The 55,918-nt window shown below is 40.2% G+C and overlaps 1 protein-coding gene across 1 annotated transcript; it reads left to right on the top strand.

The window, feature by feature from the left end:
• Nucleotides 1-19,004: 19,004 nt before the first annotated feature.
• Nucleotides 19,005-55,608, top strand: LOC124978891 (5-hydroxytryptamine receptor 5B). Its single transcript, XM_047542802.1, has 2 exons — nt 19,005-20,165; nt 53,967-55,608. The coding sequence occupies exons 1-2, from the start codon at nt 19,389-19,391 to the stop codon at nt 54,300-54,302; spliced, it is 1,113 nt and encodes a 370-aa protein (XP_047398758.1). The 5' UTR covers nt 19,005-19,388; the 3' UTR covers nt 54,303-55,608.
• Nucleotides 55,609-55,918: the final 310 nt, after the last annotated feature.

Genomic DNA, 55,918 nt, shown 5'->3' with positions numbered 1-55,918 from the left:
GAGGTGGGTGGTTACCGGGGATTGAACTCAGGGGCACTTGACCACTGAGATATATCCCCAGTCCTATTATTATTATTATTATTATTATTATTATTATTATCATTATATTTTATTTAGAGACGGGATATCACTGAGTTGCTTAGCACCTTGCTTTTGCCAAAGCTGACTTTGAAACTTCGATCCTCCTGCCTCGGCCTCCCAAGCCACTGGGATTACAGGCATGCACCACTGGGTCCGGCTCTTAGCAATCTTTTAGGAAAAAAAAGGAGTAGATATTCAATCCCCCCTTTTATTTGTCGATGTTGCAAATAAAAATACTAGTTGTCCCCTAATATTCTTTCTCCCTCAGTTACACAATCCCTCATTTTAACCAGGCACACGGTTGCTCGGAAAAAGGCAATCTTGTCTGGTTTCCCTAGAAAATGAATACAGCCCTGCAATTAAGTTCTCACCAATGAGATCAGAAGAAAAATGTGCACCTTCTGACAAGTCACCCAGAAAAATAGGGTCATACTATTTTGTGTATTTCCTCCTTCCTCCTTTCTATCTGGAGAGCAAAAATGGTGTCTAGAGTATGAGCAGCCATTTTGGACTATGAGTTGTTAAACATGGTAATACAGCAGATAAACAGAAGGAACTGGAGCACCTGATGATCATGGAGCCACCATATCAGCACTGGGCTCCTGACCTCTGCATTTAATTTAGGCAAGATAGAAGAAAAGCCTATCTTGCTTAAGTATCGTTATCTCTTGTGTATGCAGGCACACATGTGTGCACATGCTGTCTCACATGTAGTCAGATCTAAATTTAACTGAAATGGGGCAAGCCGAGGGGGTCTTCCCTATAATGTAGAGTTTTGGTAGAGGACAAGGCCCTGTTTCCATTCAGGATTCAAAATGCAAAGATTCTCCTTCTTCTCCTTCCCTGAATACCAGACCACATTCTTGTGACTCAGGTTCTGTCATAAGAGTGCTTCCAGAACTCTTGATATATAGTAATTGATTCAAAGACAAAGGATAGTAAATATTCCCATGCAGTAGTGAAAGGCACCCATCACCGTGGTGGTGTCCTGTGGGATGGGCATGAATTTTCTGACCACACTTCCTGCTTAAAAAAAAAAAAAAATGGTTGTTGAACTGCCAACTCGTTCAAGTCAAAGTGTGCTGAGTATTCTGGAAAGATAATGTTTGGTTTGGGTTTTTTAGAAGGGAAGACTCTTTGGTATATCCTTGGTCCAAAAGTAAGAGAAATTCAGAAGGGAGAGAGAAGGAAGACAAAAAAGAAAATATGACACTTTCCTCTCATACTTTCCCTGTCTCCTTAAATAATGCATAAGAATGGTTTCTTTCATTAGAGGCATTCAGAGCATCTTTGGCTTTTAAGGGATAGGGTGAAAATCTAGCTCCCCTAGCACCAGAACATAAGGGTTTCCAGCTCCCCAGGAACCCATGTATGAAGACCATACTTCTGGTTAAGAAGACATACATAAAGCTGTTAGGGTCTCTGGTGGAATGAATAGCAGCTCCCTAATGTCCACATCCTATTCCCAGAAACTCAATATATCACCTTGTGTGAAAAAAGGAACTTTGCAAATGTGATTACATTAATGGTTATAAAATGGGGAAGATTATCCTGGATTATCCAGATAGACCCACCGTAACCACAAAAATCCTTCTGAGAGAGAGACTAGGAGGTCAAAATGAGAGGTGATGAGACAACAGAAACAGAAGTCAGAGAATCAAAGATTTAAGGACATTGCACAGCCAGCCTTAAAAATGGAGGTAGAGACCACAAACCAAGGAATGCAGGCTCTTGGAAGTTGAAGACTAGAAAATGTTCTTCCCTAGAGCCTCCAGAAGATCAGTTCTGTGGACATCTTGAGTTTTGTTCAGGGAGACTCAATTTGAACTTCTGAGTATCATAATGTAATATATAGTACATTTGCATTATTTTATACAAATAATCTTCTGGACATTTGTTAGAGCAGCATCAAGAAACTAATATAGCATTTTTACCCCATTTCAAGCCAGGACATATATCAGTAACTGTACACATCTGTCAGGGTCCTTGTCAGTCATTTGGAAAAGAAAAGTTGTAAATGCCTGGACTTCTGCATTCAACCTTGGGACAGTTATGTCCCAAGCAATGGTAACTGGGGGTTAAATATTAAGAGGATTCCAGAGGATTTGAAGGAACCTTAAAACAAGTTATATATATTTTGTTTTTGGCTTTTATTTTATTTATTTTTTTGTGGTTCTGGGGATTGAACCCAGGACCTTATGCATGTGAGGCAGACACTCTATCAACTGAGCTATATCCTCAGCCAAAACAAGTTATATTTTGATCCAAATCAGACATCTGGCGATCTCATAACAGACCATTCCCTGTCCTCACCAGCTGGATGAAACCCTTTCTCATCTGTAATGGAGGGAGCACAGCACTGTACCTAGATTTGTTTTCCTTAATTCTTTCAGGTGCCTTTTGTAATAAGTGGTCAGGTTTTTAGTCCTGCTTCTTTCTTCAACTCTAGCCACTTTACATGGAAGAATAGGTTACCATAGTAATATTTTCTGAGCAATAGATGAACTGAAGTGCACTATTGAAGGTACCTGGGAGAAAATACTAATAACATCCTGAGGAAGTCTAATCATTTTAAGAACCTCAGGACTACTGAAGCATAAAGATTGATGAGTTCGCTGGGTGATCTGAAAGCAAGGCCATCTGCAACTCATATAAAATACAGTGTAGGAAGCTACAATCATCCTAAAGTCCCCCATCTCCTCATCTCCAACCCACCCCTCCAAGCTGCTCAAATGACAAATCACAAATGTAAACTGGGAGAAAATATTTGAAATTCTTATCAAAACTTGCTATGTCTCAAAGCTCTCCTTGTAGGAATTTTGGGAAGATCATGGCAGCTATGCTAAAATAATGTTTGAATTTTTCTGAATTCCAAGAGAAAAACAGAGCACCTGGAGAGGAAAACCAAGAAGCCTGGGACATTTACAACAAAAACAGGTAACAAACTATCACCTTGAATCCCAAAATATAAGTGGGTGAGACAGATCACCAAAGAGCCACAAGCCCTTCTTGTCATGGTCATGTGTGGAGGGAAACCGAGGCAGGTGACATCAGCTGAAGGACCTGAGAACAGGAGAAACCAAAAATAAGCCAATTCAAGTGTTTTATCTTAAAAGGATTTTGAATTTGTTAAGTACTTGCCCTATATGCAATTTTCTAAAGATTTGGAAACAACAACTAAATGTCATCTTGTTCCTCTATTTCATATTCAGTTAACACAAGAAAGAGTACAAAGTTTTATTTTCCACTGTGATTGGTTTCCATCAGCCCTTCCTGAAGTAATTAATGGAAATAATGACTAATTATTTGACTGAGCAAGTTTCTAAAGAAAGAATTTCCAGACTTTGTCATAGGATCAGGCATGGAAGGGTGACGGGCATGGCTGGGTGGGATACTTCCATCAACTGTATTATTTTATCCTCAAAAAAGAACACTAGAATACCATGTGTTCCATCTCTTACCAAGAGAATATAAATGTTAACTCAAAAACACTAGGACAAGCATGTCTTTTGACTAGATGAGTTCAACTGTCAAATGGCTCAGGAAACAGAGAAATCTTCACTGGACCGTATGGATATAACACAAGAAACTGAAAAAACAGAAACAGAGAAAGCCAGAAAATCCTCTATGACAAGATTATCTGGCAGGTGAAAAGAAATTAGGTTGTAAAGCTTCAAAACACAAGATGTGAGCAAGAGCTTAAGCCCAGTTAAGTCTTTTGGTTGTCAAGTTTTCCATTCCTTCATGTGTGATTTGAAGTTCACCTATTTCCAAAAAGATTTACACTAAGACAAAGAAATGATAAACAATAGAAATAGAGACAACTTATAAAATTATAGCAAAGGAAGGGAAAGATAACTGCAAAATTAATTTCTGCAATTAAGAATTTAATATGAGAAAATAAGTGACATGAAGAAATGGTGATCTTCATACACTGCTGGCGGAACATACAGGAGGGCAGCCGTTGTGGAGCACAACTTGGCAGTCCCTCAATAAATTAAACAGAACTACCCTCTGACCTAGCAATTCTACTCCAAAGGAAATGACAAGAACAAAGACTTATGCATACACCCCTGTTTATTGCAGCATTATTCATAATAGCCAGAAGTTATAAACAACCCAAATGTCCATCGATAAATGAATGGACAAACAAAATGCAGTTTATATATTCCAACTGAAGATTATTTAGCCATAAAAAGGAATCAAGTACTGATATATGCTAAAAAAAAATAGCAGAACCTTGAAATCGTATGTTAAGTGAAAATAACCAGACACAAATGGATAAGTATTGTATAATTTAACTTATATGAAATATAATAAAATCATAGGTAAAACTCATGGAGAAAGGAAGATTAGAGGTTACCTGGGGCAAGGGGAAAAGAAAATGCGGCTTACTGGTTAATGGTTACAGAGTTTCTATTTGGAGCAATGAAAAAGTCTGGAAAGTTACATACATTGTAAATGTAATTTATGCCACTGAATTGTACACTTAAAAATGTTTGAATGACAAATCTTGTGTTTTATGTGTGTGTGTGTGTGTGTGTGTGTGTGTGTGTATACTCACCTTAAGAAATTAGCAAAACAACAATTAAATATTCTAAGCATCCTGTGGCCCAAGGAAGAGATGAAATGAGATTAACATGCTAACATGTTCAAGGTTGCTGGCTCTGGTCCTGTAAGAATTACGTTTCCTCAAAAGAGGAGTTTAGGATCACCCAAGTCCTGGTTACATACCAGATGCCCATCCTATTCACACCCTTTGGTCACAACAAGTTAGACAGTGAACAGCTCAGGGCAAACCATGCACCTTAGAAGGAAACTCAGAGTGGAGTGGTATGGTTCCTTTATAAAGGACAGTTCATTTTTCTTTGAATATGGAGTTCAGAAAGTGGGATAATTTGGGAAACAACAAGGAAAGGAACAGTGACTCTGGGACCTCCCAGGTGGCAGCACTTTAGTTACACTCAGGGATGTGGTCTGGAAGGCCCTACAGACCCAGGTTCTGGCTCCCTCACTCCTACCCCCATTTTCCCTGGCTCCAAATCAGGCAGAGTTGAAATCTCCTTGGCTGTTCCAGTAGTTTGGGTCAATTCCTTCCTAATATTTCTTCCTCTTCCCCATTCCTCCATCTGATTTCAAGTTCCTTCACTCCTCATTGGATCAGGATAACTTCAATTCTTAAGGTTTGCATTTCAAATGTCCTCCAGATGCCCATGGAGCTATTGGGAGGTGGTGGAGCCTTTGGGAAGTGGGGCTTAGTGGGAGGTCTTAAGGTCATCTGGGGAGATGTCATTGAAGGGGATAGTGAGACCCCATTCTCTTCTTTCTCTTTTTTTGTTCCTTGGCCATGAAATGAGAAGTTTTGCTCTGTCACATGAAGTGCTGCCTTGCCTCAGGCCCCAAAGCATTAGGGCCAGTCAATCACAGATGAACCTCCAAAACTGTGAGCCCAACAAAGCTTTTCTCTTCATGAATTGATTACGTCAGTTATTTGTTACAGTAATGGAAGGCTGACTAACATACCACCCAATGGATTTCCTTCCTCTAATTCAATCCTAACACTAACCCATCAGGTAAACTGCTGGGTAAAATGATGCTCCCAAGCACACTAACCCAGAAAGGGGGAAGGGTGGTGACCTGTCCTGGGTAGCCTCTCTCAAAGTCCAGTCATTTTCACCAACATTCCAATGGGCGTGGGAATGTAACAGCAGTGGAACTGACAAATGTTCTTAAAATGGCAACCCACATTGTAAAACCTGAGTCACCGTTCTACTTCACAACAAAGTAATTTCTGCTATGAAAGGAAAATTAGGAGTGGTTTTATGTATTGTCTTTATATTGTGAAGACATGTCTGTCCACCCAGCCCCAGCAATTATTTGTTATTGCCTATGCCTAAATAAGAAGTATTGTGTCCCTCTTCTGTTCAATATGCCTAATTGTTCCTCTCCTCTTGTGGGTGTTCAAACACCTCAGCCTGGCTGTCAGAGTTCTTCCAAATCTCCCTAGACACAAGCTAGTTTATCCAAACCGCAAACCACATATCCACATATATTTACCCCAATAAAATTCACTATTTCATAAACTAGAGATTCTCATTCTCAAATCACTTAGGCAAGTCACTTCACCTGTAGTGCCCTATGTTGTTCCTCCTCCTTTCCAAATCCTACCCATGGACAAGTCCCAAGTCTTCCTCCTCCAGGAAGTCGCCTCTGATTACTCTTACTCCATTGATGTTTTCCTGCAAATAGGAAATTTGAATTGCAAATTATGACTCTCCATTGGCCACTATCTTTTATCACTACTAACCTGTTATATGCATTTCCTTCATCCATTAAATTGTGTCTTTTGCATCCATCTCATCTTGGCTATTAAAATTCAGGTTCCCTAGAATATAGATGCTAAGATGAGGATTAGTGTGCAGGAGGTTTTCCTAATGTATCCTTAGAGCAGAAATCACCTACAGGGAATGAAGGAAGTTTTGGCAAGAGAGGAGGTGAGCTATTACAGTTTCAATAAATGTCCCAGACTACTTCATTGGGGTATTCTGAAGCTGAGATGGCCCTGCAGACTGATTTCAAGTTGGAGTGAGGTGCCTGGGTCTCATACTTTGTCTTGATGGTAGCTGAGGACTGCTCCTGGAAGGGGCTGTGAGCTTGGGTGAGGTGATTGCAGAAGGGGCCAGGACTGAGAGCTATTTGTCACAGCTTCCCCAGCAGCCAGGGAAGCAAGTCCTGCAGTCCTGAAAGGGATTTTGGTGTCAATTCTGATGGACTGAAAAGAAAAGAGGACAGGAAAGGGGAAAGAATGAAAAGAAATGAGGAAAGAAGGGAAGGAGTCTCATTTGGAGTAAAGTGGTACAAAGTAAAAAACTCTCTTTAAGAGAGAGGCAGGCAGTAGGGAGGCTAGGGGAGCAGTGTTCAGAGCAGAGAAGCATCCCGATCCAAGGGCATCCCACTCTAACTGATGGCTGAGCTCAGTTTTGCACTCAAGTCTATGGGACCCAAGAGTTCCTCTTCTTTCTGCACTCAAAGTTGGCAAACCAAGTCTCAGGTTTAGGTATAAGGAAAAGTGGGAATTAGACAACTCGGAAGTCTTCTGTTTCTCTGTAACCCTTACAGACCAAAAGAAAAATTCATGGTAGAAAAATAATACAACATACCAATCTTATTTTTCTATTAAAGGTGGAAGTTTGCCCAAGAGTATCCAGGGACCAGAAAAAAGTTCAGATAAAAAGTGTGTCTGCACTGCATAGAAGTCAGAAACTATAAACATAAGAGAAACTCTCAGGTAGATTTATGGTCTTATATCTTGGATCTGGAATGTCCCCCAAAGGTTCATGTGTTGAAGGCTTGATCCCCAATGTAGTGGTGTTCAAAAGTGGGGTTTTGGGGAAATGATTGGATTATGAGGGCTCTGACCATTAATCAATGGATTAATCTATTGGTGGGCTTACAACTGAATAGACTATTGGAGGGTATAAACTGTAGACAGTGGTTCATAGTCAAAGGGAATTGTTTACTGGGGGCATGTCCTGAAAGACTATATTTTTTGTCCCTGACCTGCTCTGCCACCTCCTTTCTGGCTGTGGTGAGGCAAGAAGCCTCCTCTGCCACACACTCCAGGTGCCTGGTACCCTGACGTTCTGCTTTACCTCAGTCCCAGAAGCAATGGAACTGGCCAACCTTGAACAGTAATAATCTGAAATCATGAGCCAAAATAAATCTTTTTTTTTCCTGCTAAGTTGTTTTTAAAAGGTATTTTGTCACAGCAACAAGAAGCTAACTAACACACATGGTAATGGCTCTCTCCTACTACCCACAGGAAATCAGATTCCAGGAAAGAGAAAAAGTAGAGCTGTAGAGCAGAGACAGAGAGGACAAAGCAAGAGTTCAAAGACAGACTACATGACTTGAAAGTATTATTCCCTTCTTCCAACTTAGAGCGCCAGTCAGCACACCTAGGAAATAAGAAACTCCAAGGTTTTTCTCTGCCTCTCGAGAATTTGAATTAATTTCAGAAACACTGTGGGGAGATATGAAAGTCTAGAGCTTACAGAAACCAGAATATCTTCTGCCCCAGGGATCTTGGGTGGAATTGGGGTTTTCATGTTTGAGTATGAAGCATGATATCAAGTGAGGTGTTTTTCTAAGAATCTATACTTAAACCCATGCCTTTTTCAAAATACGTTATGCCTTTCTTTAAAATCTTACAACCACATTTCACCAATAAGCCCATTGGAAGGATGTTTCTTTATGGCTCTTTATATGCGTTCTATAAATCTGTGCATGAAGCTAACAAAGTATCACCTTGTCTTACTCTGTTTTTCTAATCTACGCTTCCCTCCGTGATGAATTTCCTAATTGCCATTTCCAAATGGCACATCTCCAGTTTGGAAATGTTTTAGAGTTCTTTGATTTATGTTGTTTATAAGCACTTTCTCTTTGCTTCTCTGGAGTTAGAAATTGCATCTATTGGTCTTCCTAGGACTGGTGGTTCCATTTCAAGATCTGGGGCTAAATACCCTGGTCCTTTTACCCTGAACTCTCAGCCATTCTAAGCAGGGTGCAGGATGTAAAGCCTGCAGGGGAAATGTAGGTAATACCTCATTTCAGCCTTCTTCCCAACTTTGCCTTCTGTGAACTGTTAAAAATGCAGAAAAGTTCAGACGGGACCCTTGTTCTCTCCGTGCACTCCCTCTCTCTCCCCATCTTAATCTACTTCTGATGGGGATGCCCCTCCGTTGACAAGATGAACCAAAGAGAAGAACAAGAACCTGGAACATCAAAGTGGAAAGGACATTCAACTGTCACAGGTCCATCCTGGGATGTGCAGTGTTTGTGCAGGAAATGGGTGGTCTTTATTATAATTATTAATTCTGGAAAATAGTTCTTGGCCAAGGGTCTTTGCTGGAGTTCTCTTAATGAGAAAAGTGCTCCATTTAAGAGCTGAAGTTTTAATGCAAGGAAGTTTTTAATACTACCTTTGGTCATGTAAAAGGAAGCAGCTGGGGAAGTGGAGGGGAAGGAACTCATCTGCTAATTAAAACTCCAAGAGTAGTAGGAGGAACAATTACCCTAAGGCACTCTCTCTCCCCACATTCCTGCAAACAAATTAGTTTCCGCCCCCACACAGTAGGAAAAACAAATGCCAATTATGCCTCGATGTTTCCTTGAACATGTTTTCTCTTCCCATCTCCATCTGATCCTTAACATCACTTTGATAGTGGGTTGGAGGTAGGCCATTGCTTATATGGAGAAATTATTTCCACCCACTCTTATTCTACAGCAGATCCACAGCAGTGAGGAGGCTGGAACCAGCACCAAGCCCAGAGCAGAAGTCTCTGGATGGTTGAATATCAATAATAATTATTTATAGCATAGGAGAGGAGTACGCTTTCATTAGATTTCAGTAGAAAACATGAAGAAATGTAGTTACAGTGGTTGCATAAAGGTAGAAGATGCTATGGTGTAGGTTAATGGAGAAGCGGATGATAATGTCTAAATCCAGACTTACCTCCAGCTGTAGAAATAACAGGCACCTGGATGAGACTAGATGGCACAATTCTTTTTTTTTTTTTTTCATGGTTGCTTTGGAGTTTTGGCACTGATGCAATCATGAGTAAAGTTTCTATAAACAACCATGTGCCAGTTTTTGTGTGGACATCAATTTTCTTTTCTTTTGTTTCCCTAGGAGTTTTGAAAATGCCGGCGGCAACAAGGAGTGGGTGGGTAAGAGACAGTTATTTTAAAGTTGAAGTCAGCCTTTCAGTTTCTCTGGAGATGGAGGTCTGAGTTTCATCTTTGATGGCAGGCATCCTTTGAGCCTTTTGGTTATGCCAAGGGAAAGCAGCAATCCTTTTTGAGATGTAAAGGAACAAAACTGCCCTGTGAAGAGCGTTTTACTGCGTAGAGTGCTTCTCTGCTGATTATGTTCTCTTTGGGGGAAAAAATTCCTGTAAATGTGAATTCTGCTCTCCCTAAAACATTTTCATTTGTTTTCAAGGTGATGTGTATGTGTATGTGCAGGTATGTAGGTTTATGTGTATGCATGTGTACATATGTGTGTGTGTGTGTGTGTGTGTACACAAATATTCTTGTTCAAGAATCAACTCCCTGTTGATGTGGGTGGGAGCCAGATGGAGCAAGGATCAGCAGGAAGGGTTCAGTAGCACATCTTCATTTCATATTCTCTTTGTAAAACTTCACATTGTTACAGAGCTGGAGACTTTCAGGAAACTGAGGCAGCACAAAGATCACCCTTCAAACCTTGATTCTTACGATCATGTCAGAAAGACTGCAGACATGTCACTCAGAGTAACAGGCATGAGTTTATTAAAGGAATAGGGAAAGGGAAAGGGGACACTCTCAAGGGAGAGAGTGGGACCTCTCAGAGGGGAGAGGGACAGTGCCTTTCCTGCATTCCAATTTTATTAGAGAGGTTTCCAGAGAGTCCCACCCAGGTCCACCTCTTGACTTTTAGCCAATAGCAGGATAACAACAGACTTTCAAGTCAGCTTAGCCCATGCTGAATGGTTCTAATTAGATTCTTGACCATAAATTCTTACAGATTTTATGGTTAGGAGGACTTATCCTTATCTCCCTGAGATTCAGGATCTGGTTTGTGAAAAGGCACGCAAAATCTCCCCCTTCAGGGTAACTTGGCTTCTTCTTATGGACATAATTTTGGACCTGCATTTCTCTGCAGATAACAGGTAGTTTGCTGAGGTATGTAACATATCCTGTCCACTTAGGCCAGGCAGGGCTACAGATAAATTATTTCTTGGAAAAGAAAGCATGTGGGGGTCAGAACAGGGGGCCCAGTTTATAGAATTATTCCCTTAACATTATGTTCCCACCACTCACATTTATCTGTCCCCTATCAACACAAGGTGTCATGTCATGGCTGATTGAGTAACTGTGACTTGGGGAATAGGAGGGTGCACCTCTTTGGGAGTGGTGGTTTTGTCTAGGTGAGGGGAGAGACCAAGGCAAGGCCTCAGGAGGATCCTTTGTTTCTAATGGGAGTGGTCATTAGGGTGGCAGACCTTTGGAAATGGCCAGGATATGAGGAGTGAGGGACTGAGGCTCAAACTTCCAGGAGATGGCATCCTTAAGAGCCCTTGAATGCAGGGAGATGGCTAACCCTTTAAATGTAGTTGTACAGAACAGCCATATCCAGCCCCAAAAGTTCTCCATGTGATTCCTTGTAAAAGAACTGTTTTCTCATGGGGAACTAAGACAAGGAGCCATGCCAGTACTACAGATCTTTTTTCTGGGAGGCTATAGGAAGGGAACCTGGTAGGACTAAGACTTCCTGTGGTCTAGTAGGACAGTTGAGATAGGACATGCCAGCTGGAGACATCTGTATTACCAGACCTATGGTTCTCAACAAAGGCAATTCTACCCCACAGGGTAAACTTGGCATGTCTGGAGACATTTTCAGTTGTCACAATTTTGAGTTGCTACTGGCATCTAGTGGGCAGAACCCAAAGATGCTAAATATCCTACAGTGCATAGGACAGTTTATCCAGTCCAAATTATCAGTAGTATTTAGGTTGAGAACCCCTGACCAAGTTGTGGAATAGTAAATGCATTTAGATGTTCATATACAAATGCAATAAAGAGTGAATCTCAAAATTGTTAGTAATGTTGATCTAAAAAGAAAATGTCACATGGCAAATGACAACACAAGGTATATTTATTCAGGGTCTAGTCTTGGAGGTTCCAATAACCAACAGGTCAAACTTCTAGTCCTTATGGAACATATGCTGTAGCTGAGACCCCTGAAAATCATGTACATTTCATACTTTAATTATAATATCCTTTGTGAATTAAGTCATTTGGTCCTCCCAACAAATCTATGAGATATGTGCTATCATAATCCCCAGAGACAAAAAGCGTTAAGTAGCATGTACAAGATCACATGACTGGCAGACCCAGTGTGGCTTCTTTATAGCATTTAATGTTCCTCTTATTAGTTTAAAATCTTACAGATTTTAGAACTTAACTAGTTTTGTGATTTTGGTAGCATGATTGAATATTGCTTCATGTGTAGAACAAAGGGAATAAAATCTCATGAAATAGAGACATCTCAAAAGGTTGTTGTGAAAATAAATGTATCAATTTGTCAAACAGTATTTGGCATACAGTGAGGGTTAACAAGTTATATAAAGGAAATAAAAAGTAGTAAAGGATTGAGAACCTTCAGTAGTTCTTAAAACATGTATCACAGGCATCAGCATCCTCTGGGTACTTGTTAAAAATGCAAACCCCTGGTCCCAAACCCAGATCTAACTTTGGGGGTGTCTCAGCAATCTGGGTTTTAACCAGCTCTCCAGGTGACTCTGGCATATGCTGAAGCTTGAGACCCAGTGAACTGCCAGTTCTGAGGTGCGATGCTCAAGTTGTGGCACAGGAGTAAGGTTTGACCTTGTCCTTACATCTTCCCTGACTATAAATGTCAAAGAAAACACAACTAAATAAAATAAAATAAAGATAAATGTTTTATATTTTCTGTCTTTTGCTGTTTGTTTTTTACTTGACTTCATGCTCAGCAGATCCTTCTCCTCACCTTCTATGACCTGATGTCTTCCTGATATCATGAAACACCCCAAATTACTGTTCATCATCTTCAGTGAGCTGGTTCTTGGTTTCCTTCCCATCCTTCCTCCTTCCCTTCCCTCCTTCCTTCTTTTCTTTCAGTTTTCTGAGCCCACTCCAGGCCTTGAGTGGGTAGGATCTTAGAAGAGCCCTGGCCAGAAACACATTCCTGCCCAGCAAGTTTTCTGGATCCAGTCAGAGCAGGGACACCATCCAAATCTGAGACTGGAGCAAACCAGAGCATCAAAATCAGCTTCTCTGAGGAGATAACACTTGGCCTGAGATTTGATGAAACCAGAAAAGGATTTGATAAAATAATATTAAAAATCATTTGGAAGAACATATAAGAACAACGAATGCTTTTTAATAACTGCACAAAAGATAACCATGGGAGATACGTGGAAATACTAAAGAGAAATGAAAGGAACAGATGAATAAAGATAATGGAAATGTTCTACTTAGGTTTTCTTCAAAATCAAAAATTGGCAAGCCAGAAGTAAATGAACTATGACTTAGTACTGGACACCACCTAGCTGTTCTCTGCTGGTGGTTTGGTCCTGTTGTTCCTGCTTTGCCTTCAAGGCTTGGTTCATCTTCTTCCTCCTGCCAGGTAGCCCTCCATTCTCCTCTCTCCCCACTTATTATTCCCTTATTTAAGGCCCAGGTCGAAAGCTGCAACCCCCAGAACCTGCACAGCTTTTCCTCATCAGGATTTATCTCCCACAGCAAGGTCACCAACCCTCTTGGCACTTCTAACCCTCTGATAGCACTTTTTTACTGAACTATGATTATTATGGAAGTAGATCTGGTCTCCAGTAGATGAAAGCTCCTCCACAGTCAACAGCATCATACCCATTTGGTACCACCACAGTGACTGCACTCAGGAATCAGGGCTGAACCCCTTGTACAGGATTACACACAGCAAGCAGGAGAGATGGCTGCACCCACATCTACCAACACAGCCACAGCTCCAGGGTGACCAAAGAATCACATTTGTAAATTATTCATAACCTTTAATAGTGGAAACAAGATAAGAAGCAATTGGTGAATACTGAGCAAATTGAAGATACCAATGGAGACAAGGTCAATGCATTCTATTGTATAAAACAAGAATTCATTCAATAAAATATAATCAAGTACATGCAGAGAAAGGAAGAACAGAAAATTCTTATGACAACAAATTGATGAAAATATGCTAATTGATAAATATTCATAAAAGTCACTGCCTAGAGTCCTTTAAAAGAGAATGAAATGGTTCTATTAAAGAATATATAGATAATAAATCACCATGTGGGAAAACTGCAGCCCTTTAGCCATTATAGCACTACAAATTTGAGCAATTAAAATACACCATTACACACCAATTAAACATTTTTAATGATAGAAAATTAATTTGGGGCAAATCTGTCAATTTCTCTCTTAAATGGGAGGTAAGAGAACAGTGAATTCATTAAATCTCTCTGAGGTACAATTTGAAAATATACGAAAAGAACAATCATTCCTACATTTAACTCAGTTATTAAATTTGGGAGAAAATGTATCAATAAATATTCCCAAAAGAGAAAAAATTCTAATTATATGATTTTAAAAATAAATAAACTGAATGTTCATCAAGTACTGTGCAGGGTCTGAGATTTTACCCTACTTTTAATCTAACAAGCTACGCTGTTACCATTCCATAGATACTGGGAGAGGTCATGAGATCTCTGGGTCAGAAACACACAACTTTATTACTCTGGCAAAGGCTTTGGCCAGGGCTGCTCTGGGTTCAATCCTCAGTACTGGGGGAAAAAAGGGTTGTCGTCAGAGCTTCGTGTTTGTTTGTACTAGTTTCCCATATTTTCCCATTCCTGCGAGGTGGCAGAAAGAGTCCACATTGGATGCCTGTACAGGCAGTAGGCTGTTTTACAGGAAAGAAGCACTGAGCTTGGGATTCATCACTTTAATAAGTGGCAGTAAGTCTACCTTTCACCCAGGGAAGCGGTTACCTCATCCTTTAAGATTGCTCACTACAAGCACAGCTGTGAGAAAAGGCCTAGGTAACAAGCAGTCAGGGACTTGTATTTTAGGCATGCCCAACAAAAAATGTTCAAGGATCTTCAGGCCTGTGGATCATCTCTTTCAACAATCCTTCAGTCATTCAAATGTATTGAGTCACCTACTATGTGCCTGGCATGGAGCCAAAGGCTAAGGATACTACTGCACAGAACAAATTTCCTGCACAAGAACACCTCATATTTCAGCCGGGAAGGCAGATAATGGGAAAGGAAACAAAATAAATAGTATGATGTTATTTCTGTGCAGTGCCATGAAGAGAAAGAAAGTAGAGTGGTGAGTTAAAGAACACCTTTCAGTAGAGTGATTGGTCATAAATCCAGTGGTGAGGAGGGACGGCCTGAGATGGAAGCAGAGAGGCAGAGACTCGAGGGGGATCAGAAAATGATGCCTGGAAGCGCATCCAGGCAGAGGGATGGCACAACAGCCCTGAAGCCCTGAGAAGGGAACATTCGAATGGTGTTGAGGTCTGCAGGAGGTCAGCGTGGCTGGACTGCAATCAACTGGGCAGGAGAGTGGTTAGAGATGATGGGGAAGCCCCAGGAGGCTTGTAATTGAGATACAGAAGAATTTTTTAAAGGATGAGCACATGGACTTTTTAATGTTATGGTTTAGATATGAGATGTCCCTCCAAAGCTCCTATGTTAATACAGGATGTGAAAAAATCAGATTTTGAGAGTTGTGACCTAATCAATGAGATAAGCCATTTGATAATTAATTATTTGAAAGGCAATTAAAGACAGTGGAGGAGATGGTTCACTGGGACGGGTCCTGGGGGGTTATATCCTGGATCCCTAGCTCTTCCTTTTCTCTTTGCTTCCTAGCTGCTGTGAGGTGAGCAGCTTTCCTCTACCCCTGCCCTTCCATGGTGTTTTGCCTCACTTCAGACCCAAAGTGATAACGTTGGCTGAACATGGACTGAACCTCTGAGAGCATGAACCCAAAATAAAACTGTTCCTCCTCTAAGCTAGTCTTTTTGGGTATTTTGGTCACAGCGATGTAAAACTGACTAACAGAGTTAAAGGAAAACAATTAGTGAACTCCACAGTCCTGTAAATGTAAAATTGGTGTCAAGGACAAAGGAGGAATAAGGAATCGGAAAGCTGAGTTCCAGCTAGGAGACTCAAAGTAAGTGTATTCGTTAGCTGAAGCTGTTATAACAAAATGCCATACATTAGTTGACTTAAACAGAAATTTATTTCCCAGTTCTGAAAGCTGAAAATCCAAATCAAGGTGCTAATTCAGTTCCTGATAAGGACCCTCTTTCTGACTTGTGGGTAGAAGCCTTACCCTGTGTATTAGTCAGGATTCTCTAGAGAAACAGAACCAATAGGAGATACATTTATAGGTATGATTATAAAAGGAGGATTTGTTAAATTGGCTTACCCAGCCAGAATCTGGATAGTACACAATGGCTGTCTGCAGGCTAGAGAGCTGGAGGAACCAGTAGCTATGCAGTCCAAGATGCTGAAACCTCAGAACAAAAGGGATTAATGATGCTACCCCAGTCCTGGACTGAAGGCTTCTGGAAACTCCCTGGAGAATCACTGTCAGAGTCTGCTTTGGAAGAGTGAAGGAGCTGGAGTCTGATGGCCTCAGCAATCAAGGACCCATTAAAGGAGATACAAACTTGCATCTGCTGCTGCTTCCTTATTCTTCCAACTTTTATTCCATTCAAGTCTCCAACCTATTGGACGGTGCTGCTCCATGCTTAGGGAGTGTCTCTGTTCAGTTGAATATCCCACTTGCCAATCATTCCTAGACACACACTTATTGACATACCCAGAAGACTTTAATCTTCGGCATCTATTAATCCAATCAAGTTGACTATTCAAATTAACCATTACACTCTTTGTCTTCACATGGGGAGAAAGAGAGAATGAGCTCTCTTGTGTCTCTTAAAAGGACATTAATCCTACCAGATAAGGGTTCTACCCTTCTGACCTCATATAATCTTATTATCTCTTTATAGTTCCTACCTCCAGATGTAGTACATTGGAGGTTAAATCTTCAACATATGAATTTTGGGGGAGGGGGACACAATTCAGTCCATTGCAGCAAGTTGACAAATCTTCATTTTTGCATCTGCAAATGGGAATGGTGCCTAAAAATGTTGTAAGTTCAATTGAAATTAAGTGTTCCATTGTTACAAATATTTGTGAGATTAAAGCTATATAAAAACAATGTATGTTAAAATTTAGAAGAGAATCAAAACTAAAGTTTCGATAAAAAGAGCCAGAATGGTCATCATGTACTGAACACTTACCCTGTACTACTGGCCTTACCTCACTTTAGTTTTATAACAATCTTATGACAAGTATAATTATCCCCACTTTTAAGACAAGAAGACCGTGTCAGAAAATCCAAGTTCCTCAGTCTCCCAACGGGTAAAGTGGAGCAATATGAAAAAGGTAACTCTGAAGAGAATATATTGGAACAGGAAAAGTGTTAAGAGAAATTGGCAAAATAAAAAAATTGATTTTAGGCATGAAAATGTATGTGGTGAGCAAAGACTGAGAATCAAAGCATGTCATATATCTGGCTGGTCCAATATGAATATTTGTACATTTGTAATATTTGTTGCTTTCGTTATGCTTTTTTAATAAAACGGAGGAGGATATCATTGCAAAAGTATTTCAAAGGCTAGTTTTCATTACAGTATAAAGGATGATTCCCTGTGTTAGGTTAGTTATCCCAAATCCAGCTTTCTTCTGGACCCTTCACACCCCATGTGCACTTGGCTTCCACCCAGCCATTGACAGCAGAGCCAGACTGCCCTCCTCCATTCCTCATGCCCAACCTGAACTCCTTCTTATACTTCTGTAAATTTTCAGCAGTCTCTCCTCCAAGAAGCCTCCCCTGACCACCACTTCCCCATCTCTGTGATCTCTGAATAGTCCACCATTTCTGATGTTTTTATCAGCTACTTTAAGCTTAAGCCTAAATGTAAGTCCAAGTATTTTTACTCTGACTCCTTTATATGTTACTTTTTCATGTCCTGTGAATGTGTTGTCCTGCCTATGTGAGTGAGAACTGTCATGCGCAGTATCAAGAATGTAGATGGTGCCTACTTGTGAGGGGCTGGGGGAGGGTAAAGGAGAGAGCATTCTTGGGGTGTCCCACTAGCGAGAGAAGATAGCTCAGGTTCTAGGGGTAGTGCTGCTGGGTGAACACAGGAAGAAAATCTCTCTACCTGCTTCAGTTTGAGTGGCCTTTCCAGAGTCCTTCTCTCTGGGAGTTCACTTTCAGGGTGCAGGGCCCATTGGGCTCTCTTGAACACACAGGTTAGCCTGCTTCTTTGTCCCCCAGAGGGACAGTAAAAACCAATTATGCTGCCATGAAGGGGAGGGTCAGTGTGGGCTCTGTGTCCTTTATATTTCTCTTCTACTCCCACCAACAGAGGTGATGCAGTTTTAGGTTGATTTCACTATGGGTTCTAAGTATGAGACTGAAAATGGGGAAGAGGGTTGGTTGAGGTCCAGAGGAATGTCATGTTTCTAAGTGTTTCCTACCTTTGCCCAAGAGTCAGTAAAAATAACTCCTGGAACTGGGGGTGTGACTCAGTCGTAGAGCACTTGCCTAGCATGCACTGAGTCCCTGGGTTCCATCCCTAGCAGAGCAAAAGCAAACACAAAACAAACAAAAAAGGAAACCCTACAGTTTGAACTTGGAAGACATAAGGATATTAGAAACTAAAAAGGAGGGGAGGGCATGGGAAGTTGGGGTGATTTGGGGATGGGGATTCGAGCTGGGAAAGGGTTGGAAAAGATTCCTCTTCCAGGTCTTTGCCAAACTGCTCAGAAGCTGCTTTTTTTTGCATCTAGCCAGCTAGTAGCCCTCGCCTGGCAGAAGGGCTGCGAATGAAGCAGCAGGACGGGGGAGGGAGACCGGGGGCGCGGTGTTTAGAAGTTTTTCTTTTCTTTTCTTTTTTAAATTCTCCAATACCTGGATTTTCTATTTTAGGTACTGGTAGACTCGAGATTCCAAAGAAAATCAAAACTCCTCTGGCTGGTATGCAGCGGCACCCTACATTTTCAATGTGGAACAGTGCCACCAGACAGGTCCGAGAATTCACGGAGGTGGTGGCTACGGAATTTCTACAGGATTATAAACCTTTGTGGGAGACTACCACAGTCTGGATGCTTTCCGCCTGGCGGAAGCCCTGAGACCGGTGGGGACTGCGTTGCAGGCCTGGTTCTTATTGGTGGGTTCTCCGAACCCCTCCTGCCCCACTCCAGGTGCAGCTCAGCTTCAGTCGCCGCGGGAGGGGTGAGGGTAACTCTCCAAGCCCGCCCCTGCGCGCGGACCCAGAGCGGCGCTCTTGGGTTCCCAATCGTCAGACAGCCGGTTGCCCCGGGGATCGCGGTGAGATGGGAGGGCGCAGTGAGCTGAACGGAGCAGGAGAGAGTGGAGAGGTCTAATCTCTTGTTTTTCTCCACTGGAAAAGAGGGTCCACGAGGGCTCCAGGTAGAAGCACCCGAAAGAGACGGCAGCCCAAAAGAGGGATCACGACAAAGCGAACTAAATCCATCTCGGCCCTCCACTGAACACGCAGTGTGCCCTCTTCTGTGCCCCCACCCGCTCGATCCAGGTATAGATAGCTCTAGGTCCAAGCGTAAGGTACCTGCCCTGCGGTCCGGAGCCAGCGCAGCATGGAAGCCACTAACCTCTCTGCGACCACCAATGGCATCGCTCTTCTCCTAGGACCTGAGAATTGCAGCAGTAGCCCAACCCCCGGCGGGGTCGTTGGATCCACCCCAGGAGGCGCGGACCTGCCTGGCCGGGAGCTGCCCTTCTCTGTTTTCACTGTGCTGGTGGTGACGCTTCTCGTACTGCTGATCGCGGCCACTTTCCTGTGGAATCTGCTGGTTCTGGTCACCATCCTGCGTGTTCGCGCCTTTCATCGCGTGCCGCATAACTTGGTGGCCTCGACGGCCGTATCGGACGTACTAGTGGCAGCGCTGGTGATGCCACTGAGCCTGGTGAGCGAACTGTCGGCCGGGCGACGTTGGCAGCTGGGTCGCAGCCTGTGTCATGTGTGGATCTCCTTCGACGTGCTGTGCTGCACCGCCAGTATCTGGAATGTGGCGGCCATCGCTCTGGACCGATACTGGACCATCACGCGTCACCTGCAATACACGCTACGCACCCGCCGCCGAGCCTCAGCTGTCATGATCGCACTCACCTGGGCACTATCTGCGCTCATTGCCCTCGCCCCGCTGCTCTTCGGTTGGGGCGAGGCGTATGATGCTCAGCTCCAGCGCTGTCAGGTGAGCCAGGAACCTTCCTACGCCGTCTTCTCCACCTGTGGCGCTTTTTACCTGCCCCTTGGCGTGGTGCTATTTGTCTACTGGAAGATCTACAAGGCGGCCAAGTTTCGCTTCGGTCGCCGCCGCCGGGCTGTGCAGCCCTTGCCCTCCACCACGCAGGTGAGGGACAGGCTGTGGCGTTGGGTATGAGGAACTTTGGGGGAGGTGGAAGTTTAGCCTAAGGTAGAGTGGGCGGGAGCTTGCACAGTTGGGCGCGCTCAGAAATGTTGGCCGCCAACGCACCTGGAGCGCACAAGCGGGAGTTTGCCATCTGCTCTTTCCAAGAGCACATGGAGGGTTTTATTACCTGCGCTTCTGGGGCACCCGCGAAGTATTAGCCACCTGCGTGTTGCGTGCAGGGGAAGAGGTTTTACCACCTATATATTAGGGCTGGAGCCCTAGCTGATGTTGCCACACTGTGAAGTTGAAGGGACTTGCGGGTATAGACTGTCTAGACTGTGGCGAGATCGCGTCTAATTAGCTACACTGTGTTCCTGTACTCCTCAGCTTAGTTATGTCTATGTCAGTCTGGAGCCGCCAACTTTTTGATCTCAGCTAGATGATGTGGGATTGTAGCGTGCCGGAATTCACACTGCTTCAGAAGAAGAAAGTCCTGTGACTGTTCACCCTTTATTTTCTGTCTCCATCAGATTCCAGTCAATCCTTTGCAGTCCAGAGACATATTCCCAGTTCTTTCTGCCAAGGGGAGAACGCGGGTAACACAAAACAATTCAAGTATCACTTTTCTTGGGCATCCCAACCCCAGCACTGTCCTCCAGAGGTCTTAGAAACAGAATCGAGTTCCAGTATCAGTTTAGGACTTTAGCGTGGTTGCTTGATTTCTGTATGCCTCGTTTCCTCATCTTTAAACAAGTTAATTCCTACTTCACTTGGCTCTTGGCAGAGGATTACATGAGATGAATGTAAAGTACCTAGCATAGTGCCTGGCACAGGATGGGTGGCAGAACACGCTGGAGAAAAATCAACAGGTGTTGTTGTCAACATATAAGGGAAGGGAAGATTCTATTGGAAATGTAATGAGATGAAGAAAACTACATTTGGTAGCTCTTCTCTAAATGAATTTATCATTCCGCATGTGGATTTCTGCCTTTCAGCCAGGGCCTAATAGATGCTTGGCTCCCTCCTCACCCCAGAAACTCAAACTTTCCTACTTAGGAGTCAACTATTTTAAGTAGCAAGCTCCCAGTCCTGGAGAATAATGGGATTTATTTACTTGGCCTTTCCAAATACAATATATGACCTGGGAAAGGAGTGCAGAAGTATGGGAGGCAGGGTAAGTTGCTTGTCCTTGTTAGCTTTAATTTTAGACATTTAAAACAGATACTTAGGTTACCAAGAACATGCTTTAAAAAGTAGACTCTTTTTCATTACATGGAAGAAGAACTTTGTAACATAAAATAGGAATGTCAAGACTATAATTGGAAAGTGTTAGAAGGGAGAGGTTCATTCAGAATTAATGATGTTCTTTGAAAGGGTCCCTTGGAAAAACCTGGGTGATCATAGCTTTTCCGTCTGATTGCAGAGGTAGGGCTGACTTTTAATAGCTATGTCAATCCAGTGCGCGCCCAGAGAAATCACATTGAAATGAATGCTGGAAAGGCATGCCAAATGGGATCTTAGTGTTCCTTTTTGATGGACGTCATTCAGGCAGGTGGCCTAAGGAAGAAGTGACCAGATAGGAGGCTGTCCAATCCTGGAGTGACCTGTAATTGGGGAGAAAGAGCTCCAGGAGGTAGGGGCAGTGTTGTAATTTAGCCACTTACTGGCAGTGGGAGGTGGGGCAAGCCGTTACTTTGGACCTGCATTTTTGTAATACATAATATTGATCTGTCATGTTTAAGAATCTTGAATCACAGGAGGCTGAGACTGTAGATAAGGTAATGTCCTAGAGCTCCAGCAAGCCCTCAATCAAAATCCTGAGTAATTTTCCTGAGTCAGCATTTGCAAGTCTCTAGCTACAAGACACACAAACAGATATTTAAAATAATGCCAGAAATACTATCTCTGTACTTTCCCCCCACCTACTTCTTTTTACACTTCCAGGATAGTTGAGTTGAATTTAGGTGCTGCAAAGTGTTTGTATCGCATTCTGTGGGTGATAGGAGTTCCTGTTGAGGAGGCCTGTGTACATTCTTCCTTTATTTTCTCCAGAATTCCATGGCTAGGTTCCAATACTAAAATATTATCAGGAAGCAATCTGCAATAGCTGTTGAACAGTGATGAATCCTTTAGGGCAAAATGCTGTTTTCAAATATAGAGAAGGAAAAAAATATGAATTCACTGTTTTGGATGCTTTACATTCATCTTCTTATTGAATCCTCATAATGTATCAAAGTTGTCATTCACAGTCTCTCCTAGTCAGGAAAAACTAAGTCATGATGCAGTAACATATAACCTTCAGTAGGAATTTATTTTACTTTCACTCAAAGTTCAATGTGGATCTGAGAACCTTCTTGTATAGCTTTCCTGCAGTCAGTAACTCATGAATTTGGGTCACTTTTTTTTTTTTTTTAATCTATGCCCTATTGAACATGTGGCTTCCCAAGTTGCTGTGGGAGGAGCAATATAGAATATACCAGATTTTAACTGCATTCTTCTGCAGTGGGCTTCTGTTGACAGTCCCTTAGCTAGCTATGAACTATGAACTTGAAGGGAATGTGAATATTTGGTGAGTACTTATGCCACATAGCTCTCACTTTGCAGATGAGAAAACTAAAGCATCCCAAAGTAAATCCATCTAAAACCACAGTTTCAGGTGCAGAAGCTGAAGTCTGTATGTGATTTAAAGCCACTGTTCTTTTCATTATTACTGTCTCTGGTTTCCTGGTGTTTAACTCTGAGGGCTTACCCTCTGCCCTCAGGCATCTCACCTAGAGAGGGGTGAGAGGATCTCAAGGAGCAGGATCTCAGAACTATTCTCATGGACTTTCTTTGCAAGAAGAGCTGAATGCAGTTGACTAGAGAGGCACTGCCAGCTTCTGTCAGAAGATAGATTTAATTCCTGGCCTGGAATCCTTTCTTTCAACCTCATATCCTGAGATACCAAGCTCCACATGCACAGTATAGTCTGCCCAGTCCAAAGCGAGCCCCACTGGTTCCTCTCCCAGCATGTCCTGCGTGGGCGAGGGAAAGGGTTTCTGTAGAAGGGATGGGCTGGATGTGAAATAATAGCTAAGAAATAAAAAACGACAGGAGACAGAACGGGGGTTTTGAAGCGGGGGCATGACCGATTGGGCCATCCATAAGAGACTGACTCTAACAAAGGAAGGAGCTCCAGCTTGGTTTATTTATAGCGGTACAGATCAAAGGGGAACCGGTAGGAGGGGGTGGAGTTAAGCAGGCCATTGGCTCTAGCAGTTCATTCTCACTTCTAGGGTCTGTATTCAAATTCAGCAGTGAACCAGTCTCCGGGCATCACAGTACTTCAGGCAATCTCAAACAATTTTCCGTATTTGTGAGTTCCTGAAGCCAGATTTCCCTGTCTAATAGCTCAACCAAGCCTGGTTTTATTGCAGGTCATAGGTGGCTTTCCGCAGGGTGCCACTGTTCTCTAGTATCTAGTGCCCTCTACCTCTGAGGAGAAAAGCAGCAGAACTGTCAACAGAAGTGATTTCTTTGACTTTCAATATGTAAAATCAAATGTTTTGGGGGATTTTTTTCTTTTCAGTTGATTTCTGTGCACAATTGACATCAGGGCCTAGTGTCCATCCATTAGCACAACAGTCTACCACCCAGATCCACAAATCTTTTAGGGGCTCATGGCAATGTTTCAATTTTAACTTCCTTTAAAAATAGAGGAAAAATTAATAGACTACTAATGAATATATAATAATGAATCCATCCTTGGTTATACTGATTTTTATAACAGTATGTTCACACTATATAATTTTTAGTATTTTCAGAGGAAAAAGGGACCCATGGAGGCAAATATGCCTAGGACCTTTGAAAGGTAGGAGACAGCCTTGGTTGATACCTTTCATGCATTCCCAGTGGGCAACCATGTATGGAGACAGAGCGTGCCCAGTAGTTAAGAGTATGAGATTTAGAACACGGAGGCCTGGGTTCTTAATTCTTGTGTGTGTGTGCCACTCATTAGCATTTTAGCTAAATGACTAAATCTAAGTCTGCATTTCCCTATATGTAAAATGAAAATATTACCATTTGTCTCATGCTATTCTTATGAAGAGTAAGTTGATAATAGTGTGTGTGGAGTACCTAGAATACTAAACCAAAATATGACAATTACAGTATTACTTTCACTATTATTTTTCTAATCTTATAAATTACAAGTAATGAAATTACTTTATCTCCCTTACTACTATTACTTACCATCATGGGTGGATTAGTTATTTATTGCTTGTGTACCAAGTTACCATAAAGCTTAAAATACTGAATATGTTAGCTCAGTTTCTTTGGGTGAGGCAGTGGGAATAACCAAATAGGGTTGTTCCAGCCTGGGGTCACTCATGGTTGTGGCCAAGGTGTCAGATGGGGTTGCAGTCATTGGAAGGCTGGATTGGAGTTGAAGATTTTGCTTCCAAGGTGGTTTGCTCAGATGGCTATTGGTTAAAAGTACATCCTCATAGGACCATTTGAGTATATCACCATGCGTGACTAGCTTACCTCAGAGCAAGCAACCAGGAGAACAAAGCAAGGAGGAAACCACAATGCCTTTTATGCTCTACTCTTGAAAGTCACATATGATCACTTCCACTGTATTCCATGCATTAAAAATTGAGTCACGAAGTTCATCCTACATCAAGGAGAGGAAAATTAGGCTCTACCCTTGGAAGAAATGTCAGCACGTGGACATTTTGTTGGTGATAGACTTATCTCCTGTTAGCTAATGTCACAACCTCTGAGGTTTCAGAGAATAAGTAAGCTGTTCACTGCTCTCAAGGGACTGGTTTTAGTAGGCTATAATTATAGATTTTATAAGTGCAATGAAATCTTGGAGGTGCTCTTCTAGAAGTCTTCCAGGACACAATGATACCTGAAAGACTGAATAGTGTATGGAGAAACACTTTGAAATATAAAAGGCAAAGTAAGTGTGAGGCATTGAGCTACAGGGTTTATGTCACCTTGGATCTTAGTTTTAGATAATGCTGTATTACAAAAAGTTGACTCCCTAAGCCACATTTAGTTCAATTCATGACTGCCGTCATAAAATTTGTACATTAGAAGCCCTGAGTGGTCTGAAATCTGTACAAACCTTTTATGTTTGTTTATTTTAAATTGACAAATAGCACATGCCTATATTTACGGGAGTACTATATTAGCTTTCCATTACTCTAATGATACTTGAAACTTATTGTAAACAAGATTTATTTAGCTCACATTTTTTGAGGCTGAAAGTCCACACAGTGTTGTGCTGACTCTGGTAAGGGACCGTTGGCTGTGTCATCTCATGGCAGATAGCATTGTGGCAGGAGCACAAGCCAGAGGGAGGCATCATGTCACAAGAAAGGAAGTCAGGAAGGAATTCGGGGAAGAGCTCCCTCATCTGTAACAAATCTCAAGAACTAACTGGTCCCACAAGAATGACTTAATCCCTTCCAAGGGCACCTCTTGAAGGTCACCCCACCTCTTCAGCATTCCTCCATCTCTCAATGTCACAACAATGGGAACCAAGTTTCCAACATGTGAATTCTTGGGAGACATACCATAGTATGTCACATTCAAACCATAGTAGGGACAGTGATGATTTGATACACACACACACACACACACACACACACACACACACGAATGATTATAGCAAGCCAGCTAGTTTATTCATCACCTCATATATTTATAAGTTTTTTGTAGTGAGAACATTTAAAACACATTAGCAATTTTAAAATATATATCACATTGCTAACTGTGGTCACCTGGCTATACAATAGATCTTGAAAACTAATTCATACATTCTAACTAGAAATTTGTATTCCATACTCAACATCTATGTCTCATCCCCCAATCTCCAGTAATTACCGTGCTATTCTAATTCTATACATTACGCTTTTTAGGATTTCATATGTAAGTGAGATCATGCAGTGTTTGTTTTTCTGTGCCTGGCTTATTTCACTTAGCATAATATCCTCCAGGTTTATTCATGTTGTCATAAAAGTTTCCTTTTCAAAAGTATTTCATTGTGAATAGGTGGTGTAATGCCCCCCCCCATTTGTTCTTTTTGCTCAAGATGGCTTTGGCTTTCTGAGTCCTTTTGTGGTTCCACCTAAATTTTAGAATTATTTTTTTCTACTTCTGTGAAGAATACCATTGGTATTTTGATAAGGATTGTACTGAGTCTGTCAATCACTTTGTGTAGTGTGGGCATTCTAATATCCATTCTTCCAATTCATGAACGTGGGATGTATTTCTACTTTTTTGTGTCCTCTTCAATTTTTTTCATTAATGTTTTATAATGTCCACTATAAAGATATTTCACCTCTTTGGTTAAATTTATTCCTGGGTATTTAATTCTTTGTAAATGGAATTGTTTTCTTGATTTTTATTTTAGATAATTCACTATTGGCATATAGTCAAATCAGCAAATAGTGATAGTTTGACTTATTTTCCTATTTCCCCTATAGCATCACTTTATTTTTAAAAAATTTAAAAAATTTGTTCTAATTGGTTATACATGACAGTAGAATGCATTCTGACACATAGTACATGAAGGAAACATAATTTCACATTCCTTTGGGTATACATGGTGCTGAGTCATACCAGTAGTGTAATCATACATGTGTATTGAATAATAATGTCTGTCTCATTCCACTGTCCTTCCATCTGTCCTTCCCATCCCCACAATCCTAACCCTCCCCTCACTCCTCAAAGTTCCTTCATAATCCAAAGTTCCTTCATTCTTCCCTCCCCATACCTCATTATGGATCAGCATTCACTTAGAAGAAAAAACATTTTGCTTTTGTTTTTTTGGGATTGGCTCATTTTACTTAGCATGATAGTCTCCAGTTCCATCCATTTACCTGCAAATGCCATAATTTCATTCTTCTTTAAGGCTAAGTAATATTCCATCGTGTATGTGTACTACATTTTCTTTATCCATTCATCTGTTGAAGGACATCTAGGTTAGTTCCATAGTTTAGCTATTGTGAATTGAGTTGCTATAACATTGATGTAACTGCATCACTGTAATATGCTGTATTTAAGTCCTTTGGGTATAAACTGAAGAATGGGATAGCTTTATTAAATAGTGGTTCCATTCCAAGTTTTCTAAGGAATCTCCATACTGCTTTCCAGAGTGGTTGTACCAATCTGCAGTCCCACCAGCAATGTGTGAGTGTACCTTTTTCCCCACATCCTCGCCAAAACTTATTGCTTATATTCTTGATAATTGTCATTCTGACTGGAGTGAAATGAAATCTTAGCATAGTTTTGAATTTCTCTAATTGCAAGAGATGATGATGTGTTTGTTGATCAATTGTATTTCTTCTGTGAAGTGTCTGTTCAGTTCCTTAGCCCATTTATTGACTGAGTTATTTGTTTTTTAGTGTTTTTTTTTTGAGTTCTTCATATATATTCTGAAGATTAGTGCTCTGAGATGTATGTGGTCAAGATTTTCTCACATTCTGTAGGCTCTCCACATTCTTGATTGTTTCCTTTTCTGAGAAGCTTTTTAGTTTGAGTCCATCTCATTTATTGATTCTTAATTTTACATCTTGTGTTTTAGGAGTCTTGTTAAGGAAGTCAGGTCCTAAGATGACATGATGAAGATATGAGCCTACTTTTTCTTCTGTTAGGTTCAGGGTCTCTGTTCTAGTGCCTAAGTCTTTGATCCACTTTGAGTTGATTTTTGTGCAGGGTGAGAAATGGAGGGTTAATTTCATTTTGTTACATGTGATTTTCCAGTTTTGCAGCACCATTTGTGGAGGAGGTTATCTTTTCTCCAATGTATGTTTTTGGCACCTTTGTCTAGTATGAGATAACGATATTAACGTGGGTTTGTCTCTGTGTCTTCTATTTTGTACCATTGGACTACATATCTATTTTGGTGTCAATACCATGCCATTTTTGTTACTATTGCTCTGTAGTATAGTTTAAAGTCTGGTGTTGTGATGCCTCCTGCTTCACTCTTTTTGCTAAAGATTGCCTTGGCTATTCTAGGTCTCTTATTTTTCCAAATGAATTTCATGATTGCTTTTTCTAGTTCTATGAAGAATATCATTGGAATTTTAATAGGAATTGCATTGAATCTATATACCACTTTCAGTAGTATGGTCATTTTGACAATATTAATTCTGCCTATCCAAGAACAAGGGTAATCTTTCCATCTTCTAAGGTCTTCTTTAATTTTTTTCTTTAGTGTTCTATAGTTTTCATTGTAGAGGTCTTTCACCTCTTTTGTTAGATTGATTCCCAAGTGTTTTATTTTATTTTTGTTTTTTTGAGGCTATTGTAAATGGGATAGTTTTCCTAATTTCTTTTGTAGTAGATTCATTGCTTATATATAGAAAAACATTTGATTTATGGGTATTGATTTTATATCCTGCTACTTTGCTGAATTCATTTATGAGTTCTAGAAGTTTTCCAATGAAATTTTTTGAATCTTCTAAATATAGAATCATATCATCAGCAAATAGTGATAGTTTGAGTTATTCTTTTCCTATTTATATCCCTTTAATTTTTTTTTTTTTGTCTGTCTGATTTGCTCTGGCTAGAGTTACAAGGACAGTGTTGAATAGACGTGGTGAGAGAAGACATTCCTGTCTGGTTCCAGTTCTTAGAGGGAATGCTTTCAATTTTTGTCCATTTAGAATGATGTTGGCCATGGGTTTATCATAGATAGCTGTTATAATGTTGAGGCATTTTCCTACTAACCCTAGGTTTTCTAGTGTTTTGAACATGAAGAGGTGCTGTATTTTGTCAAATGCTTTTTCTGCATCTATTGAAATATGATTCTTGTCTTTAAGTCTATTGATGTGATATATTACATATTTGTTGATTTCTATATGTTGAACCAACCTTGCATCCCTGGGCTGAACCCCACTTGATTGTGGTGCATTATCTTTTTAATATGTTTTTGTATGTGATTTGCCAGAATTTTATTAGAATTTTTGCATCTATGTTCATCAGGGATATTGGTCTGAAGTTTTCTTTCCTTGGTGCATCTTTGTCTGCTTTTGGTATCAGGGGGATACTAGCCTTCTAGAATTTGTTTGGAAGGGTTCCCTCCTTTTCTATTTCATGGAATCATTTGAGGAGTATTGATGCTAATTCTTCTCTGAAGGTCTTGTAGAACTTGACTAAGAATCCATCTGGTCCTGGGCATTTCTTGCTTGGTAGGTTTTTGATGGTGTCTTCTGTTTCATTGCTTGAAATTGATGTGTTTAAATTGTATATGTCCTCTTGTATCAGTCTGGGTAGATAGTATGTCTCTAGAAACTTGTCAATGTCTTTGAGATTTTTGTTTTCATTTGTTGGTTATTTCTGCAATCCCACAGTACTGGGGACTCGAACCCAGGACTCCAGCATGCGAGGCAGGCACTCGACGAGATAGGCTATATGGCCTGCGTCTTTGAGATTTTCTATTTTGTTGGAATATAAGTTCTTAAAATAGTTTCTGATTATCTCCTGTATTTCATTAGTGTGTGTTGTGATGTTTCCTTTTTGATTGTGAATTTTTGTAATTTAAGTTTTCTCTCTGTTAGTGTGGCTAAGGGTTTATCAATTTTATTTATTTTTTCAAATAATCAACTTTTTGTTTTGTCAAATTTTTAAATTGTTTCTTTTATTTCAGTTTCATTGATTTCAGCTCTGACTTTAATTATTTCCTGTCTTCTGCTACTTTTGGTGTGGATTTGTTCCTTTTATAGGACTTTGAGATATAATGTTAGTCATTTATTTGTTGACTTTTTATTCTTTTAATGTATGAGCTCAGTGCAATGAACTTTCCTCTTTGCACTCTCTTCATGGTTTCCCAGAGATTTTGATATGTTTTATCAGTGTTCTTATTTACCTCTAAGTATTTATTTCCTCCCTGATTTCTTCTGTTATCCATTCATCATTCAGTACCATGCTATTTAGTCTGCAGGTGTTAGAGTAGCTTCCATTTTTTAATTTTATTGCTGATTTCTAGTTTCATTCCATTATGATCTGATAGAATGCAGGATAGTATTTCTATTTTTTTGTATTTCCTGAGCATTGCTTTGTGGCATAACAAATGGTCCATTTTAGAGAAGGATCCATGTGCTACTGAGAAGAAAGTGTATTTGCTTGGTGATGGATGAAATACTCAATATATGTCTGATAAGTCTAAATTATTGATTGTATCATTTAATTCTACAGTTTCTTTGTTTAGTTTTTGTTTGGAAGATCTATCCAGTGGTGAGAGAGGTGTATTAAAGTCACTTAGGCTTATTGTGTTGTGTCTTTTTGATTCTTGAAATTGAGAAGGGTTTGTTTGATGTATGTAGATGCACCATTGTTTGGGGTATATATATTTATGATTGTTATGTCTTGTTGATGTATGATTCCCTTAAGCATTTGAAATGACCTTCTTTGTCCCTTCTGACTAACTTTGATTGGTTGAAGTCCACTTTGTCTAATATGAGGATGGAAACCCCTTCTTGTTTATGCAGTACCTGTGAGTGATATGTTTTTTCCCAACCTTTCACCTTCAGTCTGTGGATGTCTTTGCCTATGAGTTGAGTCTCTTGGAGACAACATATTGTTGGGTCTTATTTTTTAATCCAATCTGCCAGTCTGTCTTTTTATTGATGAGTTTAGGCCATTAATAATCAGTGTTATAATTGAGATATGATTTGTATTCCTGGTCATTTTGGTTTATTTGTGTTCTTTAACTTGACTTAGTTTCTCCTTTGATTGATTATTCCTTTAATGTAGTTCCTCCCTTTGCTGACTTTCATTGTTTTTTTTTTTTTTTTTCATTTTCTCCTCATGGAATATTTTGCTGAGAATATTCTGAAGTGCAGGCTTTCCAGTTGTGAATTCTTTTAACTTCTGTTTATCATGGAAGGTTTTTATTTCATCTTCAAATTTGAAGCTTAATTTTGCTGGATATAAAATTCTTGTTTGGCATCCATTTTCTTTCAGAGCTTGATATGTTATTCCAGGATCTCCTGGTATTGAGGTTGTGGTTTTAGAAATCAGCTGAAATTTGAATTGGTTTCCCCCATCTGTAATTTGATTTTTTTCTCTTGCAGCCTTTAAAATTCTATCCTTATTCTGTATGTTATTCAGTCTCATTATAATGTGACTTGATGTGGGTCTGCTGTAATATTGTACATTTGGGGTCCTGTAAGTCTCTTGTAGTTGATTTTCCATTTCGTTCTTTAGATTTGGGAAGTTTTCTGATATTATGGCATCAAAAAGATTGTGCATTCCTTTGGTTTGTATCTCCATGCCTTCATCTATTTGGATACGTCTTAAATTTGGTCTCTTCATCTTATCCCATATTTCTTGGAAGTTCTGTTCATGGTTTCTTACCATTTTCTGTATACAGTAACTTTATTTTTAAGAGTTTATTTTATCTTCATTGTCTGAGGTTCTGTCTTCCAAGTGGTCTAGTCTGTTTTTCCATTGAATTTTTAATCTTCATTTCAAGAATTTCTGCTTGATTCCTTTTTACAATCTCCACCTCTTTATTGAAGTGATCTTTCACTTCCTGTATTTTCTCTTCCATACCATCTTTTATTTTGAGGATCAATCTAACTAGGTACCCTCTAAACTCCTCTGACATTTCTTCTACTGTGTTGTCTATGACTTCTGTTGTTGGAACATCTTGATTTGTTTTTCGAGTTCTTACCTTGTTTTTTTATGTTGTGTGTGTGTCTTCTCAGCTAATGGTATGGATCTGAGGCAATACAGATTCTACCCTGTAGGATCCAGTACCTCACCTTTAAGGGGGAGACCAATAGTAACAGCACCCAATGCAAACAATATGCAACCTAAAACCAAATGTCTCCTATTAAGGCATTTATAGTTTTGTCATAATAAATGGAAATAAAGGGCTCAATTATTGTCTACAATATAAAAAGTAAGTTTGCTAAAAGGGTTTATCCTTTCAAATGATGGACAATGAAGGAACAGAAATAGTGTAAGGTGTGATATTTATGAGGGAGGAGAGAAGATAGATGTAAAAATTTATAGTAAGAATTAGGGAGGAATTAATAGAGGTTGGCTGTTATTGTGAGAGAAGTGATAAAGAGAATCCAGGGAGACAAGTGAGAGAAAAAACATACAGATTTTTTATTAAAAGTAAAAATATTAAAAAACAACAACACTGTAATATATTATTTAGACATCCCATTTCTCAATAAATTGATGCATGAAAAATATTTGGGTTCAAAGACAGTAGAGGTGTGAGAGAAAAGTGAAAAAAATAAAAGCAAAGTCTCAATGGAAAATTGAATGATTGCTTTTGTAGGCTTTCAGAAATGTTCTCAGCTTCCCTTCCTCACCAATGGGTGGGGTTGTCTGAAGTTTGATGTTAACTCCAGTCCTGTGGGTGCTGGACCAATTGGGTGGGTGAGTCAATAGCATGATGCCCTCACACCCTCTTTCGTTCTTCCCACCCACTGTAGCTGACCTCTTCCATCTCTGCACACTTCAGGACTCATTGAGCTGGAGAGAGCCCAGTTTTCTACAGATTCTTCAACCTGTGCTCTCCCCAGGGAACTGCCCCTAGTCTACAGCTTTCCACAGGTTATCAGACCCAGACTGACCCACACAAGCCTAGCTACAATCTGATGCACCTGTTCTTCAGCTTCCCCAGACCCTGCCTTGCTGTAGTCCCATGATCTCAAATGCCCTTTCAACTTGCAGAGAGACCACCAGGGATATACTAACACAAAGGAGGGACTCTGCAAAGAGGCAGCCAGATGGCAGCCACTACCACATGAAGCAGACCTGCAGGTACCCCAATATATCTCCAGGCCCTTGCCTGTGTCCCCAGACTGAGGTGCTATGCCCTGAGATGGTGGCAGCAAACCTGCAGGCCCTGGCTGTGTCTCAAGATGGTGGTGGCTATGTGTAACCAAACCTGTGGGTACTGTGACAATGGACTTCTAGATGACAGAGGGCAGCAGGTGATCTGATGGTGGTCTGTGGTGTGAGAGGGGGGAGTCTGCAGGCTAATGGCAAACAATTGGTGGGTGGTCGTTGGGTGATGGGGGATGGCAGGCAACGGGCAGGCAAGAGGTGAGCAAAAGGTGGATGATAGGTGGTGGTCAGCGAGTGATCTGCATTTAAAAGGCAGGCAATATGCTGGCAGAGGATAGGCTATCACTGTGGACGAATCGGGGGTAAGCTGCAGGGTGTCAGTGGGCAGTGAAGACTGCCTCTCAGAAAAATGGTATTTCTTCTGCTTGTATCCAGAGTCACAAATCGAAAAGGAATGCAGCTTCCCTCTAGTCCACCATCTTGGATCCTTCAGTAGTGCTAGTGATTTTTGTATGTTGATTTTGTATCCTGCAACTTTCCTGAGTTCATTTATTATTACTAGTAGGGTTTTAGATTTTTTTTGGTGGATTTTTGTGGTTTTATGCATAGATCATGTCATCTGCAGAGTAGACAATCTGACTACTTCTTTTCCAAATTGGATGCCCTTTATTTCTTTCTCTTGTTTGATTGCTCTGGCTAGGATTTCCAGAACCATGTTGAATAAAATGGTGAAAGTGGGCATCCTTGTGTTGTTCCAGATCTTAGAAAGCTTTCAGTTGTTTCCTATTCAATATAATGTTAGTTGTTAGTTTATTGTAAATTGCATTTATTATGTTGAGGTACTGCCCTTGAATGCCTAATTTGTCAGCGTCTTTTCATGAAGGGATATTAAATTTTATCAAATGTTTTTTTCAATTGAGATGACCATATGGTTTTTGCCCTTTCTGTTAGTATGGTGAATCACACTGATTGATTTGAATATACTGAAACATCCTTGCATCCCTGAGATGAATCGCACTTGATCATGGTAAATAATCTTTTAAATTTGCTATTAGATTTAGTTTGCTAATATTTTGTTGAGAATGTTTGCATCTACATTCATCAAAGATATTGGCCTTTTTTGTGGCCTTATCTGGTTTTGGTATTAGGATAATATTGGCCTTATGGAGTGTGTTTAGAAGAATTCCTTCCCTTTTTAAAAAATAAGGAGAATTGGTAGAATTGGTATTATTTCTTTAAATGTTTGGTAGAATTCAGCAGCCAAGTCATCCTTGGCTTTCCTTTGAGAGGAGCTTTTCTTTTTTTTAATTACTGATTCAATCTTGCCTCTTGTTATTGGTGTTTTTGGGTTTTCTATTTCTTCATAATTCAGTCTTTTTTTGGGGTACTGGGGATCAAACTCAGGGCCTTGTGCTTACAAGGCAAGCACTCTACTGACTGAGCTATCTCCCCAGCCCCTTCAGTCTTAATAAATTGTATATACCTAGGAATGTGTCCCCTTTTCTGGATTATCGCATTTATTGGCATGTACTTGTTCATGATACTCTCTAACGATTCTTTTCATTTCTGTGGTGTGAGTTGGAATGCCCTCATTTTTATCACTTATTTATTTGAGTCCTTTTTCTCCTTTTCTTAATCCAGTTAATGATTTGTCATTGTATCTTTCTGGGGAACCAGTCCTTTATTTCACTGGTCTTTTATATTACATTTTTATTTGTTTAGTCTCCATTTCATTTATTTCTTTTTTCTTTTTTTTATTCTAATTAGTCATACATGACAGTAGAATGCATTTATACATTTTGATAGAGCCTACATAAATGGAATGTAATCTCTCATTGTTCTGCTTATATATATTGTAAGATCATTTTATTTATTTCTGCTCTGATTTTTATTATTTCTTTCCTTAAACAAATTTGGGAATTATGCCTTTCTTTTTCTAGTTTCTTGAAAGGCAGTGATATGTTGTTTGACACCTATCTACTTTTTTGATGTGTGCATTGGTTGCTGTAAACTTTTTAGTACTGCTTTTGCTGTATCCATAGGTTTCAGTATGTTGTGTCTCCATTTTCATTTGCCTAAGAAAATTTTTAAATTTCCTCCTTAATTTCTTCCTTGAGCCATAGGTTGTCCAAAAGTGAGTGATTTCTATGTATTTGTATAGTTTCCAAAGTTTTTCTTATTTTTGTTTTCTAGATTTATTCCATTTTTTTGGTCAAAAAAGATAATAGGATTTTAATTTTTTAAAAATGTGTTAAGACTTGTTTTGTTTTCTATCATGTGATCTAACCTGGAGAACATTCCACGTGCTGATGAGAAAAGGGTTTCTTTAGCAGCCATTGCAGGACTGTTCTGAAGATAACTTTTAGGTCCATATTATCTGGGGTGCAATTTAACTCTGATATTTCTTTGTTGATTTTTCTATCTGGATAATCTGTCTATTGCTGAAAGATGTTGAAGTCCTTAACTATTATTGTATTGAGTTACTTTAATACTTGATTTATATATTTGGCTGTTCAATGTTGGGTGCATATGTACTTAGGACTATTATTTCCTCTTGTGAATTGAATCCTTTTTCATTATATAATGACATTCTCATTTTGCTGCATTTGATCTAAAGTATAATTTATTTGATATTAGTATGGCTATCTGTTTCTCTTCTCTTGAAGTCTTGAGACTCTATCTTTTACCTAGGAAAGCTTGATTATGTCTTGGGGTAGACTTGGTTGAGTGGAATTTGACTAGTGACCTTTCATCTTTCTGTGTCTGGATATTCGTTTTCTTATCTGGGTTTGAGAAGTTTTCAGTTTTCTTTTTTTGTTGTTTGTTTGTTTTTAGTAGTTTCTACCACTTTGACATTCTTGCATCTTTCTTGGATCTCAATGTACTGAATATTTGCTCTTTTAATACTTTTCCAAAGTTCTCATAAACTTTTCTTCATTACTTTTTTTTCTCTTCCAATTGTATATTTTCAAAGAGCCTTTTGTTTTGTTTTGTTTTTTTGGGTGCTGGGGATCAAACCCAGGGCCTTGTGCTTACAAGGCAAGCACTCTACCGACTGAGTTATCTCCCCAACCCCTCAAATAGCCTTTTTGAGCTCACTAATTCTTCTGTTTGATCTATTTTGCTATTGCTGCTTTCTGTAGCGTTTTAAATTTCACTAGTATATTTTTCAGCCCAAGAATGTTTTAGGGGTGCATCAAGGTCCACACATTGGAGGCAGTGGTGGTGCAGGCTACAACATGAGTGCATCTCACTGTGGCACAGTTCTCTGGTTCAGGACACCAGGGTTCTAGTGTTCTGGGTGCACTAGCCTGGTGATAACTGTACTGTCTGAGGTTGGTGGATGAGTGGTGGAGACAGACCCTTGGCCACGAAGGCTGGCACTAGACTGGGTCAGACCTGAGTCTCAAGCCACATGGACCCACAGAATCCTGGAGAAAGGGAGGTGCAGTTTAGGCCCACTCCAAAGCTGTAATTGATGTAGGCCGAAACTTTGGTGTGTCCTACCAGTGCACAGGTCTCTGTTGATGTTGGAGTTGGCCTAAAGGCTCTATGAGCTTTACCTGCAATATGGGACCTTCAGTTTCTGCCATGTGCTGGGTCTAGCCTCAGCAGGCCTGTTACTGGGCTCCAAGACAAAGGCTTGTGCTAGTTTTCATGCCCTGCTCCCTAGTAGGTGGAGTCCTACCTGGCCTAATGAAGTTCCAGTGACTCAGTTGGAGTATATTGGGCTGGTAGTAGGGGGTCACAGGACTCTGCCTAGCACTGGGTTTCACTTTAGTATTGGGTTTCAAGTCTAAGTCCAGTATTTAATTCTCTCTTTCTCCTCCAAGCAGAGGCATCTCTCTCCTTGCTGGGTTGCTTAGACTTGGAGGTGGGTTGACACTGTCATCTCTTTCCTTCCTGCCTCCTTCAATGCCTATTTTTATTTTGTTATACTAAATGCAAGCACTATGGTCTCTTGCCTGAGTTCCTTAACCCTTGTGAAGGTGGTTTGGTATGTGACTAACTGTTCCACTTGGTGTTGGTGCAGAGAGATCACCAGAAGAATTTTCCTCAGTCATCATCTTGCTCTGTCTCCTTTGGGTTTTTATCATGAAGCAAAGTTGCATTTTGTCAAGTGCTTTTTCTTTATCTATTGGGACGATCATGGTTTTGTCCTTCATTCTGTTAATCTGACAAAAATATCATATATCACATTTGTTGATTTGTTCTTAATGAACTGTCTCTTGTATCCCAGGGATAAATTATACTTGATTATGATAAATAATACTTTTAATGTGCAGTTTAATTTGATCTGTTAGTATTTTGTTGGGGATTTTTGCATCAATGTTCCTCAGGGCTACTGGCATGTAATTTTATTTTCTTGGAGTGTCCTTATCTGAACCTGTTATGTTTTTGTTGCTTTCCCAATGCTTACTTCTCATCTGGACCACCCCAAAGACTCAGCAGCCAGTGGGCTTATAGACAGTACCACACATGCGAGCTGGGTTTGGCCTGAGCTCAGATATGGGAAGAGAGCAGTAGATAGTTATCACTTTTTGTTCTGATATCTGCTAAAAATACTGTGGGCTCAAACACATTCCCATGGTAGACTGCAGGGTTATATTAACTAGAAAATTAAATTTCATAAATCCAATTGCATTAGTGGCAACAAAACACTAGCTTATGTTTAGATTGTTGTAAGATTGGCACCTACTTCAGAATTAAAAAAAAACAAAAAAACAAAAAACACTTGGGTATACCAAGGTGTCTTTTCCTCTGCTCCTTCAGAAATACCTCTGGCTCTCTCTTCCCTATAAAACATTCCTTTACTCTTCCTACATCATTGTGTTCTTCCTGATTCTTTACCAGTATTTCCATTTCTTTTCTTTCTTATTGGATTTTTGGGGAAGTGAAAAGCAGGTAGAAGAAAAACAGAGAGAGTGTAAACAAGTGTGGTCCAGGGACCATGCATTTGCACTTTGACCTTGCAAATAGCTAGTAGTTATATCTGTGTAGTTCTCACAGAAGGTTGGGCCTCCAAGAAGGATGTAAACTAAAACTCCATGGCTCTGAAGGTTTCTGGTAGGTCACAGAATTTCTTGAATGTTAAAGTTTTGGACTTGCTGCCCAGAAAGGTATGCAACTGCTAGCTTGCCCCATTTGTGCTCGTTTCCTGAAGCCCTTCCCTGGAGGGTGATGCTCTCTCAGCCTTCTTCCTGCTGGCTCACTTTCAGGGTTGGAACCCACAGTGCAGGAGGAAATAGGACTCTTTGAGAAGGTGATCTTCATTCCTGGAGACATGGCCCCATAAGGTGGCATATCAGAACACCGAGGCTGGACAATGCCTACCTAAAAGACAAAACCTCCCCTTTCTCTACTGCTCCTTTCCCCTGCACTGGGAATCACTAGTCAAGGAGTCCAGAGACCTAAAGGTAAGAGTTCAAGCTTCCATAGAGGATCTTCCATTGTCACCGACACGAAAAGGGGGACGAATTTAGATTAGATGGAGTTAGAGATGAAAACACAAATGTGTCCTGACCTTCTTGACACTCTTGCTTACATTTCCCCCTTCTCAGCCTTAACTCCAGTGGATGCTTTGCCTTGCCAGAGTGATTAAACTTCCAACCAAAAATCCATGTTTTCCAAATACACGCATTATAACAATTATGCCTTAAGTTATGATCATACCTATATGATATAGGTATGGTCTATATTGCTAAACATATAGAGCAATACATAGAATATAAGGCAATATATAGAAGCTATATTCTTAGCAAGACTATATTCTGTTGTGTATTTTATTACTCTGAAGGGACACTTTATTTTCATCAACTCTAGCAGTCCTCTGCTTTTTTTTTTTTTTTTACAAGAAAATTTCCTTAAATTATTAGCTTGATTTCTTTAGTACAAGAAAAGCAGTTGAGAAAATTCCCTGTTCTAGGTTGTCAGACAAGCTAGACAGCTTCCGTTTACTTTAGGTGGTATTTTAGCTATCTCTTTCAAGTGCCTTGAACTTAGAGCTTGGTTATTTCAGAGAAAAGGAAGCCACAGTTGTTTTGAGACCTGACCTGAGGGCTCTGTTTAAAAATGGGGCATTCCTGTTATAAGTCAGGTTGCCTTCAGCCATAATTGTGCAGCTACCAGTGTCTCCCACAGAAATTGTAAGACATTAAAGGATTCCTGTGGACCCCTGATGCCTATCTTATAGAATCTCGCCATAATGGGTGTCTGTAGGTTCCACAAGTGGTTAGGGACCCTTCTCCCCCTTACTGTTTTGTTTTTGTAGTTCTTATTAAGATGGTTATCTGACAACATTAGGGCATTGCAAATGTTGTAGGTTCTTTCTGTGGTAGCTGGAGTTTTTCCTAGAGAAGGAAGGAATGAAGACATGAAGCTGAAGTTCATCGAGGTCCTACTTTATAACACCACTTTACAGTAACACTGAAATAAGCCTGTGCTATAAATAAGCTTTTCCTGGTTCTAGTTGTAGAAATAGGAGTTCGAATTAGAATTACAGTTAGTCCCTAACTTGCTCCGAGCCTTGGGTTTCCTTATTTGTTCCTTACACGGTTGCTGTCGTGGCTGAGTATAATAGTGTATGGAACCACCTAGCCAGGTACTAGACAACTGTCCGGAACTGTGAAGGTCCTGTGCTTTTACCTGATTTTCATGCTGACAAGTCAGCCTGCTACAACTAACTGGCTGCTGGTAGAAGATACTAGACCCTTGGAGGGGAATTGAAGGATGTTATTACACAATGTGAACTTTATGTTTGCATTGGTTCCCCTTTCCCTCAAAGTCCCACAGAAGGGATATGGAGTTGCCCTGATGGATTTGCATTACAGCAAAGAAACTTCCACATTAGGGAATTTAAAATTTTTTGTTTAGTGTTGGACAGGAAACAAACCTGCCCCCTTATTTTATTTGTATTATTTATGGTCTTATTCCATTTTGTGGTGCCACAACAGAATATCTGAGACTGGGTAATTTACAATGAACAGAAACTTACTGGCCCACAGCTCTGGAGGCTGGGAAGTACAATGTTCAGGTGCCAGCATCTTATTGAGGGTCTTCTCTCCCTGTGATCATGTATCGAAAGACAGAAGGGCCAAGACAGAGGGCCCAAGCCCCTTCAGTCAGGCATTAAGCCTACCCATGATGATGGAACCTTCATGGCCTAACCACCTTTTAAAAGTCACACCTCCTAAGATGTTACATAGCCAATTAATTTTCAACATGAGTTTTGAAGAGGACAGGTATTCAAACCATAGCATTATGTCAGGTATATTTTATATTATTATAAAAGAACTCACATGTATTTGTAATGGGTTGCAAACAAATCTACCCTCTTCTCCATGAGGAGACACCATTTCTACCTTCCAAGGCTGTTTGCTGTACAAACATCTTTGAAATGCTAGTCCAATACAAAGGCTGTCAGTGTCTGTGCTAGCAAAAGGTGCAGGAATGCAAGAGACTTACCTCTTCCAGACATTCATTCTTTCAACAAGTATTTACTGAAACTATACATCTATGTTATGCCAGGTGCTGGGGAGTCTCCAGTGGATGGGACTCAAGGTCCCTGCCTTCTTGGAGTATTGGTCATGACACATTCTGAATGACAATGCAGAATCCATGCCTTGACAGCAGAGTACTTATGGGAATGGCGGGATAGAATATTTGAAGTTGAGACTTGATGGGAAATTCCAGTACATGGCCCCTATGCACACACAAGGTGATCAATAAGTATCTATGTATTTATCACCTGACAGTCTTGGTCTTTGATTAATTTTGGATAGAAAATTCCCAAACTACATACATTAGCTAAACTCATCTTTTAGGTCATGTCTCAGCAGGCAGAGAGAAACCCTACAGGCCAGGGACCAGAGAAACTGGGCAGGTCTCCACCTTTCCCTTCTTGTGTGGCCTTGGTCTTCCATCTCACTAACCTGTGCTCCTCCTTGTGCACAGGCTGGAAAGTGCCAGGTACTGCTGATTGTGTACATTCTACAGTTGTATTCTTGCCTACTGGATTAGTAGATTCTAAACCCTAGGTAAGAGATCTCTTGAGTGTGAGTGGTCATCAGACAGGTGTGCAGAGGGGCATCAAGGAAGACTGAGGAGAGATGAGATAATATAGGAAAGAAGGAGACTTAGGGGTGATCCCAGCACCAGTTAGTTGCCAGAGGCCCTAGAAGTTACGTAGGGAGACATAGATGCCCACTCCAAAAGCATCCCAAGCTTAAATAGGATCTTAAAATAATTCCATGGAATGCCACTGAGATCAGTTACTCTTACTTAAGGATGAAAAATAATACATAAGAGTATGGACTAGTTCAAAATACCCAAGTTTGACTTCCAACTCTAACAATAAGCAGCAGTGTGACCATGAACAAGAGTATTTAATCTCTCAGAGTATTTTCTCAACTGTGAAATGGGGAGAATAACACAGGTTGAGTATCCCTTATCTGAAATGCTTGGGACTAGAAGTGTCTAGCATTTTGGAGAACTTGTGTGTGTGTGCCTGTGTGTGTCTCCGTCTCTCTCTCCATGTAATATATATAATAATGTATATATTATATCTTATTTTTTCACTATTCTTGCAGAGCTGGAGATCAATCTCCTGGCCTCATGTGTGCCAGGAAAGTCCTATACCACCAAGTTATATCCCCAGCCCTATATCTCTACTTCACTAGGGTAACAAGGGTTTGGAATTTGCATTACATGGAGGAGAAACTCAAGTGCCTGGGTGGTCATTTAGTTCAGCTGAGCAATGACTGGGAAAGTGCCCATTAAGGAGTTTAGTGGGACGAAAATCACTCTCCACTTCTTCTCATGCTCTGTTAGTATTTCTGTCTCCTGAGAAGAGACTGCTAAGTATTCATGGAATGATTGCAGGACACCTATTTTCTCAGTCAGACTTCCTCTGATGACCTTCGATCTTCTGAGATGTGGGGTGGGTCAGGACTTCTTCCTCTAAAGGGGAAGGTAACCTGCAGCTCCTGCCTGTGCACTGGGAAACTCTGGAGGTCCACTAAAGAGGGGGCCCTGGCTGGTTGGCAGGCCTCAGCTGCCTCCTCAGAGGGCATGTTTGCCACAGCAGGGGATGGAGACGCTGATTGTTCTAATGCTGGGATGGCTCACCTTTTCATTCTCTTCCCTAGCAGCAGGTGGGGAGGAGGCCGGGTGTGCATTGGCACAGGAAGTCTACTTTTGCTCAAATTTTCATGATCTAATTCTAGAATGATTTAGTGATTTTCCCAATAAACAGACTTGGAGGGTCTTGGGAAGAGGGAGCAGACACTATTTGAAGGTAATGCTAAAAGCAGTCCTGACCTTGCATGAGTCAGGCCCCCTGGAAACAGATGCACTTGGTTAGCATCAGCCATCTTGCTCCAGGTGAGAGAAGAAGAGTTAATGTGCTGTGAACAATGTCAAGTGCCCCACAATCCCGTGGCAGTTCTGATGGTCGCTTCCAGTTGTGTCTGGAAGAAGACCTGGACACCATCGTTACCTGGGAGACTCTTACCTCTGTACATTCAGCAGCATCTGTGGTCATCACAAGCAGTGTTCCGAGAAGGAAGAAAGATGCAGATGCAGACCACATGGTTGTAAGGATAAACCATTAATTAAGCAAATATCTCCTGGGCACCTACCAGGCAGCAAGTGCTGTTGCCAGGTAGCTATTGTACTAAGAAAGCAGTTCTTCCCTTCCTTTACTTAGCTCCGCTCCTGAAGGAGTGAGGCATCCCATACTCCAACACACAAATTACCACGAAAGAGAAAAACTGTGTTACCAAAACAGGGAGCCGCAAATGAGTTCAGAGGATCAGGGGAGGCTCCTCTGAGTGGGATAGCAGGTTTTAAATTGAGGTCAGGCAGGTAAACAAGAGTTAACTGGAGAAGGAGGGTGAGAGGTGTGGATGGCAGCTAATTATTGCACAAAGGTATTTATAATTTCTTTAAATCCATTTGCCACAGGAATTCTACATGTTTTTTCAATATTAATGTTTACCGCCTGTCTCTGTAGCTGAAAACTTTGTGAGGGGCAGGTGATCCTTGTGTCTGCCTCTAGTCCTCATCTTAAGTATGGAACAGGTGAACACATGTGCCAGGGGCCATATGGGGCAGGGAAATGCATTTGTAATTCATATCTGTGACATTCTTGGAGGAGAGGGGACTTTCATTACCCGTTTTAGTCAGCCTCTTCACCGCTGTGACTTAAAAGACCTGACCAGAACAAAATGTAAAGGAGGAACAGTTTATTTGGGGGTTCATGGTTTCAGTGGTCTCTGTCCATAGACAGCCGGTGCTATTCCTCAGTGCTCAAGGTGAGGCTGAACATCATGGTGGAAGAGTGTGGCAGAGAGAAGCAGCTCACACGATGACCAGAAAGCAGAGAGACTTCACTCACCAGGTACAAATCTATACCCCAAAGTCATGCCCCCAATGCCCACCTCCTCCAGTTACCACTCATTAAATTCTATAAGGGGATTAATTCACTGATTAGGTTAAGGTTCTCACAACCCAATCATTTGTTCTCCAAACCCTTCTTGTATTGTTGCACATGTGAACTTTGGGGGATAGCTCACATCCAAACCGTAACATTACCCCACCTTATAGAAGGGGAAATAGGCTAGAGAGGCAGAGAAACTTGCAGGGACTTAAACCTGCATCTGACACCAGGACCCCTGATCTTATTATTTAGTCTTGTGAATTTGGACCATTATTCTGTCTCTCTGATGAATCTTTAGATCTGATCTTAACCTACATTTTCTGTAACTTTTTTGCCCAATATTTTTTGATGGATTATGGAATTAACACTTCTTGAATGAGGCTAGAGACGTGTTGAGCAAGAATGGAACGGCTTCATGTTGCTTTAACTGTACGTATTATGTTTTATTTATTAAATAAACTTGAGAGAAGTTTTAGTTTCACAGCAAAATTGGGTAAAAAGTATAGTGCCACTGTATATTCCCTGCGCCACCCAAAAAAACTTCTCCCACTATCAACATCCCTGTACCCCAGCACATTTATTAAAATCCACCTACATTGACAATCATTATGAAAGTTCATAGTTTACATTAGGGTTCACTGTGCTACATTCTATGAGTCTGGATGAATGTATAATGATAAATATCTACCATTGTAGTAGAAAACAATAGTTTTTCTGTCCTAAAAATTCTCAGTGCTCTACTATTGTGTCCCAACATCTGGCATTCAGTGATTTTTTTTTGCTGTACAGAACGTCAAATACTTGGAACCATTTTGTATGTAGTCTTTCAGATTGGCTTCTTTCACTTAGTAATGTGCTTTTGAGCTTCCATGTCTTTTCATTGCTTGATAGCTCACTTTTTTAGTGCAGCATAATATTCCCATTGTTTGGATATAAAACAGTTTATCCATTCCCTACCTTATTAAATCTCATCTTGGTTGCTTTCAAGTTTTAGCAATTATGAATAAAGCTGTCATAAACATCCATATGTAGGTATTTGTATGGACATAAGTTTTCAACTCCTGTGGCTAAATACTAAGAAGCACAATTGCTACCTTTTATGGTAAGAGTGTGTTTAGGTTTGTAAAAATAGAAAGAAAAGAAAAGAAAAAAAAAACCCACGAGTCTTCCAAAGTAATTGTACCATTTTGCATTCTCACAACAATGAATGAGCTCCACATTGTCACAATATTTAGGGTTATCTGCATTCTAGATTTTGGCCATTCCAATAGGCATGTAGTGGTATCTCATTATTTAGAGATGATTTCACAGATATCATGGAATGGAGCATCTTTTCCTATGGTTATATGTTATCTCTATTTAATTGGTGAGGTGTCTATAAAGGTTTTTTGGCCCATTTCTAAAACCAATTGTTCAGATTTTTATTGTTGTGTTTTAAGAGGTCTTTGTATATTTTTGATGACTGTCCTTTATCTGATGTGTCTTTTGCAAATATTTTCTCCCAGAGTGTGGTTTGTCTTTCAATTGACCTGACGATGTTTCTTGCAGATAAGAAAATTTTAATTTTAATGAAGTTGGTTTATCAGTTCTTTAATGGATTATGCCTTTGCTGCTACAGCTAAAAAGTCAACACTAAATCCAAGATCTAGGTCTTTTTGAGTTTTCTACTAGGCATTTTCTAGTTTTATGGTTAACATTTAGTGTACAAGTCATTTTCAGTTAAAGGGTATAAGTCTTAGGTCTAGATTCAGTTCCCTGCTGTGAATGCCTAGTTGTTTCCACATCATTCCTTGAAATGGCTCCTTTTATCCATTTTATTGCCCATGCTTTTGTCAATGACCAGCTGATCATGTTAATGTGGGTTTATTTCTGAGGTCTCTATTTTGTTATACCCATCTCCCATATTTGCCTAAAATTTCACTAGTACAGTGCTGTCTGTACTGCAGCTTTATGGTACGTCTTGGAGTTGGGTAATGTCAGTTCTCCAATTTTGTTCTTCAACACTGCATTGACTATTCTGGGTCTTTGCTTCTTCTGGAAGCTTTAGAATCAGTTTGGTGATATTCACAAAATAACTTTCTGGGGTTTGGGACTTTCATTTTTGGGACTGGGCTTTCATTAAATCTATAGGTCATGTTGGGAAGAACTGACATCTTGACAATATCGAGGCTTCCTATCCATGAACATTTATTTAGTTCTTTGATTTCTTTCATTAGTATCCTACGGTTTTCTTCATACAGATTTTATGCATGTTTTGTTAAATTTATATCTAAGTAAGATTTCTGCTGCAAAATCTGCTATAAGCGTAATGGATCTTATTTTATATATATATATATGTCTTGATGATTTCTCTTGTTTTTAGAGTTCTATCTTGTACTTTTGACATTTTACTATAATACACCCTGGAAGTCTGTTTTGATTGAATCTAGTTAAGGTTCTTTGAGATTCTCAATTCTGGGTGTCTACATTTCTTGGATGATTTAGGAAGGTTTAAGCTGTTATTCTGTGAAATACGTTTTCTCTCACCTCATCCCCTTTTTGACATATCAGACCAGATTAATTCAAAGACATTATGTTCAGAAATTATTTTCTTGTGCTTGTTCCCGTCACTGGGGAAGCTCTCTATTGTATTTTTATTTCATTAATTGGAGATTTCAGTGATTTCTATTTCTTTGGTGAACCTCTCATTCACATCCCAAGTTTTCTTATTTCTTTGTACTGTTTACTTATATCCTCTTGCATGTTCATTTCTCCCAATTTTACACAGTAGCTTTTTTAAGAAAAGTTTTTTTTTCTTTTAATTTAGATATGTCAGTTGGGTGCTTTGTCTTTGGTTATAGGGAAGCTCAAAAACAGCTTTTGTGTGATTTCTTCCTCTTGGATTGATGTCAGTAGTGTCCGAGTTCCTCAATATCTAAACTGCAGCAATTCGTGAAGACAGTTAAACTATACAGGTTTGCAATGGGTGTAGGCTTTCAAAGAGTTGAGCCCTGATGACACTGGGGCTTGTAGTGGCAGCTGACTGTCTTGGTGGTACAGAAGGTGAAAAGGACTCTCTCCAGGTCCCTCAGAGCAAGTGCAGGTTATGCCAAGGGTTGTGGCACCAACAGGCATTTTTCCTGAGCTACAGAATGTAAAGAAAACCCTTCCCAGACTCTCAGGGTGAATGTGGGAGAAGCTCAAGCCTGTGGCACCAGCAGCCACAGCTCTGGAGGGCCTGCTTGTTAAGCACAGGGGGGCTGGGATCTGTGACACTTGTAACCATGGACTCAAGGTTTTGGAACACAAAGTAACCTTCTTTAAGTCCCATGGGGTGATTCCAGTTGGCGCTGGGACTTGTAGTGCTGTTAGGTGTTTTTGTGGAACAATGACACTCAGATGATACCTTCTTCAGGCCCCAGTGGACAAGTGGTGCCAAGCTTTTGACACCAGCATTTGTAGTCTAGCCTATGGGCTATGGAGATGGTCCCTAGGTTATATGGGGCATGTGCAGGTCATGTTTGGGCATGACACTGGTATCCACATTTCTTGAGATGTAGGACAGGAATGAAACCTTCCCTGGATTCTGCGGGCTGAGCCTGGGGGATGCTAGTGTTTGTGGCTTTGGTATCTGTGGTCCTGGAGCTGCAGGGCATGGGTGGGAATATCCCTAGGTCATGTGGAGAAAGCTTTTGGGAATGAGGCTTGTAGTATTAGTATTTATAGTGAACACAGATGTGCCTTTCCTCTGGGCCCTAGGGACAAATATGAGTAATGATGAACTTTTTGCACTAGCAGCTGCAGTCCCAAGGTTGCAGACTAGGAAGGAAAACTTTTCTAGATCCTTCCAAGGTGATTTAGATGTTAGCAGTGTTGGGGTCACTGGTTGCCATATTCCTGCAATTGTGGGGCTTGGCTGGGAACTTTCCCAACTCCCAGGGGATAGGAGTGGGTAAAGCAGGGCTTTGCAACAGTGGCTATGGTCCCTAGGTTGGGGACTAAAGAGGAGACCTTCCCTCATACCCACACAGCAAACCCAGGTGGGACTCACATCTGTGGCTACAGTAGTCACTGATTGGGAAGTTGCAGGAAGCTATAGGGGGCTCACTGGCCCAACTCCTGGTAGAGGGAATCGTTCAGCTGCCAGTCTGTAAGCCAAGATGGCATTTAGTAGTGGCTGCTTTGGTAGTTTGAGTGCTGGGGGACGTCCAAAGTAAGTACTTCCTTGGAACAGAAGAATCAGTTTTAGACCAACCACATCTCCAAACTGGATTTAAAACTTGTAAGTACTGTGGAATTCTCTGGCAGTTCAGAGACTTGCTATGTTGGGACCCTCACCCCATGCTGAGAAGCTCCAGCTGAGGTTACAAATTGCTTTGTTCTTGGTTCTAGAAAAGGCTGCTTTTCTGTCTCTCCATGGTATTTTGGGGTTCCTATTACTTCTATGCTAATTTCCAGAGTTTTCCCTCTCATTCTCCTCAAAATATTTTACTGCTCTGACCCTTTTCTGTGGCAGAGTTGCACTGAGGGTATCCAGCCATCCATCTATCCATCTTGGTTCCTTCCCCAGACTGTTTATTTCTTATTGAGTGACTTTTGGTAGCTCATGTCTTTTAAGAGATTAGTACATTTCATCTAGGTTATCATCTAGGTTATCTGTGGGAACAGAGTTGTTCACAGTATTCCCTTATTGTCCTTTTAATGTACATAGGGACTGTAGTGATATCCCCTCTTTTATTTCTGATATTAGTAATGTATGTCCTTTTTTTTTTTAACCTGTCTAGAAGAAAGTTGATTTTATCTTTTGAAAGAACCAGAGTTTGGTATCATTGATTTTTCTCCATTAATATCCTATCTCCAGTCATTGGTTTTTCCTTTAATTTTTATTTCTTTCCTTCTTGTTTTGGATTTAATGTGCTCTTTCCATCTGGTTTCCTAAGAAATTTAGATGAATGATTTTGAATATTTTTTATTTCCTAATATATGCATTCAGTGTTGTAAATTTCCCTCTAAGCACTACTTTTACTGCATCACATGAATTTTGATAAATTTTCTTTTCATTTAGTTTAAAAGATTTTTTAAAAGATCTCTTCCATCTGTATGTTATGTGTTTCTTCATGTATTTGAGGATTTGCCAACTACTTTGATTCTAATTTAATTCTTCTGTGGTCTGAGGCCAGATATTCTCCAATTTTTACTCTTAAATTTTTAAGGTGTTTATGGCCTATGTGGTCTACCTTGACTGTTCCACGCGAGCTGGACGGGAAGGTGAAATCTGCTGTTGTTAAGAGTCTGGATCCACTTGATGGTTGGTACACTTGAATTCAGCTATATCCTGACTGATTTTTCTGCCTGTTGGATCTGTTCATTTTTTTGACAGACAGATTTTGAAGTCCTCCAAATAGAACTGAAAGGAGAAATGATGAATTATATCACAATTATATCGTTTTTTGCCTTACATATTTTGATGTTCCATTGTTAAGCACTTACACATTAAGGGTCGTAACAGATTTTTGGAGTACTGATCCTGTTATTAAGCAGCGCTCCTCTCCATTACCGTAACTTTCTTGCTTTAAAGTGTACTCTGTCTGAAATATACCCACTCCTACTATTTTTGGCAGGGAGTACTAGAGAATGAACCTAGGGCTGCTTTACTAACAGGTAACATCACCGGTCCTTTATTTATTTTATTTTGAGGCTAAGTTGCTGAGGCTGGCCTCGAACTTGCTCTCCTCCTACCTTAGTTTCCCAAGTTCCTGGGGTTACAGATGTGTGCCCCCATATCTGACTTCCTGCTTTCTTTTGGTTATTGTTAGTATGGTGTTATTTGTCTCATCCCTTTAAATCTATATATGGCTTTATATTTAAAGCTCTTTTCTTACAGACAATTTATAGTTTGGTTTTATTTTTTGGTCTACTCCGACAATCTCTTGTAATTGATGTATTCAGAACACTGATGTTTTGTGATCAGTGACACAGTTGGATTAGTATTTATATTTGCTATGGTCTTCTATTTGTTACTCTTGTTCTTTGTTCCTTTTTGTCTTGTCCTTTTTCTGCCTTTTGTAGTTTAAATGGGAATTTTATGGTTTTATTTCCTCTCTCTTAGCACATCAGGTAAATTTGATTAATTTTTTTTTTTTAGTGGTTCTTCTTGAGTTTACAGTGTACATTTACAACCAATCCTAGTCCAATGTTAAATAATACTCTACCATTTCATGGGTAAGTGCACCTACTTTTTGATAACAAAACAATTGTAATTCTTCATTCTTTCATTCTTTGCATCGCTATTTTCATTTGTTTAACTTACACATTAGCATAAAATGTGTATGTATACAATTGAAAACAATATTGTTGTTTTTAAAAATTTTTTACAGACTGCATTTTGATTCATTGTACACAAATGGGGTACATCATTTTGCTTCTATGGTTGTACATGATGTACATTCATACCATTCGTGTAATCATACATGTACATAGGGTAATGATGTCTGTCTCATTCCACCATTTCTCATACCCCCTCCCTCTCATTTCCTTCTACATAATCTAAAGTTCCTCCATTTTTCTCTCACCCCCACCCCCCACCCCTATTATATATCATCATCCACTTATCAGGGAAAACATTCGGCCTTTGTTTTTTTGGGATTGGCTTATTTCACTTAGCATGATATTCTCCAATTCCACTATTGTGAACAAACTTACCCGATAGCTCAAATAAAATAGGTTTTATTTTGCCTTCATTTATTCCTTCTCTGTGCTTTCCTATTAATTTTTTATTTTAATTTGTTATACATGACAGAATGCATTTATGCATTTTGATAGGTCAGACATAAATGGAGTGTAATCCCTTTATGCAAATCCAAGTTTCCAACCTATATGATTTCCTAAGAACTTTTAAAAACACTTCTTGCAAGGCATTTCTATTGGAAATAAAACTCCTCAGTCTTTTTCACTTTTAACAGGCAATTGTGTAAATTCTAGTTTTTCCCCTTTTCCTCATTCAACACATTTCAATACTTCAATTCACTCTTTGTGCTTGTATAGTTTCTGAGAGGTCAGATGTACTTTATCTTTGCTCCTCTAGAGGTAAGGTGTTTTGTTTCCTTAGGCTTCTTTAAAGATTTTGTTTTTCTGCAGGTTAAATATGAGAGGTCTCACGTATGTATTTGTTTGGTATTTTTCTTGTTTGGTGTTCTTTGATCTTTCTAGAACTGTGGTTTTCTATCTAACATTAATTAAGGGAAATTCTCAGCAATTATTGTTTCAAATATTTCTTCCTTCTGTTCCTCTTTCTTCACTTTCTGGTATTGCATTACAATTATATTATATCTTTCGCAGTTGTCCCAATTTTTTGACAGTCTATTTCCCTTCCCTGCCCTCAGTCTTTTTTCCCTTTGTTTTTCTGTTCTGGAAGCTGCAATTGTCCTAGCCCAAGCTCAGAGATCCTTTCCTTAGCTATGTGTAGTCTACTAATGAGCCCATCAAAGCCATTCTTCATTTATGATACAGCTTTTTGAACTCTTTATCATTTTTTTTTCTTTATTTTTTTTAATGTAAACAAATGGGATACATGTTGTTTCTCTGTTTGTACATGGCGTAAAGGCATACCATTTGTGTAATCATAAATTTACATAGGGTAATGTTGTTTGATTCATTCTGTTATTTTTTCCCTTCCCCCCCACCCCTCCCACCCCTTTTTTCCCTCTATACAGTCCTTCCTTCCTCCATTCTTGCCCCCCTCCCTAACCCTAACTCTAACCCTAACACTAACCCCTTCCACGCCCCATTATGTGTCATCATCCACTTATTAGCGATATCATTCGTCCTTTGGTTTTTTGAGATTGGCTTATCTCACTTAGCATGATATTCTCCAATTTCATCCATTTGCCTGCAAATGCCATAATTTTATCATTCTTTATGACTGAGTAATATTCCATTGTATATATATACCACAGTTTCTTTATCCATTCATCAATTGAAGGACATCTAGGTTGGTTCCACAATCTGGCTATTGTGAACTGTCTTTATCGTTTCTTGTTTTTCTTTTTTCCATGTTTTGTATTGGTGCATCACAGTTGTATATAATAGCAGGATTTGTTGATACACAGTCATACATGCACACAATATAACAACATAATTTAGCCAGTATCACTCCTCAGCATTTCCCCTTTTCCTCTCCTTCTCTCTCCCCATGGTCCTTTCCTTTATTCTACTGATCTCCTTTCAATTTTCATAAGATTTCCCACCCCAGCCAACTGTCTTTCTATTTCTTTTCTCTCATGTGGAAGCTAAAGAGGAAAAACATATGACACTTAACCTTCTGAGTTTGGCTTATTTTGCTTAACACAATGGTCTTAAGTACCATCCATTTTCCTGCAAATGACATAATTTCATTTTTTTTATGGATGCATAAAACTCCATTGTATATACACAGCATATTTTCTTTATCCATTCGTTCATTGATGGATATGTAGGCTTGTTCCATAGTTGGGCTATTTTGAATCATGGGGCTATAAACATGGGTATGCATGTATCACTACTGAAGGGTTATGGAAAATAATATTCCTACAAACAGCTCCCCAAGAAAATGGAGAGATGGTGTGGCTTCGAAGGAGGGAGGAGAAAATTGGCCAAACATTAAACCTCTCCCAAAGCACTCTGTCCTAAATAACAATGGGCCTTGGGGGGAAGGGAAGGATACTGACTGCTGGGTCCTAAACCTTGACCTTTCCCCATGGCAAATTAGTCCTAAATAACAGTGCGCAAGATCTGAGTACTCATCCCTCAGGATCTGGACTCTTATCTCCCCGGATAATAATGAGTTTCAATCTTTTTACAACAACCCTCCTAAATTAAAGTTTTAACTTGTTCACCTAGCCCCTGACGGTACACAACTTCCAATGATTACATTGTTGTACCCTATAAAACCAAAATCCCCTCTGTAACTGATGGCCACTTTCCCCATCCAGAAAATGGGTCTAAATGGTACCCGAGTCCATGAAGGAATAAAGGCTTCTCTGAATCCACTGAGGTCTGTTCCCCCTTCTTTTGCACTTACAACTATCGTATATTGACTTTAATTCTTTAGGATAAATACCAAGGAGTGGTATAGCTGGGTTATATGGTAGTTCCATTCCATAGTGGTTGTACTGATTTATAATCCCACCAATAGTGTAAAAGCGTTCCTTTTTCTCCACATCCTCTCCAGCATTTATTATTGTTTGTATTCTTGATGACTACCATTCTGACTGAATTGAAAGTAAATCTGTGTAGTTTGGTTTGCATTTCCCTAATTGCTGATGATGAACATCGTTTCATATATTTACTGGCCATTTGTATTTCTTCTTTTGAGAAGTGTCTGTTTGGTTCATTTGCCCATTTATTAATTTGTTTTTTTTGGGGGGGTGCTGTTTGAGTTCTATATATACTCTATACTCTGTCAGAAGGTAACTAGTGAAGGCCTTCTCCCATTCAGTAAGTTCTGTTTTTAAATTCTTGTTTCTTTGTTGTGCGGAAGCTTTTTAATTTAATGCCATCCCATTTATTAACTCATGGCATTATTTCCTGAGCTTCTGGAGTCCTATTGAGAAACTCGTTGTCTGTACCTATATGCTGGAGTATTCACCCTATGTTTTCTTCTATGAGTTCTAGCTTTTTTTTTTTTTAATTATTTCTTACAATTTCCCTTTGCCGAGATTATCCATTCTACATTTGCTATTAAAGTCCTTAGTGTATTATAGTTAAAAAAAATTCTGGTCTGGTAATTCCAGCATTTTGGTCACATATAGTTCTTGATCTGATCTTGCCAAGTCTCTTCAAACTGCCTTTTGACTTTTGGTTTTGTAATTGTGGAAAGGTGAGCATGATACAATGGGTAAGGGAACTGTGATAAACAGTAAGGTTTGCGGGGGCCAGAAGCATTCTAAATTCCTATGATTAGGTATTAGTCTTTTGGGGGTTCTGTGTCCCTGGACCATGAACTTCACAGGTACTTCTCAGTCCCACCTTCTCCTCAGTTGGGGCATAAGGTTGGAGGGTGCTGGAGTTGGGTATTTCCCTTCTCCCAGGTAGATTAGCTCTGATAAACCACAACAGCTTAGGCTCTGATAAAGGAGCTCCTCACGAGGGCAGTGCTTGTTAAGAAGAGAATAATCCAATGTATTTTGAAATGGATCCTCTTGCATTTCCCTCCATTTGCAGGAAGCAAGAGTTGATTTTTCTCCAGTATGTGTTATGAGGACCTAGTATGGCTCCTGGAGGTAATAAAACTTACAAAAGTATTCCCCCCCGCACCCCTCCTCTTAAGGAATTTTTGACTCCGGGATTTGTACACACTGAGCTGCCAGCAATTTTTCAATTAGAGTTCCTTTTATTACCCTGCACTGGTTCCTGCAGTGCCTTCTGCTATTGATTTCTGTTCGAGTAAGCTGTGATTCCTGTTTTCACCTGTCTTTCCCACTTTTGGAGCTGTATTTAGCTCTGTGAACCTACTTCTCTGAAAGATCTAAGAATTTTTTCAGTTTGTTCAACTTTTTCCTTGTTCTATATTTTTAATTCCACATTTTCTTTTTTCCAAGGTGAAGGAGGCACCTCCCAAGGCCGAGACGGTGTTCACAGCACGTTGCCGAGCAACTGTGACCTTTCAGACCAGTGGAGACTCCTGGCGGGAGCAGAAGGAGAAGCGAGCAGCCATGATGGTGGGGATTCTGATTGGTGTGTTTGTACTGTGCTGGATCCCCTTCTTCCTGGCGGAGCTCATCAGCCCCCTTTGTGCCTGCAGCTTACCCCCCATCTGGAAAAGCATATTCCTGTGGCTTGGCTACTCCAATTCTTTTTTCAACCCCTTGATTTACACAGCTTTTAATAAGAACTATAACAATGCTTTTAAGAGCCTCTTTACCAAGCAGAGATAAAAGGGATTGGAGAGAAATGGGGAGACAGGGGAAAAGGAACTCATATCTCCCCTCTTCACCAGTGATCTGGGAGCTGACCCTCCATAGCTGAGTAGTAATGACATTTTGAGAGTCATATTATTGGGCCTAGAATGTGGAAGCAGCAGTGTCAAATGCTCTCACAAAGGAAGGACAGCAAATATACGGCCAGCATAAAACTGCCTTCTTCCCGTACACATGGCAGACATTGCTAATGGATCATGGTACCTTTCCCCATAGAGCAGGATTTCACTCAGAATTCTTCAGGACTGTACTTTAGTTAGTTATTGCTAATTGGTTAGAACGGACACGAGAGTCAAAGTTGATTTGACTCCTCTTTGTTTAATACTCCATTCCTCAGTGAGGATATCAAGCCTCTTGGGAGACTCTCTGCTTTGGGAGTCCCACCCTTTATTCACTGGACTCAGCTTACCTTCTTCAAGACTCTCACATATCCCCCGAGGGCCCTGTATTCCAATTTGCAAGAAAATGAGGATCATTTAAAGTTTTAAGTATTCAGTGCAACCCATACCAACTGAACCAGACTCTCAAAGTGGTACACTGGTGATGTATGTATGACATTCTCTCAATTTTCTTTTTTTAAAATCAGTGAGAGATTGTTTCCATCACCTTTTTTGCTGCTGCAACCGAAAAGACCTGACAAGGACAATTAGCGGAGGAAGGTTATTTTGAGGATCAAGATTTCAGAGGTCTCAGTTCATAGACAGCCAGTTCTAGTCCTTGAGGTGAGGCAGAACATCGTGCTGATGAGCATGGTGGAGGAAAATAGCTGGGGACGTGACTCCAGGAAGCAGAACGAGCAAGAACCCTTAAGGACAAAATATATACCCAAAGTCATGCTTCCAGGGACCCATCTCCTCCAGCCACACCCTGCCTGCCTATAGTTACAACTCAGTTAATCCCAATCAGTGGATTAATGCACTGAATAGGCTAAAGCTCTCATAACCCAATCATTTTTCCTCTAAACCTTCTTGAATTGTCTCACATATGAGCTTTTGGAGGACACCCCACATGTAAACCATAACAGATGCTGCTGGATTCTTAGGTTGCTTTTTAGACTAATTAAACTGGAATTTCTGGGGGATGAACAAACAGCAGCACTTCTTAAAGCTTGTCATATGATTCCAGTGTGTGGACAGAGTAAAGCCCTGGTGAGGTCTTTTCTTTGCTTCTTTACAACAAGGAAGGAGAACAACGAGAAATGTTCCCATATTACTTCACCATACTGACTTGTATGTATAATAAAAACACCTTTGAGGCATTCCTGTCTAGGCTCCGGGTCATTTTTGTGATGCACACAGAAGGAAAATGATGCCTGTTATAGGATTACAAAACACCACCAACAAAACCTCTAGGCTGAGTTAATTAACGTGACTGAAAGACACCAAGAGTAACCTTCAGTAATGTTCTTAGTAACTGTATGCAACTATAAAATCCTGGTGGAACATAGCAACAAGACTTTATTTCTTGCTCATTTGTCTATGGCTTTTCTGTGGTTTCAGTGATTTCAGCTGGAATCTTCTGGTCTTGAAAGCTGCAGATTAGGGTTAGGTCTGTACCATGTACCCCTCATACTC

Source organism: Sciurus carolinensis, chromosome 3 (assembly GCF_902686445.1).
Source record: "Sciurus carolinensis chromosome 3, mSciCar1.2, whole genome shotgun sequence".
NCBI classification, from domain to species: Eukaryota; Metazoa; Chordata; class Mammalia; order Rodentia; family Sciuridae; genus Sciurus; species Sciurus carolinensis.
The sequence above is the reverse complement of the archived record's forward strand: the minus strand, read 5'-3'. Positions and strand labels throughout refer to the sequence as shown.

Coding starts and splice junctions, on each gene's coding strand:
- LOC124978891 (XM_047542802.1), top strand. CDS start 19,389: ATGGAAGCCACTAACCTCTCTGCGACCACCAATGGCATCGCTCTTCTC. Junction 20,166..53,966: donor CCTTGCCCTCCACCACGCAG/GTGAGGGACAGG, acceptor CTTTTTTCCAAG/GTGAAGGAGGCACCTCCCAA.